This window comes from Magallana gigas, chromosome 8 (assembly GCF_963853765.1).
Source record: "Magallana gigas chromosome 8, xbMagGiga1.1, whole genome shotgun sequence".
Lineage (NCBI taxonomy): Eukaryota > Metazoa > Mollusca > Bivalvia > Ostreida > Ostreidae > Magallana > Magallana gigas.
Genome location: NC_088860.1, coordinates 8,908,220 through 8,980,308, shown reverse-complemented (window position 1 = coordinate 8,980,308; position 72,089 = coordinate 8,908,220). Strand labels below are relative to the sequence as shown.

The window sequence follows — 72,089 nt, the reverse complement described above, 5'->3', positions numbered from 1 at the left end:
CAAAATTATTGTAGGGATGAGCGCAGTCTCTGTATCTTAATATGTGCATAAAAATATTTAAAGTATGTTTGTTTTCTATTATAAATTAATCGGTGAAAAATATCTCTCTCTCTCTCTCTCTCTCTCTCTCTCTCTCTCTCTCTCTCTCTCTCTCTCTCTCTCTCTCTCTCTCTCTCTCTCAGTTCATCCGGTTATTAAACAAAATAAAGATAATGAACCAAAAATGCATGATTTAATTTGTTAATCGGTTTAAGGTTTGTATTTTTTTTTTTAATTTTCATTATTTCTAACTCTAGATCTGCTAGATACATGTTAAAGATGAAAAGACTCTCAACTGCCTTTGTTATATCGGGCAGAATATTACTGCTTTGTTTGTCTAGACATAGTTTTGTTCGTTTGTGTATATCTAATTAGAGTCTATTGTTTGTCCAACTTAAGAAACCCCCTGGAACTAACACAAAATATACAAGATATACACAACAGTTGTGTCGTGTGCCCAGGTGCATGTTTGTGTATATCTAATTAAAGTCTATTGTTTGTCCAACTTAAGAAAACCCCTGGAACTAACACAGAATATACAAAATATACACAACAGGTGTGTCGTGTGCCCAGGTGCACGTCAGGGTTTCTAAAGGCGTTGAATCTTAGTATGTACGAGTATACGAAAAGTCTAGTGAATAAAAGTTAATTTACATTTGTAATTCATTTTCAAAGTATTATTTCCTAGCTCTGGGTTTCAAAGATGTTACGTCTACAAATTAACGATACATGTATGTAAGAGTAAAATCTTGAGGCTCATTAATTAATGTACCGGTGATCATAAATAGGGGTTGATTATTCAAATATATGTATAAGGGTAAATATGTCAAATATACCCGGCCTGGCACATCATACAATTGTATGTACAAGTCATTTGCAATTGCCACATGCAGTAAATACGTCACCGGTAATTGGTAATTTTGTTTGTTATAGAATTGATAGTTTATAAATCATGTACATACAATTACATGTAAATATTTAAACATATTGGAACGGCGCCGCGATCATGAAAACCGGGAAATTGCGGGAAATTGAACAAATACCCTAATAGTATCAATGCATTTAATAAAAGAAATGATTTCATTTTCTTTCTTACATTTTTATAGCTATAAATAAGATGAACGTATATCTACTCGGTTTAAATTTATTAACTATATGTAAGAAAGCCTACTATAGTGAACCTAACGGTTTCCATTTAGGTATAATATATTTTTGTTCACTGAAGACCAAGTTCCGTATTTCATTCTAAATACATGCTAGCATGTAATTTATAAATTAGATATAAGTGATTGTTACAGACTGAATGGTTTGTCAAAATCTTTTCAAGTAAACACATTCAATATCCACTGATATATAGGATATAAAAACGCTCTTATATATGCAAGTTGCCGTGGCGCAGAGGATGTGTGGTGATGCTAGTAAACTAAGGGTCCCGAGTTCAATTCTCGCCATGGCCGGTTTTTTTTTTGTGTTTTTTTTTTCATTTTTCTTTCTAGAACAAAAACCGTTTTAATACCTTTTCTTTCATAAAGTTAATACATTTTGTTGGAAATTAAGTACAATATTGAATTATTTTTTTTTAATGGCTTAAAGGTGGCTTAAAGGTAGCTTAAAGGTGGCTTAAAGGTGGCTTAAAGAAGTTTGGACATTAAGGACCTATAAGTTGTCCTTAAAGGTGGCTTAAAGGTGGCTTAAAGATAGTCTTTAAGCTGCCTTTAAGCCATCTTTACGCTTTCTTTAAGCCACCTTTAAGCAATACATATAGCTTAAAGGTAGCTTAAAGGTGGCTTAAAGATCGTCTTTAAGCTACCTTTAAACACCTTTAAGCTATCTTTAAGGAGGACTTAAAGATGGTCATTCATCCTGTGAAAGTCAAATTCTACTTAAAAAATAAAATCTAGAGATACGATGCACTTAATGACAAGTCACTGGTTTTAAATTACAAAAAAATTGTTATTTTTATTTCCAGTCAGCTGCAACAAAAAGAATAACCTAAAGGCCACGTACATGTATATATCATCCCTTTCGGTTTAGATTTTTCATCCATGCCCGCTTCCTTAAATATCCAGCCAAGCATTGGGGTTTTTAATTTCAATTTTAAACAATAGGTCAAAAGAGCAATTAAGAGAGAATTCGGGCACAGTATATACACAACAATTAAAAGAAAAAATAGTTCAACATATTAAAGGGCCATGGTCACGATTTTGGTAAAATTCTATTTTCTGTTTTTATTATTTACAATGCTTTAGGTTTGCATTTCTAATGATCAAATGCATTTTAAGAGTCAATCGTTGAGTTATAAGCAAGATACAGGGCTTAAATCTCTTTGTAATGTAAACAAAGCTCGTGCTCCGTTTTTGTTTACATTTGTTAAATATACCAGTAAAAATCTTTTTCAAACTGATTTGTCTATCTTCTTATTCATTGTAAGCATAAACAAACTGTCCCTCGCGTTTAACACAATGTTTTTGGTCTAAAACTGTAATTTTTACTTCAACATTCAAAATGTAAACAAAGGCTTTGTTTACATAGCAAAGAATTGTAAACTCTGTAACTCGCTTATAACTCAACAAATGACACTCAAATTTTGGTTGCATATTACAAATGCCTTACTGAAGCATTGTAAACTTTCAAATCAGAGAAATAATTGTTGACCAAAATCGTGGCCATGCCCGTTCAGCATTGTATCCTTTTAATGTATAAAGTGTTAATGCTCGCGCTTGCGCGGTATATCGTTTAGTATAATGAATGATAAAGAGGTAAAAATCTATTTTTTTAATTTACAGAGGTATTGTGTTTCAGTAACTTATTGGATAATTGGTTTATTTTATATTTGTAGGGTAAATCACTTAATTAGTTAGCATTATCGTTATCAGTTCTACATGTAGTAGAAGTATACAATAAATTTGAAAATGATTTACAGTTGGCATGTATCATTGTGTATCCCTGTCGGAACGTTTTCCAGGCTTCGATTGTAGCAAAACACATATTTACACGTATCCCCACCGCAAGAACAGTCAGCGGGACAACCATCAGTCATAGCAATAAAACACACCCCATACAGAAGAAGCGACCAAATAATACAAAAATGTCCATTCATTTCAAGGCTTATAAAATAACTCTTACTTGCTAAATCGTTATACCAGTATTTCAAGTTCCAAAACGTGTTATCGCTGATTTCCTTTTATAAAGTGAACATGCGCAGTGTTTTTTAAGCGAAGATGCAGTTTGTTTATCGAATATACTAGTGATCATATAACTACAAAATGTAAACAAATGAAATACAATCTTGATATGATAACATTAAAATGATTGGGCAATTTTAATGTATAAACGTTTTCAATGTGAGATCAGATTTCGGAGCCAATAGGATTGCTTTAAAAAAAAACCAGGAAGGAGTCAGTAATGTAAACTACCGATATTAATTGACATTTCAGGTTTTATTTAACTTCAGGAGCCACAGCTGAAATATATAAACTGTGCACGTATAAAAAGGATCTTTATTATTATACAAGCCTAAAAAGTTTCTATTGTTTCCATTTTCTTTTCTCTTGTATATTTCCAGTTACGTAAATGACCCAGTCTATTGGGAAAGTGATTGAAATTGCGAATAATGTTAAGCCACACTTTGATACTCAAAGAACCCTTTTCTACACGACGAATCAACCCTGAATTGTTATGATTTTTACATGTTATGCATGATATTTCCTATGATAAGAATAATACTATGCAAAATTATCTTTTGGACTCCGTTCTAGTACAAGTTATTACCATAGATGGCAATGCAATAAATAAATTTTCAACATGAAATGATGATATTAGTTGAATCAAAATTCGATGGCCACACATAGTCACAGATTGTCTTCATACTTTACACATTGAAAAAGAATTTGATGTGCAAAAACAAAAACTTAACACCATTTATTTGTTGTTATGTGGTCCCGCTGCCATGGTAACCAAAGGTAAAAGTGTATTAATGGCATTAAAAAATCGTATTCCTTTTTTTACTTTAATTTGAAATTTAAATGTAAACACCATTAAGTTTGTGCCATACGAAAAAAAAAGTAAAAATTTAGAACTGTTGCAATACTAACAAGCCACAAATAAGGACAATTCTTAAAATTTAAGGCATTTATGATTGGGTATTAATCAATTAAAAATATGGTAGATGATAATAATTGTTGAGAAAAAAATCAAGTATGTCCTTAACCTAATGCAACTTCAAAAAATAAAATTTTCCTTTAAGGTAGCTCCATACTCGTAAAATTCTCTGAGGAAAGTTGAAAAACCGAACTGATTTCGACTTAATAGACTTAAATGTCATCAATTGTTAGAAAAAATAAACATGTCATCACACTTTTTGAGATGCCAGAAAAACATAAACTAAAGCATATTTTAGCATTAGAAAAATGTAATTTTTTTGGTTAAAAGTAAAATCTTGTGGGCAGAAATTTGTTTTTCTTGTTTAGTTTTAATGTCAACTTTATCAGAAAACTAAAATTACAAAAATATTTTAAAATTAATCGTTGGAATAAGAAAAACTATAGCATTTAGACATACAACTGAGAGAAAAGTCAGAAAAAGAGTTATTTCCCCTTTGCATTGATAAAATATATAAAAATTTGGAAATTTAGTATAAAATTAAGTGCGAAAATATCTTGAACCTACCAATAATTCTAATTACATCCATGTGATTATATTCACATAAAATAAATAAAACTATCTTGCATAATTTTTAAAGAATTCAAAGTTTTACAAAAAAAGTGTGACATCACAGAACACTGGATCTACTTTAAATGATTACCGTTGCTATGGGCTTTTTACAAAACAAAACAAATTCAATGTTTTTATGCTACTTTAATTTCCATATGGCAACAAAACATCTGTGTTGCATATCAAATCTTTTTGTGGTATATCATGAAATTGAGGTACATTTTAACAGGTGTCATCAGAAAAAAATGCTAAAAGTCTACTAAATAAGGAATAACAGCATATTAAAACAACCCTATTTTTTTTCAATTTTTCGTATTGCTTTGCCTTGTTACCATAGCAACGGATGTCATTTTTCATAAATAAAACTCGTATTGCATGGACACTGATAGGGTTGTAAAAATTAAATAGTTACCCAATTCGGTTTTTAAAAATATCGCAACGAAACTATTTCAATAATCTTTAACGATTTCCATGGTAACATTATAAAAGTAATCAAGTATTTCTTCCATAAAACGATAATTGACGATATACCAAAGGCTGTTATATGTTTTATGTTTTTATTTGCTTAAATAAGTGGACATAACCTTATAATATGACCTCAAATAAGGTTTGTTATTTTGATGATTTTTATCATGACGTTTCAAACGTTGAACGCTGTTAAAGTGCAACGTCACAAGTGAAAATCAAAGTTCATGGCTTTGGCTGTTACAGTAGCTCTTCAATAGATTTAAACTTAACCACAGGATAATACAGTGATTTTGAGGTACATTTCACATCAATTTTGCGAACATGGCAAGAATGTAAATATTAGCATTATATTCTTATTTTTGGATATCGTCGGTCCTATAACATGCCAGGCCGTGCAGACAAATTATCATACCGTGCTATCACAGATTCAATTTGTCAAGGAAACAAGGAACAAGTTTTGTTACCATAGCAATATAAATGAAAGCTGAGACAACTAACATTAATTTGAGCAGGCTTTTAAAAATACTAAAGTTAAGCATTGTAAATATTGAAAATAAAATTTCGAACCATTTAATTCCACGAGTTGCTTTATGTATTTAAACCTTATGAAACATAGACAATTTACGATGCATTGCTTTGATATTGGACCAGATAGTTTTCTGTTTGATAGACATAAAAAACCAGCTGTTTGATTAATTACATAGCCAATCTCTTTTGATGGTTTTGCATTTAAAAAGAACGATCCCGAACATTACAAGAGCGATTGGTTCTTAAAAGAATCCGATATTTTACACCCTGACAACATACTAATTGTTTTAATACTTGTTTCGATAATTAGATGCACATTTTTGAAAGAAAATAAATGCTTTTATTTTTCTCTTGTTAACTTAGTCTTGATTGAGTGTTGTCTCTATCTGAACTTACTCAGAATTCTTAGGCCCAATACATTCACGATAGTTATCGTGATTTTTAAAAATTTTGATCTCAGATTTAAAATGAGGAATTAAAAACAATGGATGTTTAAAAACAAAGGTAGTGGGCTGATGCATTCCCCATAAAAACAATGAAACAATAATTTTATTAACATGATGTAAATACATTGTTTTAGACTTGGATCCATGCCCTTTGTAAAACACTTTGAGACATTGTACAGATGTAATAGCATTTCATAAACTGAATTTGAAAATGTTTTGATCTTAGCATTCTCATTACACTAGCTGGGCGTTTTAAAGATGGTATTTTCAATACCTAATGGGAACTGTAGGTATCGTTCAACTTATCATGCTGGTAAAAAAAAAACTTGTTTATCAGTGATTTTATGTTAAATAGACAAATAGCATGTATTTAAACAATACGATTAATAAATTTTGTCCAATGCACTACTTAAGTTAGATGTTACAAATTGGAAAAGTAAACGAGATCAAACAAATGACAAACATAAATATTACAATTTATTGGCTATATTTTCTTGGTATATATTTTTTACATTATTAACTGCAGAAAATGCCAAAACTAGCATACATTTGGCAAATCTCTGATAAACTTGAATTCATCAATGATTGTATTTAGTGATTATGTTACGAATCCTATTTTTTAACGAAATTTCATGATGATAACTGAAATGTTTTAACCGCACGGCCAATTCTTTACAAATTGTATCATTTAATATTGTGTCCCATTGAATAATTTATGTAAACTTCTAACGCATGTGCAACAATTTTCATACCTTAGCAACAGCTAACCTAATACAGCAAAAGTTTAATTCAAACCATAGAAAGTTTGATTCCTGTACAATCCTATTTTTTAAATATAGTGTTATATATTTGTTTATCCGGCCTGTACACTCTTGCAGATTTATAGAGTTAAAAAGGAAGCATATCATGAGGAAAAACATCAATTCGTGCATTCGATGCTTCTTTGTTATATAATTTGCAAAGCTAACTTCAGTCGGTCTCTCAAGTGTCATTATAAGCGGTTTTTATATACATAATACAACAAGTCACTCATGGAATTGTCACGAACTGGGAGTTTCCAATTAAATTCTATGGGCGATGATGAAGAGATGTGTGCTCTTTGAGTCTTTTGTAGGACACAGATACTGGTACTCACCAAGATCAAATGTTTCTATTAAATAATATGTCATCATAATTAAAAGGGTTCAAAAGATAATGTTATAATGATTAAATGTATAATTAATACTTGATTAACATCTAAATACGATTGGAAAACTCTCAGAATAAGTATTTACACACTCCCATTTTTTTTTAATATTGCTGCTTGACATCAAACAAATTACCCGTTTTAAATGAACAACTATAATTGTTTGTATGTAGCTTAGATACACTCACACTGTTAGCATTACTCTTACAACAATAACACAATGGTTTGAAAGTAAAATATTGGTTACATTCAGATATCCATAAATATGAAAGAGCATTCATATTCATTTAAATTACAAGTTTGACCGACACTGTTTTTTCAAGGTTAACTGACTTTCTGGTTTAAACCTATAACGCTATGATGTTATAAATACACAAAAAGATCGTTCGCGGAAGAAGACATGGAAATAGTTATTGTTTATTTCATTGTTTATTCACAAAACTGTACTTGTACGTCACAAAACGGAGCTGATTGATTCAACCTTAAATTTTGTATCTGCTCATGATTATTCTAGATCTCCAACGTCATACGCCATCATGCTACATGAATAGGAATGTACAAGATGTGTAAACCTTTAAATAATTGTAAATGAATGATATTAAGTAAACGTAATTTGCTTTTTTATTTGATTATTAATCAATGTATTATACATTACACGTACATATGCCATTTCATCAGGATTTGTTTCATTTTCCAGTTAAAGTTAATTTTTCGTGTTTATAACATAATTTTGCAATTTAGACTACCAAAAGCAACGCAACATAATGAAATGGTTCAATTTTATTATTCATAATATGTTTTACGGTGCACCGTTTTGGCGAGCACAGCTAGCAAAAACTACACATACCTTGCATCATTGTCATGTTATTTAGTTATCAACTGTAAAAAAAATCGAGAAAGAGAGAGAGAATTATTACATTTCTAAGTTTAAAAAAGTCTAATAAATACATAGAATTCCTTCCACTTAAACCCGTTCTTTACTTTTGGGGAGAATTGATTAGTCTGTCAAAAATATATATACATTGTACATTATATTTAATCTCTCTATCAAAACCAAAAAAAAAATCATCTCGGGCAGGCGGTTTAATTATATTTAGATGTTCTGAATCCACTACATTTTGAGAAGCGGCAGTGGATTCAGAACGTCTAATTTTAATTAGATTGCTGAGACGGGTATCGCAGTCTATATTAAATTGCTACATATGTGTAGTACACGCATTACAGATGTTTGATCCACCTCTATCTAGTTTATCGCAGGAAACATAGAGCAAGAGCACTGTGGCGTCATTTATAATTCTTTCGTCTTTGTTTACGTATCTCAACTCAATACGAAGGTATGGAAGCATGTAACACATTTCTTGGGTCTCACCAAAACATGTGCAGTACTCAGAACGTGTCTTTAAACCTCAAGACACCGTAAATTACGAGTTAAATGTCAGCCATTTTTGGCATAGCACAACCGGTGAAAAAATTAGAGAGCATTATGGGACGTAGACAAAAAAATTGTTTGATGAACTGTTGGTTTAGCTCGTTCTTTTTCTGCGCACACTGATATTTAGAGCTCGCTTTGTTAGCCGCCGCACAGGCTGCGCTCGCTATTAACGTTGCAACATTTAGGCTACAAGACAGTTTTCACTGAACATTCATATCACATTTTTAAAAATATACTTATTTTGTATTATCCTAAATGAATTAAGTCTCATAAATATGATTATTAAAACAACAAGAGTTACTTTTTGGATTATAAAGAAAAACCCTCAAATATGGTCGTAATGTTAAACTTTGTCTACATTAGTTTGATTTCAAACCGGTTTTTTATATATGAAAACGATGCTTTGTGTGTATTGTGTAGTGCATATACCAGTGAAAAAATTATATTTTACATATAACACCATCATTACTAAATTATCTAAACTATATGCTCTAAAGCCATTAAAAATATTTCCAATACACCAGTCTCTTTTCATATACAAAGATTATAAAGTGCATTATATAGAAAACCAGGAAGGTGAAGGCGAGGGTGTGATGATGGATGACTATTGAAATCAACACAGGACATTTATAGTTGCACTTATCTTGTTTGGGATTGATAAAAGAAGTTTGAAAACAAAAATTTCAAATGAGAAAATAAAACTAACAATCACGTTTTCCGTCACAGTGAGTGATTGGAAATGAAAATAAGTTAATATATACATCCTTCTACAATATACACTTGGGAATGACACATTGTCAGACATAGAAATAAGATCCCTTACCAAGTGAAGAGTTTCGTCCCTGACTAGATGTCACAGCCCACATATATAGAAATGCCAAACATAAACATTTACAAAGAAGCACAATAATTTCATTATACCTTTTTTTTTTATCTTCGGCGCATTGCGCAGTTCATAAAAAAAAAACAGGTTTCAACTTCTTTCCGTATATGTCTTTAAAACTCATCTATAAGACTAAACTGACGGATGAAAAATTGTTTATCAACGTTATTGATATATAGTTAGGGCCTATCTTATTTTTGAGTCAAGAGATTTGTTACGGGGTTTTGTTCGAAGTAAAACAAGTTATGGTATATGAATTTATTGGAAGTATATTAAATGGTAAAATGCGTTAGCACAGAATCAAATGAAAGATGTAAAATAACTGAAGCCTTATTTTGGCTAAGAAGTTTTAAGTTAAAAGTCGCAGCCTTATTCAGGCTAAAATCATGGCTTATAAAAAACTTAATTCAGCGTTCCTTATTTAGAAAACCCCAGCTCTTATTGAGAGCTGAGCAAAGCAATAATTCCTTCAAAATCAAAACAATTAAAGAACAATAATTACAAAAATACAATTGAAATTGATAATTTAAGTCTCTTCTATATTGTTTATAAAAAGAAAAGTCCATAACATATTTATTGACTGTGAATTTTAGAAAATCTAAACTGGGACAAATGAACCGTATACATCTTCATTGTGTATATGAAATACAATGGATACCAATATAATTCTACGTTTCTGAAGATTACTACTGTTTTCAAGATATCATGCGCTTGTTGATAATAATATCTTTTCTGATCAAGCAAACCTACATGTAATAACACCTGTAGGAAAATTCTCAATTGCCACAGGCTTTCTCCTGATTTTGTGTGCTGTGTACAATTAAGGAAATGCCTGACAGAAAAAAAAGTGAAATTGCTTAATTAATAATGAACAGAATACATTTTTTGTTTGAAAACGGTAGTTTCAATAATTTTTTTACTAATCAGAGTCAATACATCTTGTTTAATTCATTAGTTATATGGATTATTTTTTATCCTAGATACACCAACAATAAGCAGCAAATAATATGATTTAAGGTTTGTTGATAATACAGCAATAACATTTTGCTGATCACAATCTAATAATCTATAGAATGTACACGTCGGCAAAACCAAAGTAAGTGCCACCTGCCTGGGAATCAATGACCCGGAGTTTATGGTCAGACATCAGAGGAATCCATCATTTTTATCCCAACATACCATCAAATGAATTTGTCTTTACAAAATTACCCGCTATTTAGGGTCTTCCGTTTCCAACGGAAGACCCTCTTGTTATTCTACGGTTTCTTTTTCTTTATTCTTATTAGGGTCTTCCGTTTCCAACGGAAGACCCTCTTGTTATTCTTCGGTTTCTTTTTAGGGTCTTCCGTTTTCAACGGAAGACCCTCTTGTTATTCTTCGGTTTCTTTTTAGGGTCTTCCGTTTCCAACGGAAGACCCTCTTGTTATTCTATTGTTTCTTTCTATTATTAGGGTCTTCCGTTTTCAACGGAAGACCCTCTTGTTATTCTTCGGTTTCTTTCTATTATTATTATTATTCTTTTTATTTTTTTTTCTGACTCCTTTTCGGCTTTATAACTCAAAAAGTTTACAACAGATTTTAATGAAACTTTCAGAGATTATGTGCAATTATAATACCTCAAAGTTTATGAAGTTTCTTTGTAAATGTCACTTCCGTTTTAACGTTACGTCATTTTTAAAATTTTAAAAAAGTCATTTTGTCCGCGGCGTTTCTCAAAAACGCTTTAAGATAGAGGCTTGAAATTTTCAATGCTTATGACTTGATCGATTTACCTCTGTAATAAGGCTCGAAATGAAAATCGGTTACCTCCGGTCGAAACCGGAAGTGAAACAAATTTTTCGAAAAAATAAATTTTCTGATCAAATCAAAAATGAATATGAGTTTTGTAGAGCTTATTAAGCTGAATCTAACACTGAAAGCCGTTTTAAAATCGGACGATGCATAATAGAGATATCGGGGTTTTAAAATTGATTTTTCCGGAAATTTTGATTCCGCGTCCTTGGTTTAAAAAATAGCGTAATGTTAAAAGTAAAATTAACTCGTACCAAAAATAATTGTTAAGTCGTACTTGAACACATTCGGATTTTTTTTGTTAAGTCGTTCTTGAAATCGGAAAGGTTTTTGTTAAGTCGTACTTAAAATCATTCGTATTTTGTTAAGTCGTACCAGGAATATTCGATTTTTTTCATCTTTTTATTTTAGTTACTCTTGTTATTGGTTTAAGAGCTCTGCTTCTTACAGGAACTTCCAGCTTTACTTCCAACATTAACGGAAGACCCACTCGTTGCTTTGCAACGAGCTTTGCTCTAGTTATTATTATTCTTTTTATTTTTTTTTCTGACTCCTTTTTAACTTTATAACTCAAAAAGTGTACAACCGATTTTGATGAAATTTTCAGAGGTTGTGTGCAATTATAATACCTCAAAGTTTGTGAAGTTTCTTTGAAAACGTCACTTCCGTTTTTACGTTACGTCATTTTTAAAATTTTCAAAGTCATTTTGTCCGCGGCGTTTCTCAAAAACGCTTTAAGATAAAGGCTTGAAATTTTCAATGGTTATGATTTAATCGATTTACCTCTGTAATAAGGCTGGAAATGAAAATCTGTCACTTCCGGTCGAAACCGGAAGGGAATCAAATTTTTCGAAAAAATGAATTTTCTGATCAAATCAAAAATGAATATGTGTTTTATAGAGCTTATTAAGCTGAATCTAACACTGAAAGCCGTTTTAAAATCGGACGATGCATTACAGAGATATCGGGGTTTAAAAATTGATTTTTCCGGACATTTTGATTCCGCGTCCTTGGTTTAAAAAATAGCATTATGTTTATCGTAAAGTTAACTCGTACCAAAAATAATTGTTAAGTCGTACTTAAACACATTCGGATTTTTTTTGTTAAGTCGTTCTTAAAATCAAAAAGGATTTTGTTAACTCGTCCCTAAAATCATTCGGATTTTGTTAAGTCGTACCAGGAATAATTCGATTTTTTAATCTTTTTATTTTAATTAGGGTCTTCCGTTTCCAACGGAAGACCCTCTTGTTTTTCTTCGGTTTCTTTTTATTATTATTTTATTTTTTATTTTTTTTCTGACTCCTTCTCGGCTTTATATCTCAAAAAGTTTTCATCCGATTTCAATGAAATTTTCAGAGCTTTTGTAAAGTTACCGTGCCTCAAAGATGTTTGAGTTTCAGCATTTACGTCACTTCCTTTCAAATTTGGCGGCCATTTTTTAATTTAAAAAAAGTGATTTTGTCCGGAAGAAATCTCCGTAAACTTTAAAGATATCGCTTTGAAATTTTAACTGCTGATAGATTTATCAATTTTATAATGTACTGGGGGGTTTAAAATTTTGTTCATCAATTTTGCTCAAAACCGGAAGCAGTTTTAATTTTTGGCAATTTTCATTTTTTTTAACAAAATAAAGACAAGACTACAGTCTTATAGAACTTGCCATGGTGAATTCAAATCTGAAATCCGTTTGAAAATCGGACGATGCATTACAGAGATATCTGGGTTTAAAAATTGATTTTTCCGGAAATTTTGATTCTGCGTCCTTGGTTTAAATAAATAGCGTAATGTTCAAAGTAAAATTAATTCGTACCAAAAATAATTGTTAAGTCGTGCTTGAACACATTCGGATTTTTTTTGTCAAGTCGTTCTTGAAATCAGAAAAGTTTTTGTTAATTCGTACTTAGAATCATTCGGATTTTGTTAAGTCGTACCAGGAATAATTCGATTTTTTCATCTTTTTATTTTAGTTACTCTTGTTGTTGGTTTAAGAGCTCTGCTTCTTACAGGAACTTCCGGCTTTACTTCCGCCATTAACGGAAGACCCACTCGTTGCTTTGCAACGAGCTTTGCTCTAGTTTCTCTTGTTATTGGTTTAAGAGCTCTGCTTCTGACAGGAACTTCCAGCTTTACTTCAGACATTAACGGAAGACCCACTCGTTGCTTTGCAACGAGCTTTGCTCTAGTTATTAGGGTCTTCCGTTTTCAACGGAAGACCCTCTTGTTATTCTTCGGTTTCTTTCTATTATTATTAGGGTCTTCCGTTTTCAACGGAAGACCCTCTTGTTATTCTATTGTTTTTTTAGGGTCTTCCGTTTCCAACGGAAGACCCTCTTGTTATTCTATTGTTTCTTTTTATTATTATTTTTTTTCTTTTTCTTTATTTTTCTGACTTTTTCAAAGCTTAATATCTCAAAAAGTTTTCGACAGATTTACATGAAACTTTCAGGGATGATGTAGCATTATTGTGCCCCCAAGATGTTAAATTTACAACTACAACGTCACGTTCCTTTTTACGTTACGTCAATTTGTAAATTTTAAAAAAGTGATTTTGTCCAGGGCGTTTCTCAAAAACGCTTTAAGATACAGACTTGGAATTTTCTGTGTTGAAGCATTGATCGTTTTTATTTGGACATAAGGCTGGAATTTAGTTTCCGTCACTTTCGGTCCAAACCGGAAGTGTTTTAAAATTTTCGATTTTTCGAATTTTTCGTTTCAATTTCAAATGTTTACGAGGTTTGTAGAGTTGGTCATGCTGAATACGAAACTGAAATCCGTTTGAAAATTGGACGATGCATTACAGAGATATCGGAGATTAAAAATTGATTTTTCCGGAAACTTTGATTCCGCGTCCTTGGTTTAAGAAATAGCGTAATGTTCAAAGTAAAGTTAACTCGTACAAAAAATAATTGGTAAGTCGTACTTGAACACATTCGGATTTTTTTTGTTAAGTCGTTCTTAAAATCGAAAAGGTTTTTGTTAAGTCGTACCTAAAATCATTCGTATTTTGTTAAGTCGTACCAGGAATATTCGATTTTTTCATCTTTTTATTTTAGTTACTCTTGTTAATGGTTTAAGAGCTCTGCTTCTTACAGGAACTTCCAGCTTTACTTCCGACATTAACGGAAGACCCACTCGTTGCTTTGCAACGAGCTTTGCTCTAGTTTTATTATTATTATTCTTCTTGTTTTTCCTTCTGACTTCTTTTTTGCTTTATATCTCAAAAACCATTCAACCAATTTTATAGAAATTTTCAGGGATTATTTTAATTTCTTGTCCCTTGAAGCCTTCACACTTTTAGTCATTAAGTCACTTCCGGTTTCTAGTTACATCATTTTAAAAATTTTCAAAAAGTGATTTTGTCCAGCACTTTTCTCGTAAACGGTTGTTTATAAAGACTTGAAATTTTCTGTGATTGTAAATCTGCGGATTGACTTATGGCAAATATACAGAAAAAATTATTTTGTCACTTCCGGTCGAAACCGGAAGTGAAACAAATTTTTCGAAAAAATGAATTTTCTGATCAAATCAAAAACGAATATGTGTTTTGTAGAGCTTATTAAGCTGAATCTAACACTGAAAGCCGTTTTAAAATCGGACGATGCATAACAGAGATATCGGGGTTTAAAAATTGATTTTTCCGGAAATTTTGATTCCGCTTCCTTGGTTTAAAAAATAGCGTAATATTCAATGTAAAATTAACTCGTACCAAAAATAATTGTTAAGTCGTACTTGAACACATTCGGATTTTTTTTGTTAAGTCGTTCTTGAAATCGGAAATGTTTATGTTAAGTCGTACTTAAAATCATTCGTATTTTGTTAAGTCGTACCAGGAATAATTCGATTTTTTCATCTTTTTATTTTCGTTACTCTTGTTGTTGGTTTAAGAGCTCTGCTTCTGACAGGAACTTCCAGCTTTACTTCAAACATTAACGGAAGACCCACTCGTTGCTTTGCAACGAGCTTTGCTCTAGTTATTATTCTTTTTATTTTTTTTTCTGACTCCTTTTTGGCTTTATAACTCAAAAAGTTTACAACCGATTTTAATGAAATTTTCAGAGGTTGTGTGCAACTATAATACCTCAAAGTTTGTGAAGTTTCTTTGAAAACGTCACTTCCGTTTTTACGTTACGTCATTTTTAAAATTTTCAAAAAGTCATTTTGTCCGCGGCGTTTCTCAAAAGCGCTTCAAGATAGAGGCTTGAAATTTTCAATGGTTATGATTTAATCGATTTACCTCTGTAATAAGGCTGGAAATGAAAATCTGTCACTTCCGGTCGAAACCGGAAGGGTATCAAATTTTTCGAAAAAATGAATTTTCTGATCAAATCAAAAATGAATATGTGTTTTATAGAGCTTATTAAGCTGAATGTAACACTGAAAGCCGTTTTAAAATCGGACGATGCATTACAGAGATATACGAGTTCAAAAAATGATTTTTCCGGAAATTTTGATTCCGCGTTTTTGGTTTAGAAATTAGTATCAAGTTCTTGGTAAAATTAACTTGTACCTAAAAATTAATCGTTAGGTCGTACTGTAACACATTCGGATTTTTTTTGTTAAGTCGTTCTTGAAATCGGAAAGGTTTTTGTTAAGTCGTACGTAAAATTATTCGGTTTTTGTTAAGTCGTACCAGGAATAATTCGATTTTTTCATCTTTTTATTTAAGGTACTCTTGTTATTGGTTTAAGAGCTCTGCTTCTTACAGGAACTTCCAGTTTTACTTCCGACATTAACGGAAGACCCACTCGTTGCTTTGCAACGAGCTTTGCTCTAGTTATTATTATTTTTTTTCTTTTTCTTTTTTTTCTGACTCCTTTCGGCTTCATAACTCAAAAAGTTTTCAACTTATTTGAAGGAAACTTTCAGGGATTATGTGCAATTATAATGCCTCAAAGATGTTAAAGTTTCCATAACAACGTCACTTCCGTTTTGACGTTACGTCATTTTTAAACTTAAAAAAAAGTCAATTTGTCCGCGTCATTTCTCAAAAACGCTTTAAGATAGAGTCTTCAAATTTTCTGTGGTTATGAATTTGGCAATTTACATGTGCAATAAGGCTGGAAATAAAAATCCGTCACTTCCGGTCGAAACCGGAAGTGAAACAAATTTTTCGAAAAAATTAATTTTCTGATCAAATCAAAAATGAATATGTGTTTTATAGAACTTATCAAGCTGAATCTAACACTGAAATCCGTTTTAAAATCGGACGATGCATTAAAGAGATATTGGGGTTTAAAAATTGATTTTTCCGGAAATTTTGTTTCCGCGTCCTTGGTTTAAAAAATAGCGTAATGTTCAAAGTAAAGTTAACTCGTACCAAAAATAATTGTTAAGTCGTACTTGAACACATTCGGATTTTTTTTGTTAAGTCGTTCTTGAAATCAGGAAGGATTTTGTCAAGTCGTACTTAAAATAATTCGGATTTTGTTAAGTCGTACCAGGAATAATTCGATTTTTTTTCATCTTTTTATTTTAGTTACTCTTGTTATTGGTTCAAGAGCTTTGCTTCTTACAGGAACTTCCAGCTTTACTTCCGACATTAACGGAAGACCCACTCGTTGCTTTGCAACGAGCTTTGCTCTAGTTATTCTTTTTTTTCTTTTTCTGACTTTTTTGGAGCGTTATTTCTCAAAAACTACCCAACCGATTCGCACGAAATTTTCAGGAGTGATAGAACATCATCGTCGCTACATATTATTAAATTTTTGCATGATGGCGTCACTTCCGGTTTAAGATATAGACGATTTTGTAAATTTTTAAGGGTCATTTTGTCCACGCATCTCCTCCGAAACTAATCAAGATAGAAGCTTAAAATTTTCAGGGGTTGTAGATGAATGTCTGTAGATGTACCCCCATGCTTCCAATTATGAAAATTGCTCAAGGCCTCGAAGCTCGCCTGAACCTGAAAATTAGCACCAAATTTTTCCAAGAAATTTTTGCACATTTTCTGTAATACCTTTCGATGTGCACATAATTTGTTTAAACATGTAATGCAAAAGTTGTTTCAATTTTCACGAGGTTTCCTTTGATATCAAGAAAAAGGGGCTGATCCCTCAAATAAGGGGCCAAGGGGGCTCTAAGGTCTTCTTACAATAACTCTTTACTGAACAATAATGTGTTATTAATTATATAAGCAAAAATGTTCATTGTACAGCTGTTTATCTATACAGTATCATACTTAAGTCATATGTTACGTAATTAGGGGTTTCAAGGGGCCAGAAGTTCAAAACTATGATCATTAATATCTGAAAAAGGAGAAATATTTTTAAAAGCAATGTAGAACAAAAGTTGTTCAAAATAATGTTCTGAACAATATGCTACCTTAAATGTTTTTGTTTATGACCCCATTTAGGAGTTAAAGGATCGGCCCCTAAAACACATTCGTACAGATATCTCAAGAACGGTTAACATTTCATGAACACTTGTTGAACAAAATATGTTTAAATTTGCAAGACCTTAAATTTGATATCAAGAAAAAGGGGCTGACCCTTCAAATTAGGGGCCAAGAGGGCTCTAAATTCTTCTTACAATAACTCTTTACTGAACAATAATTTGTTATTAGATATAGAAGCAAAAATGTTCATTGTACAGCTGTTTATCTATACAGTACCATATTTAAGCCATATGTTACGTAATTAGGGGTTTCAAGGGGCCAGAATTCAAAACTTTGATCATTAATATCTGAAAAAGGAGAAATATTTTGAAAAGCAATGTAGAACAAAAGTTGTTAAAAATAATTTTCTTAAACATATGATACCAAAGATTTTGTTGTTAGTGGCCCCGGTAAGGGGTTAAAGGTTCGGCCCCTAAAACACAGTTGTTTAGATATCTCGAGAACGGTTTACAATTCGTGAACACTTGTAGAACAAAATATGTTTATATTAGCGAGACCTTTTATTTGATATCAAGAAAAGGGGGCTGACCCCTCAAATTAGGGGCCAGAAGGGCTATTAAGTGTTTTTATAATTTCTTTTCAGACCAATAATTTGATATTAATTATAAAGCAACAAAGAAGCTTTTATTAAGCTTAATTTAAAACTGAAATCCGTTTGAAAATCGGACGATGCATTACAGAGATATCGGGGGTTAAAAATTGATTTTTCCGGAAATTTTGATTCCGCGTCCTTGGTTTAAAAAATAGCGTAATGTTCAAAGTAAAATTAACTCGTACCAAAAATTATCGCTAAGTCGTACTTGAACACATTCCGAATTTTTTTGTTAAGTCGTTCTTGAAATCAGAAAGGTTTTTGTTAAGTCGTACGTAAAATCATTCGTATTTTGTTAAGTCGTACCAGGAATAATTCGATTTTTTTCATCTTTTTATTTGAGTTACTCTTGTTATTGGTTTAAGGGCTCTGCTTCATACAGGAACTTCCAGCTTTACTTCCGATATTAACGGAAGACCCACTCGTTGCTTTGCAACGAGCTTTGCTCTAGTTATCCCTTATATTTTTATGTAAGTTTTCATTTTTCTTCAACCGAGCCATACGTTAACCTTTATGCATCTAAAATAATACTTTGGAAACAACAGTCAATTAATAAACTAATGTCATCATTTTCATCATACAGTAATGCGCGTTGCTGTCGTAACAAAATTGTTTGCAGAATATCAAGCAACGCTGAATACCTAGTGCATAACAATGTGTTATATCATAAGAAAACATCTTCTTGGCTATATAAGCATCGTCCAAAGAATTAAAACATCAAAGTTTATGAACTGGTCGGCCCTTTTCTTTTTTCATTTATTAGATTAGATACGCAAATATTTTGTTCTTCTCATTACTCCTTCACACCTCATCAGATCAAGATACTAGACGTCTTTTGGAAGACTTGTTTTTTTTTCAATGCGTTTGCTTTCATTTGCAAGCATTTCTTCCTATCTTTGCTAGCAAATAGTAATGGCTTTGTGTGTATGTACATTTTATAAATGCGAGTGCTACGTTCACGTATGATTTAGGAAATCGAATGCTGTAGTTGTTACTTTATTAAGGTCTTCCGTTTCCAACGGAAGACCTTGTACTGATTCTGTTGGAAATTCTTCATTATAATTTTTAGGGTCTTCCGTTTCCGACGGAAGACCCTCTTGTTATTCTATTGTTTCTTTTCCTTATTAGGGTCTTCCGTTTCCAACGGAAGACCCTCTTGTTATTCTACGGTTTCTTTTTCTTTATTAGGGTCTTCCGTTTCCAACGGAAGACCCTCTTGTTATTCTTCGGTTTCTTTTTATTATTATTTTTTTTCTTTTTCTTTTTTTTCTGACTCCTTTTCGGCTTCATAACTCAAAAAGTTTTCAACTTATTTGAAGGAAACTTTCAGGGATTATGTGCAATTATAATGCCTCAAAGATGTTAAAGTTTCCATAACAACGTCACTTCCGTTTTGACGTTACGTCATTTTTAAACTTAAAAAAAAGTCAATTTGTCCGCGTCATTTCTCAAAAACGCTTTAAGATAGAGTCTTGAAATTTTCTGTGGTTATGAATTTGGCAATTTACATGTGCAATAAGGCTGGAAATAAAAATCCGTCACTTCCGGTCGAAACCGGAAGTGAAACAATTTTTTCGAAAAAATTAATTTTCTGATCAAATCAAAAATGAATATGTGTTTTATAGAACTTATCAAGCTGAATCTAACACTGAAATCCGTTTTAAAATCGGACGATGCATTAAAGAGATATTGGGGTTTAAAAATTGATTTTTCCGGAAATTGCGTAATGTTCAAAGTAAAGTTAACTCGTACCAAAAATAATTGTTAAGTCGTACTTGAACACATTCGGATTTTTTTTGTTAAGTCGTTCTTGAAATCAGGAAGGATTTTGTCAAGTCGTACTTAAAATAATTCGGATTTTGTTAAGTCGTACCGGGAATAATTCGATTTTTTTTTCATCTTTTTATTTTAGTTACTCTTGTTATTGGTTCAAGAGCTTTGCTTCTTACAGGAACTTCCAGCTTTACTTCCGACATTAACGGAAGACCCACTCGTTGCTTTGCAACGAGCTTTGCTCTAGTTATTCTTTTTTTTCTTTTTCTGACTTTTTTTAAGCGCAATTTCTCAAAAACTATACAACCGATATGCACAAAATTTTCAGGACTGAAAAAGCATGATCGGTGCTACATATTATTAAATTTTCAAATGATGACGTCACTTCCGGTTTCAGATATTGACGATTTTGTAAATTTTTAAGGGTCATTTTGTCCACGCATCTCCTCCAAAACTAATCAAGAGAGAAGCTTGAAATTTTCAGGGATTGTAGATGAATGTATGTAGATGTACCCCCATGCTTCCAATTATGAAAATGGCTCAAGGCCTCGAAGCTCGCCTGAACCTGAAAATTAGCACCAATTTCTTTCACGAAATTTTCGCACATTTTCTGTAATATCTTTTGATGTATAAATATTTTGTTAAAACATGTAATGCAAAAGATGGTTATTTTTGCAAGACCTTTAATTTGATATCAAGAAAAAGGGGCTGGCCCCTCAAATAAGGGGCCACGAGCGCTCTAAACTCTTTTTACAATAACTCTTTACTGAACAATATTTTGTTATTAATTATAGAAGCAAAAATGTTCACTGTACAGCTGTTTATCTATTCAGTACCATACCTAAGTCATATGTTACGTAATTAGGGGTTTCAAGGGGCCGAAGTTGAAAAATTTTATCATTATTATCAGAAAAAGGTGAAATATTTTGAATAGCACTGTACAACAAAAGTTGTTTAAAATAATGTTCTCAACAATACGAAAACTAAAATTTTGTTGTTGGTGGCCCCAGTAAGGAGTTTAAGGGTTGGCCCCTAAAATACATTTATACAGATATCTTGAGAAAGGCTAACAATTCCTGAACACTTGGTGAACAAAATATGTTTATATTTGCAAGACCTTTAATTTGATATCAAGAATAAGGGGTTGGCCCCTCATATTAGGGGCCAAGGGGACTCTAAAGTATTTTTATAATAACTCTTTACTGAAAAATATTTTGTTATTATTTATAGAAGCAAAAATGCTCATTGTACAGCTGTTTATCTATAAATTATCATACCTAAGTCATATATTACGTAATTAGGGGTTTCAAGGGGCCAGAATTCAAAATTTTGATCATTAATATCTGAAAAAGGAGAAATATTTTGAAAAGCAATGTATAACAGAAGTTGTTAAAAATAATGTTCTTAACAATATGATACCAAACATTTTGTTGTTAGTGGCCCCGGTTAAGGTTAAAGGGTCAGCCCCTAAAACACAGTTGTTAAGATATTTCGAGAAAGGTTTACAATTCGTGAACACTTGTAGAACAAAATTTGTTTATATTAGCGGTACCTTTTATTTGATAACAAGAAAAAGGGGCTGACCCCTCAAATTAGGGGCCAGAAGGGCTACTAAGTGTTTTTATAATAACTCTTTTCTGACCAATAATTTGATAATAATCATAAAGCAACAAAGGAGCTTTTATTAAGCTTAATTTAAAACTGAAATCCGTTTTTAGATCGGACGATGCATCAAAGAGATATCGGGGTTTAAAAATTGATTTTTCCGGAAATTTTGTTTCCGCGTCTTTGGTTTAAAAAATAGCGTAATGTTCAAAGTAAAATTATCTCGTACCAAAAATAATTGTTAAGTCGTACTTGAACACATTCCGAATTTTTTTGTTAAGTCGTTCTTGAAATCAGAAAGGTTTTTGTTAATTCGTACTTAAAATCATTCGGATTTTGTTAAGTCGAACCAGGAATAATTCGATTTTTTCATCTTTTTATTTTAGTTACTGTGTTATTGGTTTAAGAGCTCTGCTTCTTACAGGACCCCCAGCTTTACTTCCGGCATTAACGGAAGGCCCACTCGTTGCTTTGCAACGAGCTTTGCTCTAGTTATTATTTTATTTTTTATTTTTTTTCTGACTTATTTCGAACGCTATTTCTCGTGAACTACTCGACTGATTTGCATGAAATTTACAGGATGTATTGAGCATTAAAAGTACTTGATATTAAAAAAATTCTCGCTGATGACGTCACTTCCGGTTTGAGATTTTGAGGATTTAGTGAATTTTAAGGACCATTTTGTCCACGTAACTTCTCAAAAACTAATTGCGATAGAAACGTGAAACTTTCAGGGATAGTAGATGAATGTCTGTAGATGATCCTAATTATTGTATATTTTGAAAAATGCGCAAGGCGGCGAAGCTCGCCTGAGCTCAAAAATTGGCACCAATTTTTTTCACGAAATTTTCGCACATTTTCGGCCCTAGCTTTTAATGTGTAAATATTTTGTTAAGACATGTAATGCAAAAGTTGTTCAGATTATCTGGATCTTTTGTTTGATATCAAGAAAAAGGGGCTGGCCCCTCAAATAAGGGGCCAAGAGGGCTTTAAAGTATTCTTGCAATAACTCTTTACTGAAAAATATTTTGTTATCAATTATAGAACCAAAAATGTTCATTGTACATCTGTTTATCTAAACAGTACCATGCCTAAGTTATATGTTACGTAACTAGGGGTTTTAAGGGGCCAGTAGTCCAAAACTTTGATCTTTAATATCTAGAAAAGGAGAAATATTTTGACAAGCATTGTAGAACAAAAATTGCTTAGAATAATGTTCTTAACAATATGCCACCTAAATAATTTTTGTTGGTAGCTCCATTAAGGATTTTAAGGGTCGGCCCCTAAATCACATTTGTTCAGATATCTTTAGAACGGTCAACATTTTCTGAACACTTGTTGAACAAAATGTGTTTATATTTACAAGACCTTTTTTTTGATATCAAGAAAAAGGGGCTTGCCCTTAAATAAGGGGCCAAGAGGGCTGTAAAGTCTTTTTACAATAACTCTTTACTGAAAAATAATTTGTTATCAATTATAGAACCAAAAATGTTCATTATAGATCTGTTTATCTATACGGTACCATACCTATGTCATATGATACGTAATTAGGGGTTTCAAGGGGCCATTTGTCCAAAACTTTGATCTTTAATATATGGAGATGGAGACATATTTTGAAAAGCATTGTAGAAGAAAAGTTGCTCAAAAATGTTCTTAACGATATGGTATCTAAAACATTTATGTTAGTGGCCCTGGTAAGGAGTTTAAGGGTCGGCCCCTAAAACACAATTGTTCAGATATCTCTAGAACGGTCAACAATTCGTGAATACTTGTTGAACAAATTATGTTTATATTTACAAGACCTTTCATTCGATATCAAGAAAAAGGGGTTGACCCCTCAAATAAGTGGCCAAAAGGGCCACAAAGTCTTTTCATAATAACTTATTTTTTTAGCGATAATTTGTTATTAATCATAAAGCAGAAAATAAGAGCTTATTATTCATAATTTAAAATTGAAATCCGTTCTAATATCGGACGATGCAATACAGAGATAAAGGGGTTTAAAAATTGATTTTTCCGGAAATTTTGATTCCACATTCTTGGTTAAAAAAATAGTTTTATGTTCAGAGTTAAATTAACTCGTACCTAAAATTATTAGATAATTGTTAAATCGTACTTTTACACACTCGGATTTGTTTTTGCTAAGTTGTTCTTGAAATCGATAAGGTTTGGTAATTCGTACTTGGAATCATTAGGATTTTGTTAACTCGTACCAAGAATAATTCGATTTTATTTGTCTTAGTTGCTTATGTTTGTTGGTTTAAGAATCCTGCTTCTTACAGGAACTTCTAGCTTTACTTTCGACATTACCGGAAGACCCACTCGTTGCTTTGCAACGAGCTTTGCTCTAGTTCTTCTTCTTTTTCTTCTAGACGTTTCTTTAAACTGTAATATCTCGCTTGTTTGTCATTAGATTTTCTTAAAACTTTCAGGGTTTATTGGAAATGATAATAGCTTACTATATCACAAAAACTTGTGAAATCGATACTTCCGGTTTTGAGTTATTCCCCTTTGAATATTTTTTTAATGGGTCTCGTGTACCTGCAAAGGCTCCGAGTTGATCCGTAGCAAGTAGTTTTAATTTACAAATCTTTAATGTAGACATCTTGAACGTTGTCCTCCTAGTTTTATATGTTTGATTAACCCACGTATACTCCTTAAAAAATTACATCGAAATTTATGTTTCTAAAAATGTTAAATTTTGCTTATATCTTTGCTCAATAACTTTTTAGTTGTAAATTTTTTCTAGACATATATAGGACAAAAGTTGTGCAGAATATTAAGAGCTTTCATTTGATACCATAAAAAAGGGGCTAGCCCCTAAAATGAGGGGTCTAGAGCTCTTAAAAGTCTTTGCTTCATAACTCTAAAACGGTAAATTTTTCGATATGGGCGTCGGTGCAAAAAATGTTGTTTGTGACTTTATTGATCTCATTAAACTGTTTTTGTGTTCGGGTATTGCATAATGTGAGGGGAAAAGTAATACGTGTTGACCAGTACTCGCGGCAATTTGGCCAAGTTAACGAAATTCTACATCACCCGCGGCCGAGAAAATCGGTCACCGTGGTCGCGGCTGGGCTACCTAGCGGTCAGCGGTTATCTAATACACGAGAGTTGCGTCTCTCATATACGAGTTTATTTAGCCGCGAACTCAAGAATTGTTTTAGTTTTGATTACACATAAGTTTAGTTTATGGACTAAACGATTCGGTGTCAATTAAGAAATTGTTCAGTTAATTAATAAAAGCAATGTCATTCTCATCTAAAGCAATATCAGACATAGATCAATTGTGGGGTTTAAGTTTAAAATAAAGAACTTTTATTTGATAGAATATGGTCATTATACTGCAAACTTTACAAATCGTCCTAGGTTCCGAACTGTGCGTGTCTGCGCGTTGTACCTTTACTAGATGAATATGAACGTGTTTGAGTTTATACAGTCGTAAATAGAAGAACTGTTTTAATTTTATGTTATAAAAGTTTGTCCATCTTGTATTTATTTAATTAAACATTTGATTGAAAATGAATATTAATGAACGATATTACTCCAAATCGGAAACATCGTCAGAAATAAATTAATGGTTGGTTTGTATATCTAACATTTTTAACCCCCCCCCCCGAAATATCAAATGATGATCATCCCTCGCACATGGCCGAGGATATAGCCTATAGCGCGAGTGGACGAGTGATCCGCGGTCGGCTCGTGTTCTTCTACATGTACCTTATCACGCATTCATGATTCATATTTTGCACGGACAGAACTATATTTATTATGTTTTAACTATTATTTAGGTTTAAGATGAAAAGATAAATTTATTTTACTTGTACAGCTGATTAAGCATTGATTTAATTATACGATAGAGTACAAGGTACTCATATTATAATCAAATGTTACATGTTTGCGGTAGGTGCTAGCACGATAAATGAATGTCCTGAATTGTACTAAATTGAGGCATTTGATGATTATTTGAAAGAATATTTAATTGAGTTTTAAACAACTTAAGATTAGATTCTATCGGTCACATATTAATCACTCTGCAGTTTTTCTAATACATGGTTGTACGTTTGAGTGTGGAAGCGAACTCATTGCTGCGTCCCCCCCCCCCCTCCTCCCGCCCCGCTGACAAGTGCTCGCGCTGTATTTTTTTTAAATTGGCGAAAAGATATCCAGATATGTGGAAAATCATTTTGGCGACTTCTTATGTGTTACATTTTCTCCTCAACGTGTTTCACTTTCCCACCCGTTTGTTTATTCGGTTAGTCTGTGTTAATTCAATCGCTACATGCGACCGAAAATCTTGTGTCGCTTTAGCGCACACAACTCAGAACATATGTAATTGAGTAACAGTTGGACGGTGCTTTTATTAACAATAAGACTATTATTCGAAGTCAATCATCTTCACATTAAAGATGTGAAATTCTTACCTGAGAATGTGGCTAATAAATCAACCTGTTGACCACGCTAAACTTCTGTGTGAACAGAATAATTCATAATATACTATAATTGAAAGTTGGAAGTCAAACTTTGACACATTGGAGAGAAAATGTTACAGCCTTTTAATTGAAGTTGGGTATAATGAGGTTGTAATGCAACTTAATTTACTTACAAGGTTAGCTACAGCCAGCTAGTAGAATACTAATTTTAGGTGAACAATGAATACCCAATATATTAAAATACAAAATAAATAGTTTCCAGAACTATAATACTATGCATGTGTATATGAAGGTTGCACCCTCATTTGTATAGCTGTAGGTGAGGAGGTAAAGGTGTATCGATATACATACAATGTATACACTGTCGTGTATCCGCGCCGGTAGTGACATGTTTGGATAACGTGAAAATGGCGTATCCATTGCAAAAACAACGAGTGTTGTGTCCTTTTTTCTATCGACAACGGGGTAAATATTAATTAAAATATCGTAATAGTCATTCATATTTTTCTGAAGGTTTTGCAGTTGAAAAGAGTGTGCGTTATTTTCGTTCATCGTTTATAAAAACGACTTATTTGTAGAAAAATCAATCGTTAACGTGTCATTTTAACGCAAAACCAAGAACTATTTCTAGATTACGTAGATAATGTAACACATACTAAAAATCTGAAGCAGCCAAAATTAATTTAAAACATTGCATTAACCAAATAAAACCAAACCGATGTCTTTTTAATACATTAATATGTATAAAAATAGCAATAACTTCATGCACCTGCTAAAGAAGTAGTACGGTTTGGATAAATAAATTATTCCGGTTTGGATGCTAAAATATCAATTGTGCAAATGGTACGGTTTGAATAATTTAAAGTTTTAGGATTTTTAACATTTTTATATAATATTATAATGACATATTATAAAACCAAAATACTTCCACATGTTCGAAGGGAACTAAAACTGGATGACTAGAAGTTTATTTCTTTAGACAAGCCTGTGTTTTTCCTCTGATAAAATGGTATATTTAGTGTATAATTGATCAGAAATTGATTATTTAACGAATAAGGATCCGAATCATTCTTTGTTCGAATATCATGAGTTGATTATTTTGGTCGGGGCGTGGTCAAACCCAATAAAGCTCGAAACGAAATTACACCTCACAATATCGAAAGAATGATTCCTTATTACTTATATTAATTTAATTCACAGCAATTGTACTTTTAAATATTTTAATAAGCAAACGTCATTTGAATTTATTGGACTGAATATGTACAAATTGATACTTAGCGTTATCAAATGAAAAGACATTGAAAATGTAAATATAGTTATATCAAGTTTTTTTTTTACTGACATTTCAAAAGAATACTTTCTTTAATTTTTAATTATAAAGAAAATATAAGTTTTTCACCTTTAACCTGAAAAGCAATATATCATATACACACCTTAACAGACAACTATCTACTACTTTTGTGGCAAGCGACAATATGATGTGTTTTTTAGTTATTCTGAAATGATATTTATAATCGTGAAGTACGTTTAACGGAGAACGTGCTTGGTAATAATATTATGAAAGTGAGCCTCGTTTACATTCAATACCAAGCCTGTACATCGCTAGACAAAGAAAGTTCTACAATTATTTCACTCCCAGTGATTATACTGATATGATACAAAGTACCATAGATGTCTGCCAAGTCATATATTTACTCTGTTGTTAGAAATAGTTTGTCCAAAAAATTCAAGTGATGACGAGACCTAAGTAAACATCGCCATTTTATATGTACATTAAATTTTATTCAATCATAATTCTCACCAGAAAATCAAAACAATACATATGTATCTATGTATATCAAGAGGTTTTGGTGACTCATGCGGGAAATGAAGGTGGTGTCACTGCAGTAAAAGTACAAAACCCGCGTTAGTATTTAACATGAAAGTATAATGATAAAAATGTTATAGTTAAAAATTTGCCAAAGCAAAGTTGTTAGCATAGGCTGTTGCAAAACTAAGAAGTTGTTTGGGAACGTTTCAATTTTTAATTTAGAAAAATAGACAAGTATAATGTTGGATAAGTTAAATATTCTGTATCAAAAGAGAATTTTTTTTCATTTTCATGAATCCCATATCAGGATACCAATAATTAAAAATATCCACGTTATCACGGTTTGTTCTGTGCAGTGTATCGATATATTATATCGTTTCAATTTTAAAAGAAAAAAATATTTGTATCATTAGATGATTTTACAGACTTTAAACTTTTTAAAGTTGTTATAATTCTGTATTTGACTGATCTCTTTTGATTGTTTGACGTTTTCACGTTTAAAGCCGATAACGATATAGAAGCATAACAATTGAAACTGTCTTAAACACATGTTTTTTTGTGTCGGTACAGATTTTGGTAAGGCTGAATCTTTCGAAATTAATATCGATGGAATGATTATACAATACACTTAACATATATGTAAAGCAATCTGTATGCAAATTTTGTAAGCCAATTGCACGTTATTTGGAGCGTGTGTAAAATTGAAGTTCAAATTACGGTATATTAAGTTTTGTTGGCTTAAATGCACAAGTCTTTAACGTGTATGTTTATTTTTTTAAACAATGTGACTTCATATGTCTATCACATGACGATATCAGCATGCTTTTCAGTGAGGGCATGTATATCGCATAGTAGCGATGGTATATCCCCTTTGCGAGGGGATAATTAAAGGAACTATTTACACTCACAAATTAATTACATCCACACCGTATCAGATGCGTATCCAAACCGATCCTATTTTGAAAAACAAGGTCATCCAAACCTGTTCCGTTGTTGACAATTAATCGACATGAACTGCTTATTTACATAATTTTAACATAAAATTCGTAGAACTTTAAAGATTTTATACACTTTTAAATAGATCTGACGATCTTTTTCGTGTAAAGGTAGACAATGTAAGCCTTAAATAACACGGAAACTTATCAAGAAGCAAACGGAACCACCATTTTCACTTTATCCAAACACGTCACTACCGGCGCGGATACACGACAGTGGTATAACTGCACATACGGATTCCGGACCGTGGCTACAGACGATACACATGATAGTATTTTAATACATCAATGCGCAGTTTGATCTAAAAACTGACCAGTTTCATAACTTCTTCGAATTTCTCTAACACGGACTGTCTAATTCCTTCCCAGAATTCCAATTTACGCAAGCGCAATTGAAGTTTTTATTTTCAATTTTATAAATCAACCCACTGACATAAAAATAAGGATTTTACATATTATTACATCGTTTAGAGATGTGATATTCATTTCTGTAAATAAGGTTATTTAATTCACGTTACATAGCGGTGTCTCTATGAAACAGCACCATCTGGTGTAAAATTTAGATGCTCGCTTTTGCATAAATTCTCCCGCTGATCTTTTTTTTTTAGCTGATTATATATTGTTTTGAATGTCCAAGTCTACTCGTATCATTAAATAATATCAGACGACACACATTTCCCTATAGAAAAGTTCAGATATGCCATCAATCTTGACTAATAACTAACAATTCTAAACTTGCATATAGTCTTCAAAAATTTAGAAAGATTTAAATAAAGAAGTTATCTTAGAGAAAAGGTTACGTGTTTTGTAGGCGTGTTCGGTTTAAAAAAAATACAATTCCTGACATGAATCATGAGTACATACTGTTTATAACAATGCTTGCTACCCTTTGAAAATTTTAACTCGCCATTTAACATCTCATTTTTTAAAGAATTTTTGAAACGATTATACAAACTGTGTTCGACAAATAGTTTTCCTAAAATATTTTCTTCCTTTCTTTTTCAAAACATGTTTTATATACAGGCTTTTAATCACAACACGTTTTTATAACAAAAGCAGAACTGAAAGTTTAGTCATTATGATCGTTTGACACCATATCACATATATTTTCAACCCGCAGCAACAACGGAAGACCTACTCGTGGCTTTGCCACGAGCTCTGCTCTAGTTATGCCTCCTCTTGTATAAAATAACTACCAAGGGATAACACCCCTAGAGATAGACGATCTAAAACGCTTGCCCGGGGATCACGTTAGCAATATATTTAAGGTCGCTCAGTTCATCATGGGTTAAAAAATTTTTACGACACAATGTCAAAAGATATTCAACGAAGTTGATCATTTTTTTTCTTCAAATTATCATAGTTCAGTGCACGTGGTTAAAGTATTGCGCTTGTGAACGGCATATCCCGAGCTCGTATCTGCTAGGTCTTTTGTTAATATCTACTGAATTAAATTAGAGACACTTAAATCACCTTTTTTCGTCTTATTGACTTATATACTTCTTTATTCATCCATCCTGTTTCCTTATGTTACCAGTGCTTTTCTGCTATTAGTTCGTTAGAGTTGAAAATCTATTTCAAGGTGGCCTATACTTGATATTTCATTATTGGTTCTCAGGCCCACTCGCATCTCATTTAAATAGCACGTTGTCCATTTTTATCACTAAATGGATTAATAAAATTTCTCTAGTGCGGCTGCGAATCCGCAATTAAAATACTCGCGTCATTAATATGCCTTATATAAAAAAAAAACATAATTGCAAATATCGCTATGATCCAGACTAAGTTATAACAAAATGCAAATGACCGTCAAGTATACGTACGAGAAGCAAGTGACAGCAATGATTTTATAGCTTTAATGTAAAAATAAATATCGATTAACTACAAAGGCGTGTAGGGGAGAATTCCTTCATCTTTCATTATACTTAAAATCAAAGAACGCTCGCTTTAACAAAAAGCTTTCTGTAGATTCCCAATTAAACGTGAGGAATTAATATCTGCTTAAAATCGCGAGAACATCTCACGGAATTCAAAACCTCGCTTTTATTTTTCGGATACATGTAAACTAAACGAAACTATGATAAAAATTTAGCATCAGGAAGTTTTAAATCTTTTAATTTGAAGCAAAACGGTTGAATTAAACTTGTACTCATGAAAAATAAGGTACATGTATTTTCAGAATTTCATTTAGTTGGAGCTAATAAAAAGACCGGAACATCCAAGTAAACTTTTTTTGGCTTTAAATGATTGCTTTTTTACAACATCCTTTTTTATGAAATCAAAAGAAAAAAAATAATTTTACTGCTCTGCTGCATCTGTTTTTAAAAATATTGTCATGAGAACCAAGAGAATAATTTTGTATAATTTAAACAATAAAACTTTTTTCGTGATTCATGCGAAATATAAAGATGGCAACATTGCAGAAAAAAATAATAACCCGCTAACGCGGGTTATGTACATTTTTTTCTGCAATGATCTCTACCTTTATAACCCGCATTTTTTTTTAAATTTAACTTTAATAAATTATTCTAATTTTATTGTATAAATTTACATTTTATATTTTTTACAAATTAATAAATTGATAAAAGTAAGTAAAATACACAAAATTATTGTTAATGCTCAGTGTGTACATCAGTACGTTAGCTTAAACAATTAGCCAAATTGTCTCCTATGGGAAATTGAGTCATGATTATTTCGTGCAGTCCGTAAATTGTTTGTAGGTTGCTGTAGGTTTCGACTAATCGATTTCCGAGGCGTGAAGGGTTCAGTCTGGCTGTTTCTAGAGAACTTTGAATCAACTAAAAGTTTCCGTAAGAAAAGAGGGAATCATGCTCGTTTGATGTAACTATGATGTGATGAATGATAAAGAGGTGAAAGTCAGTTTTAGAAATTTACAGAGGCATTAACTTTTAGTTACTAATTTGTAATTTCATATTTGTTGCGTATATTACTTTATTTGTTAACATAATCGTCATTAGTTCTACAAGTAGTATAAGTATACAGAAAATATGGCAACAACTTACAGAGTGCATGTATCATTTGGGACCCCCGTCGGAATGTTTTTCAAGCCTCCTCCCCAGCAATCCACATGTATGCACGTTCCCCCACTGCAAGAACAGTGAGCCGGACAACAATCAGTCATACCAATAGAACACATCACAACCAGAAGAAACGACCAGACGATACGATAAGTTCCATTCATTTTAAGGCTTATGAAATAACTCTTCATTTCAAAATCGTTATACCAGCATTTCAAGTTCTAAAACTTGTTATCACTGATTTCCTCTAATAAAATGAATATGTGCAGTGTTTTAGTGAAGACGAAGTTTGACTTTGGAATGAACTATTTCGCATATAACACAGAAGTAAACGAATGAAATACATTGGCGATAGAAAAACATTGAACTGATTGGGTAATTTAAATGTACATTTACAATCATTTTCAATGTTAGGTACGCTTCATGAACCAATGGAATTGCTTCAACAGTACAGGAAAGTGTCAATAATGTAAAAGATTAATTGACATTTTAGGTTTTAGTTATATTCAGGAACCACCGATAAAAAAGTATATCTTTTATTGAAAATTTGAATTGTATTGTTGGCTTTTTGTAACATGTGTTGTTTTTTAACAAATTCATTACATAATAAAATTCTAAAACTGTTTAAATAATGACTATTTATAAAATGCATATATGCTGAATAATCTATTTACTGCTCTCAAATATGTTTGTACATGATGATATCCCGCGCAAGCGTGAGAGTTTACACTTAACACTTTAAAATGATACTATACTTAATAAGTAGTTTAACTCTTTGTTCATTTTTGTATATACGGTGTCCAATTTTATTCTTCATTCTTTCATAATAAATTTTTTAAAATTCAAAAAAAAAACAACATGGCGGGATATTTAAAGAAAAACATACTATGTGTAATGGCAATAATATGGGGGTTCTTGAGTAGAATATATAATTACATAAATTGTATTTTTTCAAGGAAAAGATATACATTTATGAAGAAACGCATATTTTACATTGGAACAAAACAGAAATTTCAAAATATGATTTCTTCATCTAATTTGAAATTTAAATGCAAATCCTAAACATTTTTGTCCCAACCATTATGTTGTGTCATAACGAATTTGAAAATAAAATGTTATAACCATTGCTTTGGTAAATAAGGAAAATTCAAATATATTAAGGCATTTTGACAAGGTGTTAATCGACTATAATATTTTAAAATTTGGCATCAATTGTTGAGGAAAAAAAATCAAGTATATCCTAAACCTTAGAGCAGTTTGAAATAAAATTGAATTTTGCTAAAAAAAAAAATCCGTTGCTTTGGACAAAAGTAAAAAAAAATTGTGTGATTTTGTTATGGAAGTAAAATTTTCATATCAGATCTATTTTTTCTGACAAAAAAAATGAACAGTTCAAATACAATTATTTTAGGTCTAAAACTGGAATTTTCACTTCAACATGAACAGAAGCATTCGGTACATAGGAAAGAATTGTAAGATCTCAAACTTGCTTATAACCCAATAAATGACACTAAAATTGTTGTTGCCTTTTAAAAACGCCTTACTGAAACACTGATAACATTACAACTGTTTCACGGTTTCCATGGTAACATTTCGTCAATTGTTCTCCTACAAAATGAGAATTGACAATGTACTTTAGGTTTCTTTTTTTTTTTTTTTTTTTTGTCTTTGATCGCTTATATTAGTGGGCAAAACCGTATTGCATGGCTTCAAATTAGGTAAGGGAACCTAATTGTTCATTATTTTGTTAACTGCGATTAAAGTTCATCATCACAAATAAATATCAAATTCCATGTTTGTGGCTGTTACAGTACATGTAGCTCTTCCAAAATTTTAAACTTACCCACATGATAATTGAGTTATTATAGGCACATTGACATTTCGTCGGTCCAAAAACACACCAGGCTGTGCATACAAAGTATTATACCACGCTAATTCAGTTTGTGTGCACGGCCTGGAGTGTTATAGGACCGACGATATCAAAAAATATGCATTCGATGCTTAAAGCTGACATAAATCCATTAAAGTATTTTGCCACTTTATTAGTTTCGATCGCTCCTCAAATGTCATTGAGATATATATATATATATATATATATATATATATATATATATAGGTCGGTTGCTTTTTGATCAAACGGACTTCTAAATGATAGAACTACACAATGTAGTAATATGGTTGCAAAATGAATAAATTAAACTACAATCAATAAAAAATTAAAGATGGTTTATTTCTAAAATGTCCAATGTATCCGCAATATTAAGCACAGCAAGTGATAACACTTGTGTAATTCATACTAAGTGCATAACGTCTTCATCTTATTGTAGGCCACGACTGCACTACATCAAAAACAGTAGATAAACGATATTTAATCCAAGAGTGTACAAACAGCGTACCAATGTTTTTACATGTATTAGTTTCTTGACAGAGCAATCTGTTTTCTAAGCTGTCTGTTACTTAACGATCTGCTACAGTGCGTTGTTAGCGCGTGTGCAATATTCTAACAGAAACACACGTGAGAACGTTCTTCAATGATCGATGGTTTTTTGTACCTGGATTTTAGTCTGATTTGTTTTGTCTTTCATTTCTTACCAGTGAAGCGATTGCCATATTATTTTTGTTCGATGCGCTTTTTTTAAAATTTTTCCTCCAGTGTAACGTGTTCGAGTGAATGAAATACATGAATGCGTTAAAGCATTAATTGTGATTTAGGCCTTATATATGGGGTGTGTAACAATGGGCAGAACAATAAAAATTGGCATCTAATATGGCGAAAGTCGGAGATAAAAGGGAGGAAACAATGCATATTTGTGAATCCATGTCCAAGTAAATGCTGTCAATCTGCTTTATGTGAACAACTGAAACTCACTTTTCTTTATTAGATGGATAGGTGCCATGATGTTAACAGTGCAGGTAGATTCGTAAATGATGTTCACAATCCGAAAAATGTCCTCACTTGGTTTGTAAATTATCATTGGTTGTAACTTAAAATCTTCCGATTTTTGAAGCAAGAAATACCATCAAACATAATTTATGGAAGCACGGAAACAATAATCAAAGTACCGAAGAACTGAGGGGAGTTGATTTTATCGACGTTTATTTGATTTGTTATTTTGAATGACAAGTACAGTTTCTAATCTGTATTTGAATTACGCACATTTTTATAATGTGAATTTTCGGACTTTTTCGACACAAGAATGTTGAGAGACTCTTTGCTTGTCGGAGATTTACGGAGATAGTCGAGCGTCGAGTTGAACAAGACTATATTGAACTCTGGAGTAAGAATACATACAACTAAAACAAATATCTAAATTGTTCGTACCATTTAAAATCTGACTATTTTCAAGGTATTTATAAATATGTTTCTTTGAAAAACAATGCTTTAGCATACATTATTTCGAATTTATTAATTATTCTCAAGAACTATTCTTGTCAGCGGCGATGATTTGTGCTTTGGTTCAAACACTGTTTCACTTTCGGTTTGTCAGAGTAACTGCATAGAAGAGTTGATTAAAATCAACTCCCAAAAAGCATAAAGCATTTTATGTTTTAAGTGCCATTGAGAAAATAAAAATTGGTTAACCAAAACTAACACTACAGAAGATAACCATTTGTTAATAACAACAAATATATCATCTACAAGATTTTTTTTTTTACAGTTTACGTGAGTAATTCTGAGCTTTTGTAAGAATGTCAAATGTATCTTCCGATGGAATGAAGAGATTTTTAAGTCAAAATATAAATATTCCGTAATCAATAATGAAACAATGCTGTTGTTGAATTTTAAGAAAAAATAAATACCCAATATGTGCTTTGTTCCTCTTACATTTTAGTCGACATGCTTTCATCTACCCCCCCCCCCCCTAAAAAAAATACCGCCTCAAAAGCAGAAATGCTCCAGTTTTATAGAAGTGAGCCTTATATATCCCCGTTACCCTAGCAAAGTTCTTATCAAACAAAAACTGATATAAAGTTTGAGTTTTGACTGCTAAATGTATGGATTGCAACATTAAACTCATGTCAGTGCCTACTGACATGAAAATTTCCTCACTTCTAGAAATCCAATGAAGACCAAAATTAAATACATCAGAATTAAAACAAATAACTTATTAAACCTTAATATTTGTTTAAACAAGTAAAACGCCGCTCTTGTTAATTATGTTCATACAATATTTTTAATATATCGATTGTCGATTTCACATTTTCAAAAACTTAAGAATCTACTCTTTCCTTATTTCATTGGTGAATTAGGAATAATAAATATTTATGAAAACACGAAAAATTTATCATGCTGACTAACTGTAGGTAAGTATATGCGTTTCAGTTGGTTTCCGACTATAGTCCTTCTACAATTGCAGCCTAACTTCTACATGTAACTTCTTTTTACGATCATTTTCCACTAATTTCTTTATAAGCAGCATTTGAAGGTTCTTAGTTTTCCTTTGACATGTTCCTGCTTTTTGGTCTCTCCGGCCGTGCGATTCCTGTCCGATTGTTTCATGATTAAGATTTGTTATTTTCAACTATAATATATGCGAGCTGCTATTTTTTTTAAGCAGGTAGCATCACCTTTTATTCAATATAACAAATCGAAATATGATTTTAAAGGAACTGATTCGATTGTTGCTACATATAAACTTTCATGGGAATTTGTATATTTTCATAATGACTGCAATGAAATGAAAAACTAGCATATATTTGTTAAATCTTTGATGAACTAGATTTCATCAATAAATATGTGTAGTAATTGTGTTTTAAATCTTATTCCCCACGAAATCTCATGACGATAAACTGAATACGTTAACCACATGGCAAGCACTGTACAACCTGATTCATTGAATATTGTCTCCCATAGAAATATTCATGTGAACTTTCAACACATGTCCAACAATTGTCATAGCTTAGCACCAGCCAGCATAGTACAGCAAAAGCACAATTAAAACCATGAAAAGTTGAATTTCTATAAACTCCTTATTTTTTTCAAACATAGTGTTATGTCTTGCTGCCTTTATGAGCCTGCAAATTAATGACGTTTAAAAACTAGCATATAATAAGGAAAACATTTAAATCGTGCATGCATTGCTTTTTTGTTATATGAATTGCAAAGCTAACTCCATATGGCCTCTTAAGTGTCATTATAAATGGTTTTAATGTACATATTACAACTAGTAACTCAAGGACTAGTCACAAACCGGAAGTTTCTAATTAAATTATATGGACGACGAGGAAGAATTGTTCGCTCTTTTACTCTTTTGTGGGACAAGGAGACTGGTACAGCCCGATATCAGATGTGTTTATTGAGTAATATGTCCCCATAATTAAAAGGGTTCAAGAAAGGTTTTAGTTATCGTGATTAAACGTATAATCAATACTTGATTAATATCAATATACGAATGGGAAACTCTCAATTCAAGTATCCCCACACTCCCATTTATTTCTGTAAATATTGCAGCTTGACATTAAACAAATAATTTGATTTAATGAGCCACACTCGTTGTACGTAGCTTAAATACACACATTGTGTTTGCATAAATATCAAAACAATAACAATAGTACATTAGTTAGTTCAGATATCCAAATAGATGGAAGAGTATTAACATTTACTAAAAACAAAGTCTTGATTGTTCAAATTTTACAAAATTGACCGACACTGCACTTTAAACGTTAAAAAAAATTGACTTTCCGCTTTAAACCTATAACGCAAGGTATTATTAATGCACACGAAGATCATGTTTATATCAAAAGATTGTACTTTACTAACAGGTGATCTATAAATCATGTATTCAGAAGAATTTTTATAATTTGCTTTTATTTTAAATCACACTATCACTAAAGGAAAGTAATATAAAAAAGTTTGCGATATTGTATATGATAAACGTCACGGTTATGAACAAATGTTATTATTGAGTTGGTAGGTATATAATAAAATATAATGCTTCAAAATATCTGTCTAATGCAATTTAAAAGCCGTACGTTGAAAACTTTTATATCTATATACAGGAAAAAATAAATAAAGAGATATTAGTTTTTGCACATTTCAATTAGGAATACAAAGGCATTAAAACACCTATAAACACTTTAATCATTGTCAATAATGTTTGCATTAATCGAATGCATACAAATCATTCAATCTTTTAAATGAAGACTAAAGTCTTGACCAAATACTGGCTAAAGGCAGATCCATGAAAAATTGTAAACACTGAAAATTCTTTAATGATCAGTTTCAAATAAAGAATATTTCAAATTTTGAATTCCTAAAACGAATGAATATTAAAGATAACAATATCTAAACACAGGTAAAAGTTGTGAGCTGTATTTGTTATGGCATAAAGCGAGCACATTTTTTATAGTTGCATATACTATTCACAAACCTACATTGCCTAGAAAGGGTATATCCATGCATATGTGCATAGATATGTTCGACAAACAAAATTATCATTCAGATTCCCCTGAAAGATTTTCTTTATCCGCACATGATCTCAGATGCCGAAAAGACTTTCATATATGCGTTTTCATAATGACTATAAAATCTCTCTCTCTCTCTCTCTCTCTCTCTCTCTCTCTCTCTCTCTCTCTCTCTCTCTCTCTCTCTCTTCGTCCGAACAAATACCTAATTCTTCAAACAGATGAGGTATTCGTCCGAAAATATATCTAATTCGTCCTAATTCGTTCGAGCATTGACGACTTCCGAAGCAGTAAAGCTCGCCGGGATAAGAATTATAAATGCGTCGTTGTTGGATAGAAATGAAATACGTCTTTACGGGTCATAAGTTATGAAAATAATGTTATCCTAAGTGTAGTCGTATTGATACAAATAGAAAAACTATATGCATCGTATAAAACGTATTATGATATAGAAGACACGATAAATTAAAGTAAATTAAAAGGCATAAAACGATACAAATACAACAAAAATCCCAAGCCAATCCAGTGTGGCAAGATATTTTGTTTACATCGAAGTTGAACATGTGAGTGTTTAAAAATTTATCTTTGGGACTTTTCACTCCCCATGGAACAACATCAATCGGAAATTAAAAAAAGATATCCAATTATTACGAATATGAGACAATAGAATACCTAGCATTGTGATTTTATTCTCATAAAAAAGTGTCATATATCGCAGTTAAAATACAGCGAAAATCATCAGGTGAAATTGGAATTATTTTGTCTTAGCCATGTTTTGACGTGAACCTTCGAAGAATACAACAATCGCAATGAAAAGGGTCGGATTAGCTCACCTGAGCTTTGTCGAAATTTAAGATTTCACAATGATATAGGGGTGAAAAGCGGGCCATTATCTCTTTTATCTTTGAAGTGATACCAGGGCAGTGTAGGGGACCTATGTTGCTATTATTTCCTGGTCTCAAATTTGGGCTGTTTGAGTACCACTTAGTGGCTCCCATGGGTTCTGGTCCATTTCAGGGGTTTATATCTCACTTGAGATTGACCACAAGAACTTGCAAACAGTAGGATTAGGTAGAGGACCTCAAGAAGTATTCATAATAAGCGTTAGAGGGCACCTATGACCCCTACAAGGATCGAGTTAGCTCATCCGAACTTTGTCATATTTTAGCATTTCAGAATGATATAGGGGTAAAAGGCGGGTCATTATCTCCTCTATCTTTGAAGTGTGCATCAAACGGATACCAGGGCAGTGTAGGGGACCTATGTGGCTATTATTTCCGGTCACAAATTTGAGTTGTAGGGGTACCACCAAGTGGCTCCTAGGGGTTCTGGCTCAATTCAGGGGTTTTTAACTCCTTTGATTTTGATTTTAAAAATTTGGAAGAACTGCAGGTTAAGCTGAAGATTTCAAGAGGTACTTAGGACAAGCGTTGGAAAGCGCATATCACATAAAAGGGTGGATTTAGTTCGGTTCGGTTGAGCTAAACTGATCTTTATACGGGTCATATGACCCTTTAAACACTTGTTATCAATACCAATGAGGTCTTCTACTTAATTTTTATTCTTAGGTTCTTGTGATCGAAACCAAATCAGATTAAAACCACTGTAATGAGCCAGAAGTCCTTGGAGCCACTTGGTGGAACCCCTCCAGCTCAAATTTGAAACCGGGAAAGAAGAGCCTCATATGCCCCCTACACTGTCCTGTTATTTGTTTAATGCACACTTCAAAGATAAGGAAGAAATTACACCACTTTTAACCCCTATATCGTTGTGAAATGCTAAAATATGACAAAGATCGGGAAAGCTAACTGACCCCTTGCAGGGTCATAGGTGCTCTCTTACGCTGATATGAATTCCTCTTGAAGTCCTCTCCCTATTCCTAGTATTTCAAGTTCTTGTGGTCAATCTCAAGTGAGATATAAACCCCTAATATGAGTCAGAACCCCTGGGAGACACTTGGTGGTATCCCTACAGCCCAAATTTGAGACCGGGAAATAATAGCCACATAGGTCCCCTACACTGCCCTGGTATCCGTTTGATGCACACTTCAAAAATAAAAGAGATAATGGCCCGCTTTTTACCCCTTTATCATTATGAAATACTTAAATATGACAACGTTCGGTGAGCTAACTAAACTTTTTTAAGGGTCATAGGTGCCCTTTAAGGCTTAATATGAATACCTCTTGAGGCCTTCTACCTAATCCTACTGTTTGCAAGTTCTTGTGGTTAATTTCAAGTGAGATACAACCCCTGAAATGAGCTAGAACCCCTGGGAGCAACTTGGTAGTACCCCTACAGCCTAAATTTGAGACCCGGAAATAATAGATCCATACGTCTCCTACACTGCCTTGGTATCTGTTTGATGCACACTTCAAAGATAAAAGAGATAATGGCCCACCTTTTACCCCTATATCATTGTGAAATGCTAAAAAATGACAACAAAGTTCGGGTGAGCTAACTCAACCGACCCTTTTCCTTGTCCTTGTTGTATTCTTCGAAGGTTCACGTCAAAACATGGCTGAGACAAAATAATTCCAATTTCAGCTGATGATTTTCGCTGTTTTTGACTGCGACATATGATAATTTTTTTATGAGAATAAAATCACAGTGCTGGGTGTTCTATTGTCTCATATTCGTAATAATACTAGTTCTTTTTAGCTTTCGATTGGTGTTGTATCCGGGGGAGTGAAAAGGCCCGAGGATAAATTTTTAAACACGCACATGTTCAACTTCGATGTAAAAAAATTGTCTTGTCACACTGAATTGGCTTTGGGTTTTTAATGTTTTGTATCGTTTTATGCCTTTTAATTTACTTTAATTTATTGTCTTTAATATCATAATACGTTTGCATATCACTTTTTACGATGCATATAGATTTTCTATTTGTATCAATAAGACTACACTTATGATAACATAATTTTCATAACTTATGACCCGTAAAGACGTACTTCATTTCTCTTCAACAAAGACGCATTTATAACTCTTATCCAGGCGAGCTTTACTGCTTCGGAAGTCGTCAATGCTCGTACAAATTATTTAGCATTAATCAGTTTTATATAAATTTAAAAATGTCGATAATTAAGTAAAATATAATTTTCTGTTCGAGTACTCTCAGTACTTTGATGAATTTCCTTTTTGGCTGCTAGCTTCTACGGGCTTAGTGGCTGCTGTTTGTGGCTGCTAGCTTCAGCCTGGGGTATTCTCATCTTTATTCCCTAATGCAATGTTTAGCATTTTGTTAAACGTGTTATGCTAGGGTTTTTTTTAATTTTCATTTGTTTCTGCTCCAAAACAAAAGCTACTTTACAAGACTCAAGATCAATATCATAGACAATTGAAGCCAAAAAAAGAGCAAAAGTCTACACTCAAATTTTATTCAGACATTGGTAACCATTCAGTCTTTTTTTCTGTGCAGTCTATCCCGGTATATCCTGTTTCACACTTACAATAACGTACCGTCTGGTGTTCCTTACACTGGCACGTGCAGGTGGACTCGTCCAATGCCGCGCCATTGAAGCAGTAAATATTACAGCGACTGCCACAGTCAGCCCCTGTTAATGCGACAGAAATATCAGGTGTCATTGTATTTACTTTCAGAAGCTGGATGGTCACCAAATTAAGGTATTCAATCTATAACATCCACATTTTGTTCCTAATAAATGAATGACCCTATATTCTTAATCATGATATCATTTTGTAGGTGTTATCAAATAAAAATACTCCACCATAATTTTGATTATGGTTTAATTAATCACACCTTAAATTCACACTGAAGTCTATTGGCAAGGTATGTTTTAGCAAGATATTGTAAAAAGGAATTTAAATCCGTAAAACTCTTTTTGTTAATACATGCAGAAACTTTCTCTTAATTAAAATGTAAAATAAAATGAATCATTAACCGCAGATAACTTGACGAATCAAAAAAAAATTTCATCTAGAGGAAATAACTCTTTAAAAAAAATCAACTTCCAAATAACCGGCTTCTTATATGTAGTCAGTCATGTGAATTTAGTTTATTTCAATTTCATTGTTATCTAGCAATACATATTGAACTTGTGTAAACCAATTCTCTTTGTTCAACATCCCGTCATTATACATTGAATTCCTTTTAATCTAGACATAGATGTTGTATTTTTAAATCTCTTATTAAGTAACAAAGAATTCATTACATTTTAGCTTCAATTTTGATAATTTTTTTTATATTTAAACAAAGCTTATCAATACGTAAGTTCTCCAAAACCAGGTCCCAGAATCATGAACAAACTTAGACTTAAGTGAAAAATTGTAAACTGTCTTGATATCTCTTGATTAAAAATACTGACAAAATTGAAATGCTATTGAAAGTGTCTTGATATAATGTTTTCAATTATAAATTTCCATTGTAATTTTATGATAAACCATTATTTTGTGACTGGTTGAAATTTTGACTGAAGTCTGAAATTGCTTTATGATCCCGAGGCCTACAACGTTTGTCCTACCATCTAACGGTATGCTAATCTTTTATGAATAATTACGTTGAATTACACTTTTTAGGTTTTATTAATTTTTGAGATGCAAATGACATTTTTCTTAAACAAATCTTCTCACATCCATTTTCTGATACCGAATGGAATTTGGATTGAAATTGAATGTTTATTTTGAAAGTTGAATACTTTATATTGGATCTTTCATGATTTGGGTGGGTATATGATTTCTATCTAGCAAGTTGTGTTCTTTCTATTCCCGAGGCTTGGCGAGGGGATAGTAAACACAACACGAGTTTGATATAAACCATTAACCTTTGCAGATCATGAGAGTTTCTTTTTCTCACATGTTTACTACGTCTTTTGTTAAATCTTAATGTTTTTCTGTAAAAATTATTAAATTGTAAGCCGCATGGCATATTTACTGCAGAACGTCACAACTTTACGCATGGACAATTTTCCTTAACGATTTAACAAAGATGCTTTAAAGCTATACACGCTATAATTTACGTCAATTTTGAATGACAGTGAAAACGCATGTGTTTGTCTACTTATAAAAGTTATACTTAATCTGTAAATTACAATGGTGAATTCCATCTCGTTACAAAGATATAGATTTTTAATTGTTTATTTTCCTGCCAGGAAAATATACCTTTTCATGAATATTGATGAAGGAAGAGCGAAACCGACCTCATTGCGCATGTCCGCGGAGAACTAGGTGGTCGTTATTGTTTGCCTAATTAAATATCCAACTTGATTTTTAATATGTGCTTAACAGTTGTTGATTTGAAATACATACATGTATAATGAGTAAAATACGTTTGTCATTCACGATACCCTTACTTCTGCATTAACACTTATAGGATCTATAAATAGCACATAGGGGAAAAACACAGGTCTACGTCATTTTTTTAAAGGAAGTATTCATATCTACTCACAGGCTTGTATTTTTTTCTTTTGTTTGTACTCGTATATCGGACAAATTTATTCTTTACTGAAAATATCCTTTCCTTTGTGAAACTATCACAATTATGAAGATGTTGACCCTTCACCAGTTGTGGTATGATAGACTAAATTTAGCTGTCGATATCACGTGATAGATTAATATTCACGAGGAGGCATTACTTTCCTGGCAGGAAAATAAATATTTTTTATTGTTTAATATTTGATATATTTGTTACGTGATCGAATTGAGCATTATAATTAACAGCATAAAGGTAACTTTTATTAGTAATCAAACACATACATTTTCCCCTTTATTCAAATTGACGCAAATTATAGCGTGTATAGCTTTAACATTTTATTTCCGAAACTATTTTTTTTTATCAATTCATGAAAACAATGAATAAAACGACAAAAAATGATTCACAAGTACAACACCACACTTTTCAACTAAATAATGTTTGTACTTTTATTCTAGGTCAATCAAGAACCATAACTATGAAGTCACGTAAGAATACAGTGTAACATCACCAATTAATCCCATGAGTGATATCCACCGCATACTGAGCTTAGCATGTGATATCTAACGTAAAATTTGCATCAATGTACGACATGCATGGCATCATTTTCGCATATATCCTCTCGTTCTATTTTTGCTAACACAGCTATAAAATAAACAAAATATCCCATATATTTTATTACCGTAAACTCCAGTAGGACAATCACAAGTACGCAGTTTAAGGTTGTATGTCCAGCTATTCTTAAATTCATCTTAAATAAATGTTAAAATAAATCTTGTAGAATTAGTTGTATTTAAAGATACATAGACAATGACCTTTGTCAATCTAAAAAACTGAAACCCTTATTTTCTAAATATGTTGTTATCATTCTGTACCGTTAATATAATGAAGGTTAATAGCAAAAAAATGTCTTTTTAACACTTTTTATACACGATTTTCAAAGGAAATTTGCTCTAAAAATTGATGGATTATAATATAAAACATGCATTTTAGACAATATAAGATAGCGCATTTTATATAATCTTTTATTCCTATTGATTAAAATTAAGAATATAACATAATCATATTGAATCAGCTGTTTATTAAAACTCACCAGTTTTGGGTAAAGAATAAGCGTAATGAATGCCTTTGTTTTCCAAAGCGTTCTTTTGATAAAGCTGAAATCAATAAAAAAAAAATGCAATTACGGACCATTTTCATTTGGTAGAAAAATATCGCTTTAAAGACTTTTTGTGATCGGCCGATCACTATTGTGTCTATATGAGGCATCCGACAAATGCGTCTTCGTGCGCACACATTCCGCTTGCATAAATAGTTCTTATTTTAAAACTTGAAGCGTTGGTCTATTTTTGATATAACATTTCACTCAGTTTTTGTTTTCAATTCATTTACCTTAAGACATGCTAACATACATTAAATACAGTTCGACCTGTTTATTTACGAATGCACATTTTGTCTCACGCGTAAGAATTTCAATCGAAATTCATTCAGTAATGCAGTTGACCTCGATGAACTGACCTCGATCATGAGAAGATGCTCCATGAACTGACCTCGATCTATTGATGTTGCATAATAGTAGCTAGGAATTGACTTGATTTATAAACAAGGCTACGTTATGATGCGACCTCAATAGCAAGTTATGGAAGCATTCAAATTTTCTTTAGTCGCATTAAATTATCTTATTACAACTCTTTCTTTGTATACGTGTTAATGCTCTTTGAAGAGCCCTACTCAGTATGAGAAGAAGAAGAAGAAGAAGAAGAAGAAGAAGAAGAAGAAGAAGAAGAAGAAGAAGAAGAAGAAGAAGAAGAAGAAGAAGAAGAAGAAGAAGAAGAAGAAGAAGAAGAAGAAGAAGAAGAAGAAGAAGAAGAAGAAGAAGAAGAAGAAGAAGAAGAAGAAGAAGAAGAAGAAGAAGAAGATACATTAATATTTAATAATTACGTTAAAAATATAAAACTAGACAAGGAGTTTACGAACGGCTTTCCCAAATTTATTTCAAAATTAAATTAGTTGACGGTTTATAATGATGAAATTATGGTATACAGATTCAAAATAATCTATATTTTGTAAAAATACTGTACCTTTTGATTTTTTTTTACATCAAACTGATCATGTTGCTTGCTTCTAGCTATCTATATATCATTATTTCCGATCATTCCTTTAAAAGAAATACTTGTTTCAGAGCTTACCAACGTTGCTGAATCGAGGTAATCTTATTAAATAATACGTAATGTCTATGACCTAGTTTAATAACCATGCATATTGCCTCAATACTTCTCTTCATAATCACTGATAGATTAATAGAACAAGTTTGTAAAAATTACCATTTCAAAGTTTCTTCGCACATGGTGATGAAATGTTAATTTTTGAAAATTTTAATCAATTTTTGAATGTGGATTAAAGTAAGTAAGTTTCTTTATGTGTAATCCTACCTTGATGATAGCAGGCTCGGAGATCGGCCCCGTTGTATACAAGTACTCAATATATTTATAATGCCAGTAGGTGTTCGCAAAATTGACCGGATTTTTACTCTCATCCGTGTTCCACACCCAGCTGCTTCCAACATGGCTGACGATAACGGGGACATCATCTTTATCGTACATCTCTTGTGTAATGAAAAAGTCAAACTGTAAGAGAGAGAGAGAGATAGAGAGAGAGAGATACGGGGAATACATCGAAATAAAGAGTAACAGAGAAAGATACAATTTAAGGGAACGAGTGAGAGAAAGACATAAAGAGAGAGAATGAGAGTTAAAATGATAAGGAACTTAATCATGACTATAAATTGACAATGCCTGGATGTTAGCTTAACATAGTATCTGAGTTGAACATATTTTATTTTCTAATGATGCCAAAAGGATTGGACACACTTTCCAGAAACTTAGAGGTTCTCTCCTTGTACATGATATATTACAATTACAATTCCATACAATGCCAGTTAACATTTATAACAGTTATAGAACACTTAGTGAAACACAAATAAATCATTAGTTGGGAATGATGTAATACTGTGCAAATCTAGAATTAAAATTAGTATGGGTAAGAAAGTTATGCAAATGATTTAAAAACTTAGATAAATCTTCCACACTTTTGTTTAAGTGTATGAACTTCTTTAAATACTTTTGTATTTTCATATATCATATATTTCAAATATCATCATAAGATAAAGTTTTGTCACCTCAAAGTACATCAATTATATTCAAAAAGTTCAACGATAAAAGGTCATACAGAAATGGTTGTCTTAATTCATAATGAATATTTTTTATAAACGAAGAACAAGCAATGAGCATCTTCCAAACTTCCACATAAATGCATTGGGTTGGCTCATATGTTACATCGGTAACGATCATAATTGAGAACACAGCTATGCCTTAATTTCGTTTGAATGATATTGTAAATAAATTTACCAAAAGAGAAAGTATCTTATCCAGCGTTTTCTCTTTTCAAAACCAATAGGTTAATAGCAGGGAAAACTATCAGATTAATAGACTCTTTAGTATAATAACGATGTTTATTGACAGTGAATACATCTTTACTTACCTATGAAGTTATTTTCCATTATCCAATAGTTCAACCAAATTTGTATATTATATGCTCCTTTCAATATCTCAATCATTAGAGTTCTATTACCTGCAAAACATTTTTTTTATCTACATTGAAATATTAGTAACCCTTTTTGGAAATTGTGTACAGGATGACAATAATTTTTAATTATACTTATCAAAACCCATTAAAAAAGACATTAGAGCATTCTATCTGGCATTGGTTAAAAGTTTCAATGTTACAATATAGAATGAACTTTTATCCCATTAGATACGGAGTGGATACGTATTAAAACATAGTAACACTTCCGTTAGGGCTGCAGTATTGTTGTTTTATATTTAGGCGGCAATACCGGCATATTTACATGTAATTGTACTACAAAGGTAAAGTTAAATGTCGCGAAACAAGTTACCTTCTCCAGGTATACCCGTGAATGTTCCCTGTATGACGTCACATGTGGACCCATCCCCACCACAAACACCACATTCATCAAACTCTTTTGTCCCTCCAAGGGAAGCATCGTCGCACCCAAAGATCTAAACATAAAGATATAACATAAACATGCAAAAATTAAAAGAAAATCTAGAAACAGTGAAACAGAAAGTGAATTTTAAGTACATTTGTATGTGCTTGCAGTGCTAGGTAATATATAGCCTTTTTTTTGGCTTTCTAAATTCTTTAAGTTTATCATCTCAGGACAAACGTCTCTCCTGGATTTTATTCCTGTTCTTATTCTGCCCTGAGAAGGTTCATCGAAAGCAACTTCCGAGCTTTTTTATTACGGAAAATTAAATAATCTTTTATTTTTTAAAATCCAAATAAAGTTTGAGTTCGAACCCAGAAATAGTTAGTCTTGAATTCAATATTGCTGATGCCTTTTAGCATCAAAAAATGCACGAGTGGTCAGATCCAAATTACTAAAAAAATATCAAAATAATTTCATAAATAGTAGATATCAGTAGAAAACTTAGAGACAAGATTTGTTTTACTTGCCCTGCAATTTCCCTTCAAACAAATAGGAGTGAGGCCCTTCTTTCTTGGCCAAGGTGAGCTCATGAAATCCATGTACTTAATTACTTTGGCATCGCATGGGGTACCATGCGGCATTAAGCCGAATCTTGTGAAATATGGCGATTTGAAATCACCCACTTCTTTACATCTAACTTCACACACATAATTTCCGAGTAGAAAGGATGAAATGGGTTCTTACAACATAATTTTAATGAATCAACTACAGTCTGTCCCGAGATATCATTGAACAATTATCCCTTTTCACTCATAAAATTTCACAGGAACGAAAACAATTTTCTTACGGAGATTTGTAATGGGAAATGTTTACATCTTTTCTCCATTCGGAATACACTTGGAATACATAGCGCGATTTTTTAACGTTATCAATCGGGCTTATTAATAGCTGATGCAATGTTAAATTTCCGTAGACTTTCAATTTTAGGATGTGTATTGAAACCTGAAGCGGTAGAGGGGGCGTTTTAAAACAGATAATATAGATATTTTTCATATTAGTGGATGAACGTAGTTTGAGCACAAGGGTATTTACTATTATTGAAATATCAAGCAAAAAGTGGTGGAAGCAAAAACTCGAGAGAGAGTACTCAGTATATTCATTCTGAATTATTTTATACCGTTCAAAAAACATGGAAAAAATTAAGGTTTATACGATATATTTATATTACAAAAAGAAATGACGAGTAAATACTAATTAAGCATAAATTTAAGCATACGTGGCTATTTCTCACCAGAATGACTGTATCTATCCCCCGTTGAATTATACTCTGACGAATTCAACACTTTATTTTCAAGCATTGTAAGACACGTTTCTGAAGCTCTCTGTTTAATCAGATCTGCCTGTTTTGGACTATCATCTGAACACGACTAGAACAGAAAATAATTCAAATTATTATAGTATTAGTAAATGGTGTCTCTTTGGTTTTCTTTACTGGTTTCTCTATGGATTATAGTGGCAGCTGGAAATGTTACACTAACCTAAGAATTACAAATCTTGGCTTCATTTGCATTGCTATCCCCTCCTTCACAGCCTGGGTGGTTTATTGGGCTGTCAATGTTAGATAGTGATGCATTTACATTGGTATAAACCATGTTTTTAGACTATGGAGTTAAATTAAACTTGAAACTTCATGTAGGTAAAAATATTCTTTACAGTTCATATATATCAAAGTCCAATGATACGCTTCACTGAATTTAATAAACAGTTGATCAAAAGCTAGTCTGAGCTTTTTATATGTTTTAATATTATTCAGCAAATATTTGATAATAAACGGGCATAAAAATGAGTCAAAAAATCACCTTGGATTGTTGCATCTTCGGCGTCTGTATGTTACCCCCACCCCACATGTTCTGGAGCAGGACTGCCACGCTCCCCAAGGACCCCACCCTCCTGGTCTGATGATTTTAGGGGTTTGTCTGGCATCCGCAAACGTGGTACAAGTTAGTTTAAAGCAAATCTATGAAAAATCACCGATGTTTTACCAATACATAATTCTAAACAAGAAAACTAAACAATCTCACGAGATATGAAAGGATGTTCAACAATTTTTCTTTAAAAATCAAATGAAAAGAAGAGTAAGTGAGATCATCTCCGTCCTGAAAAATAGTTTTTTCATCTTTTAGACGAAAACGTAAATTAAATCAAGCTATCATTTTTACAAGTGAATGCTCTGACTCAACGCACTTTTCCTTCGCCACAGTAGGAGCTGGGTATGTCCTGCCATCCATGGTTAAACATCCGGCCGTATAGGGATCCCTCCCTAAGATTCACACAACTGTAAGCCTCGCAGTGCTACCAAAAATGGGCGTATAACAATTCTATCTTATATATTCTATATGTTTCTTAATTAATCAATCTTCAATTATTAGTAAGGATGGATGGTCAATGAATTAATCATCAGATCTACCTTGTGAAAAATCTTCCTGTCTTTTTTGCTTTAAGATTAGTGTTTTTCCCTAAATCTGTAGACAATTTAAAGTAAATCCACCCTCCTGTGACGTCATACATTTTACATAAACCATGAATTCATTAAAATTCTTGCAAGTAGATTTCTAATTTCTAAGTTATTATAGATGCACATCAAAAACTCAAATCAGTGTTTACTTGTAGATATTTTATAAGCGTTTTCCATCCTTATATTCGACATAATTCAATAATGACAAAGGGAAAAACTCTTTTCTATTTTTCTCTAAGTGATATATCTAAATGCTATAATTTTTCTAATGTAAACAATTGTTTCTTTTTTTAAAAATTAATTTTAGTTTTCTGGCATAGTAAGCAATAAAATTTAAATATACAAACAAGTATCCATCCACTTTTATTTAATTTTTAAATAAGAAAAAGTGTGATTTTCAGATGATAATTTCAGCCTTTGGTTTTTATTACCTTACATCTTAAATAGTATGGATACATATATATTTTATTTATTTTTGGATGAAATTCAAGTCCAATAAGTTAAAAAAAATTAAGTTTTTTAACTTTGAACCCATAAGTATACAGGTACGGAGCTACCTTAAAGCCTTTTTAAAAAGAATTGTATAGTGTGATATTGCCAACGACCGTTAAGTCCTCTTAACTGCGTTAAGGATGAAGAGTTTGTTAAGACTTACCGAGTTATACTCAAACATTCTTAAAAAGAAATTTGGACCGTATCTATTCTCACAGATGTCATCTGGACTGTATTCCTGACCTAATTTAAGAATATTTTTACAAAAAGTTAAATATTTACATATCAAGTTTTAAATGTGGTTGTAGTTTCAATAAAATTATATTCGTAATAATACACAATGTAACTAAAAATGTATTATTCTGTTATTAATTAAACAGTAAGAAATCATTCTATGAGTATAATGAGATGATAATTTTGACGAAGCGTGATCAAACCAATAAAGCCCAAAGGATTTTATGATAGATTTGACCATGCCCCTTACCCCCTCCACCGAAATTATCACCTCATAATAGTCAAAGAATAATTCCCTATTACTAATATTAATAAAAAAAAATTAGCAAATGTTTGATTAAGTATAGAAATATTGACGTATTTATGTGATTTTTTTTTTGTTATGCAAACCCTGTTTGCATGCCAACGATTAGTCATTTGAATATATTGGACTGTGAATACAAATTTGATTTGTAGTGTTATATACAATGGAAAATGTCAGTATCAGTGCTTTGACTTTGGGACCACAATGCTTTGTGAAATACTAGTTAAGAATATATAAATTAGCTATTTATCAATTAAAGATGAGCTCAGCTCAGCTAAAGCTTCAGCTTCTCTGGACAAACATTGTGCTTTTTCAAGTCTGTATCAAAGAAAATTGATTGTCCTCATTGAATAAATACGTAATTATATGTAACTAAAAACATGAAATATTTATCAGTTATCCAATTAAGGTTTGTGTTCAACATAAATGACATGCATTATACGATGATGCGGGCGCAAAGTGATTTTCAGACAACCTAGTAAACGTCAATATGGCATACATGTTTAATCAATTAATCGATCACACTATCAATCGCGATCAAAAAAATGATCCATCAGAGAATATTTTGTGAACCCCTGTATTCCAGCAGTGTGTTAAATTCTTCGTTAGAGAATATGAAAGCTGCAGTTGGCGTTTAAAAACTTGACAATGTAAATGTAGGGTTACCGTTAAGGATATAAGTTTAATAAATGTTAGATGAAAAGTTAGGTTAGTAACATTACATGTATTGAAATATCAATGATAAAATTTTGTGTATACACAATATCATAGGATACACTAGTTTTGTAGTATTATAGCTCTGTTTATATTTACTTTCTATCTATTTCTAGAAATACCCACTGAAGAAAGTTATGAAGATCGTTGACGCTACATGAACTCCATCCTGCGCCGTATCCTCCCATGATACCTACGTCACTTCCGTAACACCTGCCCGCGTCATGGTTCATTCCCAAGCTATTACAAAAATAAATCTAAAACATTCCAAAAACATTGTCAGCACAAAGTAAAAGTCGCAGTTTGAAGGTGTATTATCATAAAGGGATAAAATAGTTCTTACTTATGTCCAATTTCATGTGTAAGGGCCTTGTAGCCGGTTAAAAACCGTTCAGCGTCGACAGAACATGCATAGTCAGTGCAGGCTCCACCGATATATGCCATTCCATCATAGTCTGCAGGCACCCTGAACAGTTTCAAAAGTACATGAAATTACCAATGATAAGGCATATGTATATAAACATTGTACACCCGAGGCGCTTGTAAAATTCTGCTAATAATAAAATGTTTTTCTTCAATAAAACATGCTCTAACGCCTTTCCAAATGATTGCGTGTATCAATATCGTACTTACGCTGTGTGAGCACATCGTATGTCATACTTATGAGAAACGTTTCTTGTACCCTGGCAGAAACTGGATAGGGTTTCATGTAGATTGTTTTGACATGTTGTAAACGCTCTACAATAGAATAAGAGATACATGTAAAGAGATACTTAGAATTTCAAATGATTACTTTCTTACGACTAGCATTAAAGAAAATACAGAAGACTTACCGGATTAGTCTCCCAAAACTCAAGATTCTTGATCTTTAGTTTGGTGTTGTATCCAAGTGTCTCAGATCGAGAAAACTCCATTTGCGCCTAATGATAAAAATTAGTCTGTTTGTATCGTCACTTTTGTTGTGACTGTTTAAACAATTAAATGCTTTCTTTGGTAATTCATTCGGGATATGAAGGTAGTGACATTGCAGAAAAAATACATAACCCGCGTTAGCGGGTTATGTAAATATTTTCTGCAATAATCACTACCTTCATAACCCGAATGATTCACCAAAGAAAGCATTTTATTGTTTATATTAACATCTTTCTTTAAGCTAATTGATAAATTGAATAGGAAAAGTAAGTAAATTCACTAAATTACTGTTAATGTACGTAAGTAAGTTAGCTTAAAGAAACAGCCAAATCGTCTCCTGTGAGACTTTGAGTCTGACATCGTCATGATTTTTTCGTGCAGTCCGTGATGTTTCCTAGGTCGCTATAGGTTTGGACCAATCGATAAACAGGGCGTGTCGATATCTGTCCTGTCATTTTCTTGTCAGTTTCAGACGCTGTAGATATCGATCAATCGATAAATGGGGCGTGTAGATTTCAGTCTGGCTGTTTCTATAGAGCTATGAATTAACTATAAGTTTCCGTAAGAAACAGAGGGAATCATACTTGGTAGATGTAAATATTTTTTAATGAACCTGTCTGACTGCTATTTCACGAATATTACCCCGTTGTACTTTAAAATCATCAGTTCGACCCTTTTGGACACGTCCGTAGACGGGACCTGTGCTGTAAAAGGAGCTATCTGTGTAGACTCCTATTTCTATTGCCACATCCTTTGCTGTCAACTCCCGCTTAGTGGTCCTCATCGATCAATGGCGCCTCTACTTCATCATTTGTTGATGGAAGCATATCTGTTAAGATAAGACTATATCAGTATAAAATCCCCTGCTAAATGTTTCAATACTTATTGAATTTTTATTAAAAACTAGTAAATTTAGATTATTTGTATCTTTGTATCTGGTATGTTGAATTTTCTATAGTATTCGTTAAAATAAATTGTTATTTAACTCAACCTGATAAAACCTTTGATAAAATCTAGTTTGGCATGTCTCCTTAATTTCCCAAACATAAGAATTGTTTCCTGCTCAGAGAAATTGAAATGTTTGATCTTCTCTTTCGTAACTCCCCTCACGTGTAAGGCTTCTTTCGTTGAACTCAATATTCCTTTCAAGGAAATAAAAAAAATACAAACTGGAACGCTATTGCTATAAAAACATACTGATGTAACAAATAGGTGTGGTGTTGACTATTACATCCTCTGGCCCTTTTACATGAGTTTCAACATTCAAACATATAATGATAACTGTTCTTAACGACTGATTGTATCCAACTTAGTATTTCGTTTAACATCCAATAGCATCTACATTTACCCCCTAGAAAGCTATAAAAATAATTTACCAAATATTAAGAATTTATCATACCAAATTTGAAAAAAAAGAATGGTTGAAATTTTACAACTTTCATTCCCATATAAATTCAAAACTGAACTGCTCGCCTATTTTAAAGCCTATTCGAAAAAATATTTACATAATTTTTTTTACAGTTTAGCGAAAGGTTTTTCATCTTCTAAAAAAATCAACACATTATACAGTAATTTATATGTAGGTGAGGTTTGTTTCAATTAAAAAAAAAGTTTTTAGAAAGACTCGACACACATTTTTCCATAAACAGTTTATATTTTTTAAAAATATGACTGAGTATTTTTTCAGCATGCAAAATAGAGCAACATAAAAACTATTATTACTTATTGTATCAAGTCAAACCAATGCATGCAGAATTAAGCCTAGCACCATCTTATGGAATCTGATTGTCAGTTCTTTTTTTAAAACTATGTCGTTGAGAGTCCTATCTGGATCACAGTTGTATACCAGTGCTAAAAATCAAAACATAACACTGAATACAAGAAAGAAAAAAAAACTAAAGTGATATATCAATTTAGATCGCAAATATACGTACAATGAAGAATTTTACTTCATCAGTTATATTTCTAAGTCATGAAGTAAATCTTGTTGTTTTATTTTGAGAATGAATCTTTACCATATCATTAGAGGTATATTTTTACCTCATTGCATCAATTATCTGGATTGTAGCCTATTACAAATGTCACAAATATTAAAGTATTCTAAATTTTAAAATTCACCCAAGGTAAATAAAGAATACTCTTCTTTTCATGAATAACTAAGTGTACAATGTTATCCGGGTTTGTGTAATTTCTAATTGTTGAATTGTCGTAGATATCATATAAAAATGTAATATTGAAATCATGCACATGATTTTATATGCTTTTTGTGCTTGAAATTCAGCTTTTGATACATATTTGTAAGCCCATACAGTTCACCAAACATGGATGGAAATATATGTCCCATGATCATGGAGTAAGTAAGTTACACGAGAAAGGAAGCGTGGAGTCTCTAAGCAGTCACAACAACATAGATCTCACAATTATTATAGAAACAATGGTAAGATTCAAAATAATTATAACAAACTCCGAGTTCATTTCACACTATCCAACTTCATTAAGTTTTAAGACAAAATAAAGGATTTAAAATTCTAATCAATTGTTATACTAATTTGTTATACTAATTAGCCCCATATTACTTGCTCAACTTTGAACATAATAAACTATTATAACAAAATGTCTTTTTGTAATATCAAATTTTAAGGGATAACAAATGACTGCATGGCACGGTTACTTTGAACACACAAATAATAAAACTAATGTATTGATATCAATGGGATTTTAAACGTCTGTAATTTTGAAATTATTTGAGAAAACAAATTAAATTTATAACGAAGCAAAATTATGTCTCTTGTACATATGTCTAATATGAAATGTTGTTTCAGAGTCATGACCATTCTATTTGTATTCGCCCCCCACTCCCGCCATATTCTGTCAATCCACAAAATGTCACTATACAACTTAAAGGCAGCTATGTAAGTAAACATATTTACATTTTCCAGTGTCTTTGCCTGTGATAAGACTACGTATCGATTTTGTACTATAAGGCCCATAACTTCAAAGGAAGTATAATTGGGGCGCCAGGGGGGGGGGGGGTTTGCTTATTTATATTTAAATATTTAATCGCACAATGGCATAACATTATATAAATATAAGTTTTAAGGAATCATTCCTTGAATATTATGAGGTGATAATTTAGGTCTTTATTGGATTTGATCACGCCCCGACCAAAATTATCACCTCATAATACTCAATGAATGATTCCTTATTCCTTAATTACTGCACTAATTATAAAAAAAAACCCAACAACAACCTAATACTGAAAGTGCAAAACAATTAACAGTATGTTTATAATTTGTAGTTGGCTTGATGAGTAGCGTTATTGATATAAAAAGTACTTTAAAGTATCATAGGAAATAGGACTATCTCTACTTAAGGTCAGTCGCCGCCTATCTTCCATTATTTTCCATTTTTCCTCTCTACGCAATGTGAAGATTTTCAGTACGTAATTCCGAAATTCTATGTTCATTTTTACTATTTGGTTATACCCTATTTCAATTGAAAATACATGTATACATGGATATTATGACTTTATTGATAAGCATTTAATTGCATTTTGCATGCTACTGAAAGAAAAACTAAAAATATTCTAACCCCCAAAATAGCCTTGTAATGCACCCTGAATTTTTGGCATTATCAGGTTTGAATGCAAAATAAAAAAGAAATAATTTATCAAAGAAAATTATCTAAAACTGAAGAAGGTTGCATGTGTCCTTAAAGACGTCTTCATTGGCCTAATTTTGTAATCATTCAACTATGCTATAATGAACAATACTGCAATTATTCTGTATGTGATCAAAATAATTATTGCAGGCTAGTATTTCAAGCGTATATGTGTGGAAGAGTAGCCTTCATTTTGGACAGAATACTTCCCAGTCTGACTTCTTCAGATCTTTTGGACAAGTCAAGGTATATTTAATTTATTCATTAAGGGTCCAAAGTCCTTATGGGAAACCATAATCATTTCTTTACAAAACTGTCTTAAGAGATGTAGTGTTTGCTAAATTATGTTTTAATGGTGTGTCAAAATTGCAATTATTTCAAACATTTTCTGATGAAAGATTAAAATGTAAAAAATAGTTTTTAAGCAAAGAGTGATTGAACATGAAGAAGAAAATCTTTACAGGATAATCTCTGCCATTCAGTCAATATAATACAAACTAAAAGGACTGAACAGGTCACTGAATGGAGGAGTTGTTTTAACCATTCACCTTCAGTAACATTTCAGTCACCTTTTAGTTTTTTTTTACCTTACTGAATAACAAGAGCTTCATTCTGTGTTTAACCCGTTGTTAAGGCTTTGTAGTTTCTTTTTCTTTTTTGCTTTTGTTTCTTGCAAAATTGATAAATTCTTGTTTCTTGTTATATTGAGACTCTGTTGATGCAAAATCTTTGGAATGTTATTTCAATGAATATTCATATGCCTTAAAAATCTAGGTTAACAATGGACAGATCAATATCCCTGTTAGAGTTGATGAAGTGATCACCATCACAGCATTGTCAACAGGACAAAAAGGACTATACCCAAATTATCCATATGTTAAGCCATTCCCACTGCCATATAATGAAAACTTTGATGGTTTGCACTGTTTATTTCTTTTCACAAAATATATTGTAATTGTTATAGATGCAAATTAATTTTCAACTTATTTACACTTTAAATTAAGGTAACAACTATCTTTTGCATGAATAGATATATACAAAATTTCAAGGATGCTGATATCTGTTCTAATTTCATGATTCAATAAGTTTTCTGAACAGGATATCCTTATTTTTCTGAACCAAACAACTTTGCACAACAGACAGGTGCATATGAAATCATGAAATCGTCAGACCCCTCCAGAAAACAGATTTTAACGCACACTGTTTTTAATATTCCTGTTTCTTGGTGTCAAGCAGAAAAAGCAAATAAGTCTGTGAATATTATAGGCGATCATAACTGGTAAATGATCATTGTCATGGTAACTTTATTTGAAGGAGTTTAACAAATACTCGCAAATAAATTGGTACATGTATGTTTTCATTTCATTCAAAAACCCCTAAACTATCTCATTATGCCAATAAGAAGTAACAATAAACAAAAGCGTACTTACTGGCATATACTTTGTTGGCTTGTTTAAACCTAATATTGTTTTCATGATGATCCAAGCAATACAAACAATGTTATAAATTAGATATAACAAAAATTGTAGATTTTGAAGGCAATTCTACATATGTTAAGTGAATTTTTGTTAAATTATAAAAAATAACAAATCTGTCAGTGCATCATTTTCTAATGTTTTTTTCTGCTCTTGGATTTTATATTCTTGTGACTTACCGTGACCATATCAAATAGTCTGTCTTTCAGTTTCCTTACCACTGACTTTAAAGACTTTCTCCTTTTCTATATTAAAAAGGAAAATAGGCTATGATCTTTATCTTGTTCTTTGTTTTCAGCTACATGAAAAAATCTTCTTTTTAGACAATTCTCTGTGAATTGCTTTACTAATGCACAAACCTTGCACTCTTCTCCATAAAACTGTATTTCACTACTTACGATAATTCTGATGTCATTCTGTCTATTCTTGCATCGTCATTTCAAGGAAATCATTTGAGTCATGTCTTTCTGTACACACAGGGTACCCAGAAAATGTTGAACCTTCACTCTTTGCTCAACAAGTAGGCGTGTTTGAAACCAGAAAATCTGAGAATCCAAGTCATGGAATGGTGCTGAGCCAAGTCGTTACGTACCCACCTATATACTGGTGTATATTGAATCTAGTCTTCCCAATTGATCTCATAGGAAACTTTTCTTGGTATGTAGCAGCTGCTCTATCTTATTCATACGAGTCTTTCCTCCAACAATGATCACATTTCACTGCTGAAACATACTTGCACAAAAATTATCTCACTATTATGCACAAAGGACAGTGCAGTGTTCTGTTGGTATAATGATACATGCAAAACACGGGACATACCTTTCATTTCTTATTCTAACAAAGACATGCTGTTTTTGCTTGTAGGATCACTAAAGGTTTTGTTAGTTTCAGACCTTGATCATTATTGTGTGTTTTAAGTCTTTCTGCTTACATCAACTTAAATGAGCTCTGTTTGCTACCTGTTGTCTTTAACACTGTTGTAAAGTAAAGTTTCCTCTTAAGGTGGCTCACTACACCCTGAAATATTTTCTCATATCAGCTGAAAATCACTTGATTAAGAGAGATATCATAATGGATAACAAGTATTTCAATCCAATAGGCAAAAACGTGCAATTTTTGATGAAAAAATACATTTTCGAAAATTTAATTCAGTAAACATGAACAAATGCTCAAATGCTCAAGGCGGATTCGAACTCATGATCACGAAGCCCAATAATATAACCACTGAATTTTGACGTTATACACCCCCAATCGAACGATATAAACATTTTGACAAAACATATAAATCGCAATCTTCTGACGTAGTGTACATATGTTAAAAAGTATAAATCTAGATGTAGTGAGGTACCTTAAACCGAATCACTGATCAAAATGTTCTCGAATTGAGTACATTTTAGTACGTTTGGCCATAAGGAGATAAAGAAGAAGCCACAATGAGAGATAAAATTTTAAGGAAAAAATATCAAGGATGTTTTTTTTATTCGGAAGAAACACCAAGTTGAGAATCTGTTATAAGTTGAGTTACACAGTAAAACTATTGAAAGCTTAAATCAATATTGATTTGATATAAGTTATGTGTATTTGTTAAACTTCTTCAGCTAACAATATCAAAACGTTTTGAAAACTATTTTGCTAATGCATATAAAATTATCCTTACTATATATTTTTACACCGATTATAATTATATTACTTTTTGAAAAAGAAAATCTCTGAGATAAATCTGTAACATGATCTTAATCTATACGTAAATGAAATATTATTCTTCTATTGTGCATGTCTATTAAGAAAGATATAAAATATGGCCTTAATTTGTATTTTTTTTAATTACCCATTCTTTGACATGAGTACCTGTCTATTTGTAGGACTGATATTTCTGTGACTGTCGAGACACAAATCCCCAAGGTCAGTGGAAGTTCAGGGACATTTGTTGCTGTCAGGGTGGATCAAGGGGGATGCAATGCTTGGGAAGCCAAGGGGATTTTTCTCTTTATACTTCCAGATCAGCAGAAATTTGTTCTTGCTAATGACTTGTGTAAGTGGTCATGTATTTTTGTTTCTAATGTATTCATTTTTTGTTTAATTTAAATGCCCTTTTTATTTCAAAATAATTAAAATTTTTACCTCTCTTTGTCTGTAATTGGGTTTTTTTTCTAATTCATTTAATGTACATGTGTTGTAATACTCGCATTTAGATTTTAAAAATTTTTGGTTACAGCTCGTACAAAAGTTATTAAAGAGGGATCAGTTAATGTATCAACAAATGGTTGGAATAATATAAGCCTCACTGTCAAAGTAAGTATACTGCTGGTAAGAGAGGGAAATAAGTAGTACATGTACTGTGTAAACACGTGCGTGTCTTTAAACGAAAAATAACCGACAATTTTCAATTATATACGTTATAGGCCTTTTCTAATTGGGATGTTTTACTCATTTTCAGTCTGAGGAAAAAGATTTTAGAAAAGTCTCTGAATGCATAAAATATAGAAACATTGATACCCAAGTACTGGATAAAAATAAGTTTGTATCTATAGATGTATAACTTCTGTGGATCATATATTTAGTCCAGCGATATTAAGATTGAGATACAAAAGAGATACTTATAGCATTGTATGATCTAAAACGGACAATTATAGCAATAACCCACTGGTATAAACTTTATGCATAAATATGATCTTTTTCCCCGTCTCCCTACTTTCTGTACTTATGGTATACATTTACTCAAAAGACATGATCAAAGAACCCGGTATACATTTACTCAAAAGACACGATCAGAGAACCAGAGACTAGAGTCGTGTATACAGGTACTTATCGTTGACCAACTAAGCGATCTTTTCTACTTTTCACCATGTATCGCTAATAAGGGAGATACATTTTGGAAATTTAAAAGAAATTATAATCATATTTTGTTAACATGCATGGCTATTAAGCACACAAGCATTTGCGAGATTGGCAATAATTACTTAACCAAATTACAATAAAGCCGATATAAATAGCGCGCGAGTTTTTGATTGAATAAAATTCGTCGAGTTGAACCATTGTCAAAACGTGGATGTTTTACTAGCCGACAACATTGATATAATTTCTCTTTCATTCTCAGAATTCTACCGCTGTTGGCAGTGTGAATGGAGTTCCTTTGTTTACAACAATCATTCCATCTAAACCATCCAATGGATTTGTTGCCATAGGTACAGATTCTTATGGCATAGCAAATTATGATAATTTTAAAATGATGAGCTCCAAGGATATCGATATTTCAAAACTGAAAACATCCCAAGAACTCGTATTTGTAGATGATAGAAAATTATATTTTAAGCCAAAAAGAAATATGCCGTAATTGATTTTACTGATGTTCATTAACTAGCCATTGTTAAATGTGTAAGACTGTGATATGTTAATCAACATGTTCCATTGTTTTACAACTGTAAACTGTCCTGCTAGGTAAAATATTCGTGCAATAAATATTTGCGAAATGCTCGAGTACCTATGCTGAAGAATTGTTCTCTTAAATGATTACACGCAATATATTGTACTTTCATTTGTAATATATTGAGCTACATGGAACTAACTGCATACAAATGAAATTTGTTTGATTTTACACAACTTTCTACAAATGCATGTTTTCGTTTTGCATCAGTGTATGAATGTTTATGAATATATATATTTAGATATATGTGTTTCAGCTGATAAACAATTTATGATGTAAAATCTACGGAGCTTTCCCCCTATAAAATTTTGTTTTAGAAAAGAGACGACATTTTAGGAAGGTAATAAATGAATTAATGTAAATGTTTAAGAAGTTATCTTTATATAATGAAAATAATTCCTAGAATATTACATTATTTCTCAATTTGATTTCATTTATCTTAACTATGAAATTGAATCCGTTAATAATCATGATGTATTTTGTACGAAAGGAGACTTATATCAGCCTGTTTGTAAAACCGCGGCCTGAATTGGTTCATTTGGAAAATATGCTTGACTCACAATGTCAGTCAATAATTTTTTTGTTTTGTCATCGATTCTTATTTTATGACAGTATATGTAAGCAACGCGCTGTGCGATTGCATGGGATATTTTACACTTGAATGAACACATATATTAAAATATAGATTTATTAATTTATTTTTTTCTCTTTAGTGTCCAATCGTTTAATCTTTTAGTTTATTACTTGATTCATAACCATATATATATATATATATATATATATATATATATATATATATATATATATATATATATATATATATATATATATATATATATATATATATTGATTTGAAGAAAAAAATGAGCTTTAAATTTATGATTTGTAACAATGCTTTAGCGCAAGAGTAAGGCACCTTTAGTATGATTATATTTCAGTTTTATATTGAATTACAACCTGTAATCACCACAGTTACATGCAGCAAAATACGTGGGTAAAAAACCGTTCTTGTTTGTGTGAACGATGTGGCCCATGTATAAGCTACTTGCTGTTATTGTTTTATTTTAAACCACGTAAATCGATTTAATTTTTTAAGAGTACATTCTCAGTTTTGCAATGAAAATTGTTGTACTAATACAAAAATGGTGTTTAGAAATGGTTCATATAAATGTCAAGCACCTCTGTATAGATAGGTAAACGATTACTTCTTTGTATTCATAAAGCATAATGTCATTGATGAAGACATATGTGATCTTTTCTTGAGTCATTCCAATATGACTTTAAATTATTTTTTATTTTGTTGTTCCTCCTTTTTCTTACACTTACTTATCCAGGGAGGGTCAATTCACGATGTCATCAATTCAGTCAAAAATAATATAACATTGTAGATTTGTTTTGCTAATTGACCACAAACTCCTGCTGTTACTTAAATCAAGGTCTAACGATAATGCAATTATTAAAGTCGGCATGCATTCCAAACAACCAAAACATTATATCAAAATTATTGTCGAACACGCCTGTGAATGAATCTGAATGAAACCGGAGAGGAACTCGGGTTAGACTGCAAGAACAGAAAATAGAATAGAAAGTATATTAACCATGGGAAAGGTACAGTGTATAGTTATGTATTTTTTATCTTCATTTATATAACAAACTTAAATATTGATGTCCTGTAGTTTTACTAGAATCCATCGGTCGTGCTTATAAATTGCAACATCCTTTAAATAAATAGCAATAGTGCCAAAATAAAATCAATCAATATTCATAAACATTTATTTCGTTTTCTTTACAGGCTTTCAGGTTCACATAGATGTACATGCAACTATGCAATTTTAAAAGCTGAATTTAAATAGAAATATTCTCAAGCAAAAAGTTTTAGTTTGAAGACATTTCATAAAATTTTATTCTGCAAGACGATATGTAGAGGTTTTGCACCTATATATAATTGACTTTCAGAGATCCATTTTGTTCTGTAGAATTATGCATTGTAAACAATTGATATGCCTCGTAGTTGAATTAAGGTATATACAAAACGACTTTTTTTTCTTGTACCTTGAATCTTGATATTGAAATCACATAACATACGTTAGCATAGAAATGTTCCTACCTTAACGTTTACCTGTATATTCTGTAAAATCCCAACGTCTCCTGTACTTTTGGACCTTTTTCTACTTGTGAAAAAGAAATAGCTAGGATCCAGGTCTTCTCGGAATTCGACGGAATTCGACGAAATTATGCTCAAGAGATTAATAAACTACTAATTAAACTGTTAAACCCGTTACAGTTGTCCTGTAGTGATTATCTTGTTGGTCTGGATAAGCGGCCGAAGCGTCAACTTTTTCGGTCGGTTTAAAAAAAAAGATAATATGTTACATACCTGTATTGTTTAAGATCCACTGAACAAAGTGTACACTTTTTGAAAAATCAACCCTCGGTTTCTTTGACTGCTTCAAAGTTTTTCCGAAGCAGCAGTGAAAAAATCTCCGTATTTATCATGCATGTTTCAATAAATATTTCACATATTTTATAGCAAACTAAGTAAGGCTCAGCAACACGTCATGCGTTCGATTTTCCCGAGTTTCTTAATCATGACTTTCATGAAAACTATTGTAATTATGAGACTTTATAAAAACTGCGCATATACCCAAGAAATATTTTTAAGCCATGCTATTCATTAATAAATATTATAAGAGAAATACCAGACGTGTGTTGATCGCTCTTCATTGGTGTCGAATGTACTGTTTGCTTTGTACTTTTAAAATCAGTGGTCTTGCGTATAGAAATCGTTGTTTCTACAATTAGAAATGTCACAAAATGTTGTTGTTTTTTTAAAATGATGAATTATATAGAAATGAAAGAGAAAAAAGATCGTAGGCGATTACCACTCTGACGAAAACAAAATATTGATATGTAAAAATTTTCTTTTCCATTGATATCGTGATGAATACCTCTTTTTTACGATTCTATAAGCACAAATGTTATCGCTCTGATTCTTTTATCCTCAAATGTTTGATACGTTTTTTGAAAACAAGGTTACAAAATTTTTTCATAACTACATGAATTTTAGATATCAAATCAAGTGAATATACATATATATATATATATATACATGTATATATATATATATATATATATATATATATATATATATATACATGTATATATATATATATATATATATATATATATATATATATATATATATAGTAATTTACAATTCTATAATTTTTTAAAAATGTATGCTGTTCAAAATTAAAAACAAAATAACTCATTAAATTGCCAAATAATACACCACATGCAATGAAAATTAAAATTATAAACATTACAGTAGACATGTTTTCGCATTGTACTTGCCATATGTTGTGCTACAGCCCATATCTTTGAATGAGACATCTATGATCTGTACCCCTTTTAAATGAGCTGGGGAGTTGCACTTAGGTTTTTCGCCAAAGTAGTTAACCACCAATCCCTTTGTCTGCACAAACACCGTAAACGATTCCAAATCACAACTACACTCAAACGGATTCCCCTTTATATACCTAAAGAAAATTAATTTCTGGAGTTATCCAGATTATAAACATGTCACATTTGTATACTAAAGCAACATTAAATGTTGAATCATAATATATAATATAATAATATATAATATAATATATAATAACATGTAATAACACATAATCATAACATATATTTTTAATGTAGAATTAGACATATTCAAATGTTTCAAAGTTTCATACATGTAATTAATATAATATTGAATAGACTAGTAATAAGATGTAAATTATGATGAAAAATATATGAAAGTCAAAATGTTCAACTTTCATTTAAAAAATATCAAAAGTATTCCTAATCTTTATAAAATACTCACAGATTTCGTAGGTTCGGAAGTGGCTTAAACATTTGCTCGGTCAACAACGTGATATTGTTATCATAAAGTCTCCTACAAGGTAAGAGAACTTCAATCACTGTATGGATATACCGCAAGAGTAATATTACTAAAGATTATATTAAAAAATCAGCAACAAGCCGATTATATACTCATTAAACGATTTCCTATAGCATATAACTCAACAGTACTTTGGTAGGATAAACGATGTGTTATTGATTCTAATTTTCTTCTCATTGATAATTTGTTTAAACAATTATATGCTATGTGGAAGTTCATGAATAAATGCAGTTGTAAAAACATTAGAATAATTTACATGTGTTCAATAATGGTGACAGGAGCTGTGGTATTTTTTAATCATTGCCACCTCTTTAATTAAAGAATTACTCCCAGACACTTGAGTGCACTTGACAAATTGCAAACATGAATTTAGAAACTTTTTAATGGTGTCCATAGTAGAGTTCTGGCGTGTATATGCTGTTACAATAAACGTAAGATTCCCCCTTTTAGGGGTTTAGATTTCGTTTTGCTTTTTCTAAAAGCTTCTGGGTAAAATCCTGGACAATTGGACATTACAAAAGAACATGAAGCTTACTTTGAATATCCCAAACAAGATCTTACAAAATAGCCATACTAATGTGAATAATTAGTTTGCATGGTTAAAAGACATCATTTGACATTTCAAGTCAGGAGAGTATGGGTTTATATATAATTGCAAAAAGGTATGCTTTTTGATATTTATGAGATTCGTCTACATTACTTTGGAAAATGAGCAAATGCAACTGTCGCAGGGTCTTGTGAATAAATAACTCTGAATCCTTGGTATGATTGATTTCAGCTGCACTGGGTCTTTATTTCGAGGATTATGTAAATAAATAAAACGCCCAAGTACAAACACGCTCACACTCACAAAAAGTTACAGATTTCATTCGCAACATCGCACGGTTTTTTTTTATTATACTTGAATAAAATGAATGAAAAGTAATTTAAATTAATATAATTACATATTTCAATTACAGATCCAGAATTGAGGGTTTACAAAATACAATGTATATCAAAATACGACAACAAGAAATTAATCAAAATTAATTTAGATCATGAAGGTAAACAATGAGTATTTAGTTGTGTTCGAATAATAAGATATCCATACCATTACACATCTGAAAAGAACAAAGTGCATTTTTCATGGAAATATAGATACTTAGTATATGCGTTTAGATTTCTCAAAATGAATAAATGCTTAAGTAGATGGTAGGTAACATTATCATTAATTCCAACTGCAAAACAATTTTTTTTCAGTAATATACCTATAATTTCTATATGTTCGAGACTCAATAAAAATACGAAGACGTTTGCCATAGCCATGTTATTAATGTTCATATAATTGCTAAATTTAGAAGACATGATTAAGAAATTGTTTCAAACAAATTGAAATTAAAAAAAGTTCATGTATTCCTTTATTTCTAAGAATTATTTAGAATCTAATCCAGCAAAAAAGAGGTCATGGCACACGGTCAAACTTTGTATTGTGTTAACAATAAATCATTTTATGATGAAAGTTGAAACCTAAAATTATAAAAATTGTATGATATTCTATGTACTAAATAATGATGGGATATGTATATTTGTTGAACAGATTTCTGTAAGTAAAGACATTCAGTCCTCTTTAAAATTGACTAAAAACATTGACGTCGCCGGACGTCACTGCACAACGAAATGTATAAAGAGTATGGATCTTAACTTGGAAAAAAGTCGATAAAAATTGAAAAAATACTCAATGGTAGAAAAATAAGTCAAAACTTATTTGCCATTTGTGTTTAACACATTTTGTGGGGTTGTGGAAAATGTATTTTGAACATCAAACAATACGAAAGAGAGTAGAATATCTGTAATTATTTGATCTTTAGATAAAGAACACCATCTGACAATCAGAGATTTCAATGCTGTAAACAACAAGGCATGCAGTAAAAATGAGAAAACTTCGAGGAACTAACTTATGGTTTTCGAAAAAATGTAAATAAACTAAAAGTCAAGTGAAATAGTGCAGATTTAAATTGTATGGTAAAAAGCACAAACGACTTGGGTGATATAACGATTGCACATTTCTATTAACTGTGCGTGCGTCATCTTGATGTTATGTTTTCAACGTCACCGTGCGCCGTCTTGACAAGATGGTTTGATTTCAAATCAGGTAACAAAAATACCTTTTCATTAAATAGAATGAAACTTCGTATATTAATAAAATAAGTATTTTTGCATAAATTAATATGTTAGTTTAGACTTTAATAAAAATATATGATTGACAGCCAGATTGTCTGCGTATTTTGTGACTGACCCTCGTACGTATAATTTTCTGCTATTTTTTTTTATTTTGTAATGTTTTCAGGCAATATATACTTTGGTTATGCAACTATTAAATGACAATTAGTCAGAAAGTGTTGATTTTTATATCTTCGGAAGCCAGTAGGACTGTATAAGCAGATGTTTACAAGACTCAAATCTCTTGCTTCATACTTATATATATATATATATATATATATATATATATATATATATATATATATATATATATATATATATATATATATATATATATATATATATATATATATATATATATATATATATATATAGTAAAACTCTATTATAGCAGAGTCCTAGGGAGCGATGGATTTACTTCGTTATATCCGTAATTCGTTATATCCGGATAACGAATTCGTAATAATAACTATAACGAATTTACTTTATGTATTTATGTTTTCTTTCACCAGACTTTAACTTTATCTGATTGAGGCTTAAAATAAAAATTACATTATACTTTGATACCTTTAATAATCGGATTGTGAGTCGAAAAATGTATATGAAAATAAATTCATTCGAACGATTATGCTTAATGGTAATGCAAACTTGTTTAACTCTAAAGAAATTCGTTATAAAAGCGTTTAAATTCGTTATTATTTAACACTTTGGAACTCAAAATCAATTCGCTATATCCGTAAATTCTTATATCCGAATTTGTTTTAACCAAAATATTTTGCAAAGATTTGTTAAAAATTTGTTTGTTTTAAACCTTTAGGTAGGTCGGTGTTTTTCTTACTTTTTGTTGTTTTAAGTAGGTGCTATACATGTATAATGTGTAACTCGATTCAAGGTCAATAAGAAAGGTTTATTGAGAATCTGTCACTTATTCATTTTGTATCAAGACGCTTTACAGAAACACATTTTATAAGACTGTTTTTATTTCTAGCTCATAAGTGCTTATTTTTTTTTCTAGCTCATAAGTGCTTATTTTTTAACCATTGTGTACTAACGTATTTTAAGTGATGGATAAAGTTGTGCTACTGCTATCCAGCTTTTGAACAACTTCATGCAATCTGCGGTTGATATATCTAAACGTTTCTTTAATGGTCAAATGAAAAATATACCTTCTTATTGCCCTCATTACTATAATTTTATACTGTACTTACAATGTTTGCATTTGTAATAAACCATCAAATGCATTAGTATCGATCATTCTTATCTGGTTGTAATCAAGGTGCCTTTAGTAAATGGAGAAAAAAAAAATAAACTTTGAAATTTTCTCATGTTCGTTTAATACACATTATAATCTTGGTTGAGTTGTTATAATTTGACCTAAATTCCTGTCTTAAGTTTATAATATTTACGATATCAATATAAATATGTACATTTGTATTAATACAATTATAAACTTATTAATTCATTAAAAAGGCATCGATGTGTTTATTTAGCTTGTTGTAATGTTATATGATGTGAAAACGTTTTCAATACACATCAAATGAGTCCAAGTGTCTGTACAGGGGTTGTTTAGTATGTTATATGTATTGTACTAGAGGTCTATTATGTATTTCAAACCGCGGAGAATTTATAAGTTGAAGGCATGTAATGTTCAGTTTACTATATCAGTGAAAAGCATTCCACTGATATAGTAAACTGAACATTACATACCCTCAACTTATATATTCTCCGTGGTTTGAAATACATAATAGATCTCTGAGGCACTTATTAATGGCTGAGCCAAAGGCTAGTTCGGACTAATAACAACGACCAGATAAGAACGTTTTAAGTTTTGGGAAAGGAAAAGGTCGCATACGGATATATCTCCTGGAAACTATGATTGACGTGACAAGACGGTAACCTTTTCGGACTTCAAAAATTGCTTCACAAGCTCAGATCTATGTGATGGAGGATTATCATGAAGCAGACAAACATGCCTAAATCCTGACTCAGGGCGTTGCTTGTTTTTTAGTATAATATCTTTAAATTATGGGTTTCTTGGCAACAACATGACTTTTACCTTGTTTAATTTGCAATTTTCCCCCCAAGTTTTCTTACTGGTTCGAAATAGTGAACCCATGTGTCATCAACTGTAACGATATTAAAAGATGTATTTTATAGAATTCGGGAATTATTTTTGTAATTGCTTAGCAGCTTGCCCTCGTACACGGTTCTGGTCTGTCAATATATGTGGTTTCCATCTTGCATAAATATTTCGCTCATTCAAAACACGTTACAAAATTTGAAAATAAATTGCACCAGAGATAGCGATATGTCAACAGCTCTGGCAAATCAGGAATCATGTTCCTGTCACCACTTTCAATCTATCTGTTTTGTGTTTAGTGCAAACTTTTATATCAACTCTTATTTCTTCAATATATTCAACCCGTTTCCCAACTATTTTTTCAAAAGTGGTCAGCGACTGGCTATATCAAATTAATATATGTTAAAAATTATGTGAAGCTGAAGGCTCGTGCTTATACCCTATGAAAGTTACTGACTTGATCTATTCAAAATTATTAACATCTACGAGATTTTCTTTGATATTGTGTAGGTTTGTTGAGTAGCCCCAAGAAGCCAATTTAGTTTTTAGATAGAATATTTTGCTTTGTTCTTTTTTTTTTTTATCATAATCGTATTTAACATGCAATAAACATTTAATAAAGCAATAAATAGAAAGTTCTTGTTTTGAATATTAATAGTTTCATGTGTTGCTTTGTAGATTAATATGCTGGCAAACAACACGTGCAATGCACGAATCTAGCAAATCTGGCAAGTAAAGTGTATAAACTTCTATATATTTAACCCGTTTCCCCGCCATTTTTACAAAAGGGGTCAGCGACTGGCTCTATTAAATTAATACATGTATAGGTTTAACACTAGGCGAAGCTGAAGGCTCATGTTTATACCCTTGAAACGCTATTCAAATTAACACCATCCACGAAATCGTGCAAAGCGTTTTTGCGCTGTGTTACAATACACATTATCCATAGATCAGCCCTCGAACTTTTTGTACTTTGATTTTGATTTGTGGAAGGAGAGAACTGACCTCAACGCGTTCATATGTACCCTTTTCAAAGATGCAAAAGTCCAGTTGAGTTTTTCAATTACAAACGGTTGTCATTTTTTTTGTGTGAACTCGCTTAAACTGTCATAATGTTACTTGTCTGTACCACGCGTGTCACGTGACATACGTTTCGGTAAGTGTGTTCGACATAATTGTATACATGTATGGCTTTAAACTTTAGTTTTGTGATTACAGTATTTGTTAGTTGCATGTTCAATAGATCTTTTGGTCGTTAAGGTTCCTACTTATTATTGAATTATTACGTAATGTGTAAACGAGTCTTGTTCTATTTGTTTAATTTTTTCAAAGGCCTATAATTTACAAAACTAAGGCTCAGTAACTCACTTTTGTTGTTCATCGTAAGGACAGGGTCATAAATCATAACAACATATCCAATTTTTGTTAGAAATTTTTAAAAATTATCATTATACATTCTATGATCCATTGCAGTAAAAGGGGCTGTTGAAATATGCTGTATAAAGTTATCCTTTATCTCGTTGATAAATATTTATTTGTCAAAAATTATTTGATAACGTTTTAGTTATTCAAATGTTATTTAAAAAGTATCCTGGTCAATTTGACTTTTGTCATTTGGTTGACTATACGGTGTTTTTTTTTTATTGTATCACTTATTTAGATCGTTATTTAGATAGGCTTTAGCTTCGGTTGATTGAATGTATCTCTAAACAAAACTTATTTTTAAAATGGCTTTTGGTTGGGCAATAGGTATGTCCTTTTTTTAAAGTAATCTTTCGTCAATAAGATCTTGTCTTTGACATATGTGTATAAGCATCTGGCCTATTATTGTGTGATGTTCCTCACTTAATTTAACTTTCGTTTGAGAAAGTCCTACTACTAAAATGTAAACCAGACTTAATCTAGCAGCCACTAACAGGAGCCACTAAGCCCGTAGAAGCTAGCAGCCAAAAAGGAAATTCATCAAAGTACTGAGAGTACTCGAACAGAAAATTATATTTTACTTAATTATAGACATATTTTAATTAATATCAAAATGATTAATGCTCAATAATTTGTACGAGCATTGCCGACTTCCGAAGCAGTAAATCTCACCTGGATAAAAGTTATAAATGCGTCTTTGTTGGATACAAATGAAATACGTCCATACGGGTAATAAGTTATGGAAAT

General features: G+C 31.6%; 2 protein-coding genes and 2 long non-coding RNA genes across 4 annotated transcripts; 1 reads left to right on the top strand and 3 right to left on the bottom strand.

Annotated features, from left to right (window-relative positions):
- Nucleotides 1-41,889: 41,889 nt before the first annotated feature.
- On the bottom strand, nt 41,890-48,606 carry LOC136270653 (A disintegrin and metalloproteinase with thrombospondin motifs 6-like). Its single transcript, XM_066068971.1, has 6 exons — nt 48,577-48,606; nt 47,912-48,035; nt 47,497-47,586; nt 46,389-46,561; nt 45,050-45,113; nt 41,890-42,082 (listed from the first exon to the last, which is right to left on the bottom strand). The coding sequence occupies exons 1-6, from the start codon at nt 48,604-48,606 to the stop codon at nt 41,904-41,906; spliced, it is 660 nt and encodes a 219-aa protein (XP_065925043.1). The 3' UTR covers nt 41,890-41,903.
- Nucleotides 48,607-49,261: 655 nt separating this feature from the next.
- Nucleotides 49,262-50,321, bottom strand: LOC117690437 (uncharacterized). Its single transcript, XR_010708254.1, has 4 exons — nt 50,210-50,321; nt 49,825-49,982; nt 49,504-49,573; nt 49,262-49,392 (listed from the first exon to the last, which is right to left on the bottom strand). It is a non-coding gene; the product is annotated as an uncharacterized lncRNA (long non-coding RNA).
- A 1,432-nt stretch (nt 50,322-51,753) lies between these two features.
- Nucleotides 51,754-52,937, bottom strand: LOC136271074 (uncharacterized). The gene is made up of 4 exons (XR_010708877.1): nt 52,858-52,937; nt 52,568-52,690; nt 52,351-52,464; nt 51,754-51,828 (listed from the first exon to the last, which is right to left on the bottom strand). It is a non-coding gene; the product is annotated as an uncharacterized lncRNA (long non-coding RNA).
- A 2,534-nt stretch (nt 52,938-55,471) lies between these two features.
- On the top strand, nt 55,472-62,379 carry LOC117689623 (galactocerebrosidase-like). The gene is made up of 8 exons (XM_066068969.1): nt 55,472-55,573; nt 55,959-56,048; nt 56,947-57,042; nt 57,571-57,712; nt 57,895-58,075; nt 60,134-60,303; nt 60,487-60,563; nt 61,369-62,379. Exons 1-8 carry the CDS (start codon nt 55,472-55,474, stop codon nt 61,603-61,605), a joined length of 1,095 nt encoding a protein of 364 aa, XP_065925041.1. The 3' UTR covers nt 61,606-62,379.
- Nucleotides 62,380-72,089: the final 9,710 nt, after the last annotated feature.

Excerpts from the sequence above, each read along its gene's own strand:
- LOC136270653 (XM_066068971.1), bottom strand. The coding sequence starts at position 48,606 with ATGCCGCATGGTACCCCATGCGATGCCAAA. Across the intron at positions 48,036-48,576 it reads GTACCCCATGCGATGCCAAA|ATCTTTGGGTGCGACGATGC; the intron begins GTAATTAAGTAC and ends CTTTATGTTTAG. Across the intron at positions 46,562-47,496 it reads AATGGAAAATAACTTCATAG|AGATGTACGATAAAGATGAT; the intron begins GTAAGTAAAGAT and ends TCATTACACAAG.
- LOC117689623 (XM_066068969.1), top strand. The coding sequence starts at position 55,472 with ATGTCCCATGATCATGGAGTAAGTAAGTTACACGAGAAAGGAAGCGTG. Across the intron at positions 56,049-56,946 it reads TACAACTTAAAGGCAGCTAT|GCTAGTATTTCAAGCGTATA; the intron begins GTAAGTAAACAT and ends TAATTATTGCAG. Across the intron at positions 57,043-57,570 it reads GATCTTTTGGACAAGTCAAG|GTTAACAATGGACAGATCAA; the intron begins GTATATTTAATT and ends TTAAAAATCTAG.